We start from the raw sequence: 72,089 nt of genomic DNA, 5'->3' as shown, positions 1-72,089 counted from the left end.
CATCTGAAATGACAGCGCTTGTTTGCAGGGAATGACAGGGTAATTTCTAGTGAAGCTCAAATTTATGGACCAGCAAGACCAAATGCATAAAGTGAGATTGAAAATGCCATCATATCCAACAGTTTTCATTGTTTTTCAAAGTATAAAGATTTTGCAAAGCATGCACAAGAATCACCAAGTTACTCATATAAACCATTACATTGAAAGGAAAGTAATTTCAAAAGCTACTTTTCCTTGGAGATTTTGAACAGCACTTCTGTTTTCCCGAAAATTTTTTTTTTTGAACTCTTTGATTCTATTTTCCGCCTGGAATGTTTTCTAGTCTATTCTACCACACAGTATGACTTACCTCACCTCCACCTAAAGATTATGAGAATTCCAGAAGTTTCTCCCTGTTTTGAGTTGCTTTGGCCTTCTCCTGTAAATCGTTAAGGCTGGCTCTTAACATGTGGTCATCTGTCATTTCTTCATATGCAGATGTATTTTTTCCTTGTCAAGATTACACCTCCCTTAAGGACAATAACTGCATATTATACACTTTATACTATAACAAAACCCTACAGACAAATAAAGTAACTGTACTGTGTCTTTAAAACTGGAAATTATGACATGGCAGGAATTTGGAGGGAAATGATTGCAGAGTGATAGAAGGGTTGAGAAGCCAATAGAGTAAGACAACCCACAAGTCAGCAACAATAGGACGACCCTAGCATCCTTGGGAATAAGGGAGACAATGGGAAGAGCTGGCATCACAGCCCAGAAGCCAGGGCCTTCCAGTAAGAGCTAGAACCATGGAGAAAATGAGATACTGTCAGAGACATCGAAGAAAGAAAAAAGAGAGCTGAGAATACCCAGCTCTTCCCTATTCTTGACCTCCAATTTTTTTACCAAGTGCCTCATTTTGGTCACACCTACTTGGAAGCCAAAGAGTGAAAGAGCCTGAATGTATGATACAAATCAGAGAAGAAAAGAAGCAAGAAATGAATGTGAGAGTAAATAAGTAGTCTACAGAAACAGCGACAGATAAATTCTTACTCACAGATACAGAGATCAATTAATCTATATGCAATCATTGTATATTACCATTCAACTTTCCCTTTTAAAATAATTAGTATACAAACTAGAGGATGAGATATTGGTTAAGGATATGTAGAATAGCGATTGCTTCTAGTAACGGTAGACGAGAAGATTTGGATCAATCCTTCTGCTGAGGATAACTAAGGCACACAGACAGACAGACACACACACACACACACACACACACACACTATACATATACTACATGTACATATACATATTCTGCTTGACACATTGGAAAGCTAACAGTATAGTAAATGCCCAGCGTTTGGGTTTTTCTTCAAGGGGAGTTTACCAATTCAGGAAGAGGCAGCCAAAATGCTAAGCAGCACTTTTGGCAGTCTCATGGGGATAGAGTCACAAATGTTGTAGTCCTGGGCTTGGTAAGAGACCCTAGGTCACCCTAACAGCGTGAACCAGAAGGAGGCTGGCTCTTATAGTAGTGACTTCAGTTTAGCTTTCAATTCATCTTCATCCCTGAATTGGATTAAGGTAATTCCAGATGCAAGAGCTGCTGGCATGTAAAGAGAAGAAAATATAAATCTTTCCTGCAGAAAGAAATTATCCTAGACATCAAGTTTTTTCCACAAATGGTTTTTCAATATGATTTCTGAAACACAATAAAATAATAGCAAGAAGACAAGAACAAGAAACAGCAGAACCAACAGAAACTGGAAATGGATCTACTGTGGATCCAGATACTGGAATTCCCAGGCATGAACCTTAAAGTAACTGTGGTTGCTACATGTTGACAGCTGTTGAAACTGGATGATGGATTCTTGTGAGTTCTTATACTTTTCCTTCTACTTCATAATTTCATAATAAAAAAGAAAGTCTATGAACCAATCCAAACAGACTCTTAACTGGCTCTTTTGTTACCACCATGTCAGGAATACACTGAACACCACTGCCTAGAAAAACACTACATTATCTTCATGATATTCATCACATTTGGTGTGTCATAAACGGCAACGAAACAGAAAACACAAAAACAAAACTATGCTTACTCTTTCTAGGAACTAGAACAAAAAATTGTGAATTCAGCACAGACTAGAAATTATTTTTACAGGATATGTCAGACTGAAAAATAACTAAGTAGAAATTCTAGAATTGAAAAATATAGCAACCAAATCAAGAACTCAACGGCTCAGTTGAGAACAACTGACACACAGCTGAGGAAAGACTTAGTGAAGAAAGACTAGTGGACGAGGTAAGGACAAAACAACAGACAAAGCTCAGATGGAAGCATAAAGAGATAAAAAGTAGGAAAGTAGTTTTCAAAGGGGTAAGAGGGTAGAGATATTGTATAGTGAAAAGATCTAACATACTTCTAGGGAAAGGAGAGAAAGAATGAGACCAAAGCAACATTTGAAGACATAGTGGCATCACTTCCAAAATGATGAAAAAGAACAAATTGTGATTTCAAGAAGTCCTATGAACAATTCCAAGTAGAACAAATAAAGAAATTCTCACCTAGACAAATCATAGTAAAATTGCTGAAAACCAAATACAAAGGGAAAAAATGTAAATGCAACTAGGGCTAAAAAATAAAAATTTCAAAGGAGCAATGAGACCAACAGATATCTTCCCAAAACACAGAAATGAAAGCCAAATGGTATGATTTCTTCACAATGGTTGTCTTTTGTGGGGAGAAAGGAGGAAGGGGTCAGGAGGAGAAATAAAGGAGACTTCTAGGCTGTTGTCTATATTTTGCTTCTTAACCTGGGTGTGCTTGTAAGGATATTTATTTCATGGTAAATTAATGAGCTATATACATATTTATATATCTTGTGCACTTTTCTGTATGTACTAGTTCACAGTAAGTTTTAAAAACTAGACTTTGGAGACCACTTCATGGATGGTGTAGATGCCTGACCACTGCGCTGTACACGTGAAGCTGAAGCTGAATAATACTGAATGTCAACTATAATTTAATATATATATATATATATATATATATATATATATATATATATATATCTTCACAGGATGTGGAGTACAGCATAGGGAATAGAGTCAATGGAATTGTAACAGCTGTATATGATGTCAGAGGAGTAGTAGATTGGAGAAGGGGGGTTATCTCTTTGTGAGGGGTGTAAATGTCTACCTATTACATTGGTTTGTATACCTGAAACTGATAAAAATAAATAGGTTGTGGTAGAAAAACTCCAATTATTAAGTAATACAATAACTTCCATACTGCATTAGTTCTATTTGAAAGCAAACTTTATTGTCTAATAAAATTTTAGGCTATAGAAGAAAAAGGCTGAACATTTGAGAGAAAAAAAAGTTTTTTGAGTCCCAGATATATGACTGAAACTAGCCTAACCTTATCTTTCTTATTTGGGATGCTAACACAGCCTGGCTAGAATGAGCAGATAAGTATGCTAATCACAAATATCCAAATGTTAAGGACGCTTCTAAAGTGTTTAGTTGAAATAGTTAAAAGACATTTTCCTCCAAGCCCTTAACTATACACCATCCACTGATCTTATTATTTGTTTGTCAAAATTTAAATAAAATTTAACAAACAAAGTGGCAAGACCAGGTCTTCTAAAATTATCCCATCATTAACTGTACAATCTCCAATGATTGTCTTTTATCTACAATAAAATGTTTAGGCTATCAAAATTATACGAATGGAAGTGGATGGATGCCACTCATTCTATCCGTGGTAAGGCTGCATCCTTGCTGCTTGTCACACTCCCCAGGGTTGCCATAAAAACATGAAGAGAAGCTAATTGCACACAGTAAGTGTTTTAGTTGATGAGTACCTGCCATATATAGCAATTTCCACTTCCAGAAGCATCCCAGCTGACGTTGTTATAGAGTATCATAACTGAGAGGAGGGGGACTAATTGGAGCAATTAATTAAAAACATACAATTAGCTTCCATGGCAGAGATAATTTTTTCAGTTTTTATCCTCATTGCTTGAGGCCTGTGAAAATTTTATTGAGTCTTACTCCACTTTTATTGGGGGCTGTCTGTGCTGAACATTAACAAGGAGAAACCAGGAAAAGAGGGGTGGGGCTCACAGCCCAATCAGGTGATGGAGTCTGGCCAGCTTCCACCCTGGCGAGCCAAGAACCAAAGCAAAGACTAGGGGCTGCAGGAGAACACAGTGTGGGGTTTAAATGAGAGACACTGAAACTGAGAGGTTTCATTCTCTTGCCAGGTCCTCTGTCTGTGATGAAGTCAGATGACTTTTACTTGTCTATCTACTTCCTGAGAATATGGAGAAGAGCCATGCATGGCTGTAGTGTTGGCAGGGAAGAACACTGTCCCCTTGCAGTTGAACATCACTGCCACCCGGCCTGAGGTTGGGGGATTTCAAGGTTTGGCAGCTGATTGCTAGAATGAAGTGTGATTTTTTTTTAATTTTTTTTTTTTTTGGTTCCACCTTTGAATGATAAGGAGGAGTCAGAATATCTCTAGAAAGACATGAAGAGTCAAAAAAGGACATATTCTCCTCCACCCATATCCTGACCTTACAGAGCACTGACCCACCTCTTACCTGAAAACATAACTATAAGTCCGGGGTACAGATCTGACCACAAAATCCCTTCTATATATTTAATGTTAAGATGTCGGGCTGAAGCTTGCATCCAGTTATCTGGCCACAAAGGAAGCTGGCAGTGATTAAGTGAATTAAAAGTAAAGATTCGTATTAGTAAGAGCCTTATCTGGAAAATGTTACTACATGAGATCGTGTAAAGGACTTGCCTGCGTCTTCCTCTGCAACCTTTTCCTGGGCAGTCTGCTAGGAAATAACACTCTGCATAGGCTCGCTTCTTCTCCTGATCCGTCTCTGTCCCAATCGGATGGAGCTAGAGTCACAGTAACAGGCTAAGGAAAGAGGGTGCTCCAGTGAGCAAGTATTAGGACTTAGGCTCCAAAGAAAGCTCTTTTTCATAGCTGTTTTCATGGTCCAGTACATGTTACATCTGAAAAAGAAGATGAACTTGGCGATTTTTGGTCACAAATAAACCAGGTCTTTGTTTCACCATGTTAGTTCACGCACATAATTATAAATGCCTATTTTGTTCATTATACTTCCACAGACTTAAGATGCCTGCAATGCAGTGGCAAATACTGAGCAGTTCTAGAAATCCCTGTACATTTAATAGAAACAAATAGTGAACAGCTAGAAAACAAGGCAAAACCCATCTTACAATCTCTTAGCTGAAAATTTGAAGTAGGTAAAGCTTGTGACAATTATATAAAGGAAATTTACCATTAGTTTCCCACTTGTTCAACACTTAGGTAATTTAGCAATGGCTAAACATTTGATATATTTCTCTTTAACCTCAAACATATTTGCATTTTCTTGGTCATCCCCTAGTTGAATGTACATAAATCATATTTGCTGGTGTTCAGTAAATATGTACATCACAGAGCTGATCAAAAATCTGTGATGCTTCAGTGATTAATGTAAAATGTCAAAATATTTTAATTGCTTTATATACCCGAGGCTTCAAGCTCACTCTAACAAAACCAATTAAGGCACTAGCATAACATTTGGCAGCACAGAATAAATAGACGTAACCTCAAATTACATTCATTACCAATTATTAAAGGTGAGGGAAATCATGTCAAAATTGGAGTATAGATGGTACTCTGAGCAAGAGGTACTGCTATCCTACTTTCGCTCTCAGCCTCCCCGACCTATCAGAATTGTAAAAGACAGAAATCCACAAGCAACAATAGCAAACAGGAAGAGAGCAACTATCATTATGTGTTTGTGGGTCCAAAAATTAAAGGAGAAGCAGGTATGAACAACAACTCCCCCCGCCTTTTTTTTTCTATTTGAATTAAGCCTAAATAGCTTTAGACTAAAGCAAACTGACCTACCAACACAGGCAGGGACATAATGAAAAACAGACAATAAGTAGTAGTGACTTTCCCCAGTTCTTAGCCCAATAACTGGCCCAAATCTGACCATTGCCCAAGGGAGAGGAGAATAAAAGGGGGATGAGAGCTAAGCCTTGTCCCATTTAGGAATGGTCTTGGCCTTTATACTTCAGCTCTACCATGAACGAAAAAGAAAACAGCGAGCTGCAATCAATGGCTAAATGTGATATTGACTACTATTTGGGTGAGGCAGGAACGCTTTTAGCTAACACTAACAGAAAACCCATCTAATACTGACTCAACTAAAAGCATGCTTTCCTACCAAAAGAAGTCTGGATGCAGACAATGGTTAGTGCAGGTTCACCAGCTCACAGAGAGCAGAGCCCTTGACTCTGCTATTGCTTGGTTTTTCTCTCAGGACGGCTACCTCCTGGCAATAAGATGGCCACTGAAATCCAGGAGTCACATCAGAATTCAAGGCCAGAAAGAAGGGGGGAAGGTTGCAGTATCACTGTACCTTTATTCAGAAAATAAAACTCTTCCCCAAAGCTGTCAGCAGAATTTTATTTACGTGTAATCGGGCAAAATTGTATTAGATGGCCACTCTTAACTAGTATGGGAAAACGAGTATTTGGACTGTGGGAAAAGTAGTTCTCCTTCCTGGGGAAGAATAGGGGTGGGGACAATGGCAAGATAGAAATAAGGAAATAAGAGCCTTTAAGGAGATGACAAATATCTGGCAGCAGATTTGGAGGAAAGGTCACTAGAAGTGAGAAGGAAATATTCCTTCATTTCTCACACACAGGAAGATATTTCACCAAAGAGGAAAATACCTCACATCAGCTGTGTTAACATGGTGAGCATAAAGGATTTCCCTGGATGAATGCAACCAAAGGCGGGACCTGGAACATGTCTGGGAGCTTCATCAAACATGACAAGCCAAACTATTTATAGCCTTCTTTAGTATTTTTATCAGGCTATTTATAGTCTTCTTAGTATTTTTATCTAGCCAACAACAAAGAAGGATATGATGTTACACTAAGACACAGAAAAAAACTCTTGCATTGACAGTGCACGGCCTGGTGTTGAAAATGCCAAAATAAATGAAATGCTTGATACATTTAATTTAAATTAAATAAAGACAATTTAAATTTACTACTTCTAATAGAGCCTCAGAAATACAAAGTTTAGAGATGAAATGGGAAAAAGTAGAAAGAGGCCTTGCAAAACTTTTCTAAAAAAACTAATATTAAAAGGTAATGGGGTTGCGAGGAGGAATGCTATTTTGGTGCAGAAATGGCCTTATTGTTTTCCAAGTATGTGAAAATCACTTGGGGCAAAATATTTTGGGCAGGACTATAGTTTTATAGTATGTTTTTCAAGTTAAAGAGGCAAACATGTATTACTTAGATTCTAATGTGCTTTGATAACAAAGCCTTTAAAATAGAATATTTTTCATTTACTCAGTTATGAAAGTATTTCTGAACCCTTTCTATATCAACTGGATTCATTTGGGAGCTTTTAAACTTACAGATGCCTTGGGCCCCCAACTCCCCGAAAATTCTGATTTAATTGGTTTGGTGTAGAGCTCAGACATTGGCTTATTTTGTTTGTTTGTTTGTTTTACACTCCTGCTTGATTCCCAAGCAAAGCCAGAATTGAGAAAAAATGGATTAAAAAGCCCCCAAAAAACTCAATGACACTGAAGATACAGTGAAGTTCTAGCACACAAAAACACTAATGAGTGAAAATTAGTATTATCTGTCTAAATGCAATTAGGCAATATGTCAGATGCCTAAAAACATTGATTCCCTTTCTAAGAACATATCCTAAAGAAATTGGCTGAGAATCAAAGATTAATACACTGAAATGTTATAATAACTGTTGGCTATTATTGATAATATTCAATACTGAATACAATTAAATAGCTTGACACATTTATGTTAAAACATTTTCCAAAAAAAACCTTCAAAAATGAGATGTATGTAAAGGTAGATAAAAGTGTATATATTCTGGTATGATCAAAATTATGTGAAAAATACATACATACAAAAAAAGAAAGCACACTGAAACATTAACAGCAAACTATTAATGTCTTGTGGTGAGCTTACATTAGTAATATTCATTTCTTTATACTTTTCTGTATTTTTTCATATAACCTGTGTGCACACGTTAATATCACACTCAGAAAAAGAACTTTCTCAAAGCCCTTGGTTGTAATATTTGTGGGACCCTCATTTGGCTGGAAAACTCTACTCTGATTACTGCCATATTAACTGAGTATAGGGGCTTCTAGTTTGAAGAGAAAACATGGTTTTCATCATTAAATGATCAAATCCATTGGAGAGGAAGTATTCGAAATACTTTTTTCTAAAAGCTTCTACAGCTCCTTTATAAAATTAGCTCTTCTATTTTATGAAAAGTATAATCTTTAAAAATGTAATTTTAAAGGAATACAACTATATGCAGTCAACATGTATAATGAGATTAGCCCAATTTTTTTATACCATTGTTGCCAAAGATATTAACTTCCTAGGAGAAATTTAACTAGAACTTTTTCTTAATATGGTATTAGACTAGATAATATATGATACAATACACAGCACAGGAAAGCTGTGGATATTCATTTATAAAGGTGTTCCCCCAGATCTACTGGGTTTCATTTTTTTCATTCTTTCTTTTGTACAGTTCTCTTTGTCCCCATAATCATTTCCACCAAAGAGAGGCAGTGCATTGCCCCCTGGAGTGGAATATTTACAATATTTACACTTGCACCATTTAGTTTTGCTTCATGGAAGCTCATGGCTGAGTCATGCTCAGTATAGCTTGGTTTCCCATTTTGCATTCCCTAGGGAAACAACTGGCTTAAGGTCATGGTTATTGAGTTAATTGCTGTTTTGATGACTTGGAGTAATGACTCATATAACCCCCTAATTTAAGCCATGTCAGAAAATGTGCATAAGTTCTGTTGGGGATGGACAAGAGTCCAGTGTGAGTCATTATGCTGTAGAAAAGGATGGCTGCCACACTGGCTGAGAAGGCAGACCGTGAACCTGGTCATGCTGCCAGTGCTGTAAGGTGAGGACCCCTTGCTATTATCAGCCACGGGTGAGGAAAAGGGCTCTTTCTCAATGGTTTGGGAGAGCCAGACTCAAGCTACGGTTCAAGTCCTGAGGCTTCATACGCTATACAGGAGTGTGTAGTTACCACTGGACACACAGAGGAATATTACAGCTTATATAGATTAGGTTCAGCTTAATCAGTGCTTTGGAAAAGCCAAACTAAGAGCTGGAGTGATTACAGTGTCCACGTTTGGCAAGGGCAAAGACAGTGGGTTGTAGATTGTATCCTAGGCAGGCTCAACAAAGGAGCTGAGTAAGTGAGCTCAGTAACCTATGAAACAGGCAATTGGTCTTTGAGTCCTTCTCCCTGCTCCACACACCGGTGCTGCTCCCCAGGGCCCACCCCAGCCAGCCTTGTCTTTGCTTTCACTCAAGTGTTAGTTAATTCCTGCTAATTCTAAATCAGCAAAGGAGCAGGTAAGCTGACTAGCAACACCCCAAGTGGTGACCCATTTTGGAAGGACAGGAGAGGGGAATGTGGAGAAGAAGTCCAGAAAAAAGAAGCCTCTTGCTTCCTGAGCAGTTCCCCTCATTCCAAACACTCAAAGGCAGCTTAAGGGAAGGGGGTCTAAAGCAGCTCCATTTCTCTGTCATCATCATGGGGATGGGGGTGGGGGCTGTGCTATAATTAAAGGAATCTTAGAGATCACATAACACTCACTTAAATTGAAATGAACAAATCACAACAGTATGTCTTCTCTGAAAAGTCACTGACTACTCAGCTATATAGTTTACCCCACTCCATCTCAACTCTGCCAACACCCAGAAATTCAGCAGGGAATCTAAGACTTTGATCCTTGAGGTAATATTAATAACCATATTATAATAACAATTATTGACCATTTATTATGTTCCATCCACTGTGTTAAAACTTAAAATGAACTTGGGTATATCATCATCATCATCATCATCATCATCATCATCATCATCATCATCATATTTCCAGATAAAGAAACAACCTGAAGGGGGAAGATTTTGTCCCAGGTGACAGAACAAGAATGGGTGGAGCCAAGAGCAAACCCAGGCATCCCATGACAAAGCTGTGATTTGAACCACTCACTATAGAAGGAGAAGTGGGGGAAGGACAGGAGACAGAGGGAGAACAGTATCTGTGAGTCAGCCACACCTGAGTGCTGATTCTATGCCCCCTATGTTACTAAGCACTTTTCACACACTACCTCTGCTGATCACAACATCCATCCTAAGATAAGATTGTTTCTTCAACTCCTATTTCACACAAGAGAAAATTGACATTCAGAGGGGTTAGATGATTTGTCTATGGTTCCCCACCTGGTAGATGCTGGAGCTAGCATTAGAATCCAGACAGCCAGATGCCCAATGGATCCAATATTCTTGTTGCTGTTGGGAAAAGGCCCTCACTGAGAGGTCTGGCTGGTAATTCAAATCTTGCGCATGTCTAATTTCTGGGAGGATAAGGAAAGTTTTGTTTTGCATTATTTGATGTTCTTTGGTTTGTTTTCCTTTTTAAAAAATGTGAAAAAGGTAAAAGGGTCCTCAAACACTGTAATTTAACTTTGAATAGAGATGGTACAATAGCACAGAGAAAAAGTGTATCCATACTCTTCCTCATGGACCACAAGTTTAATCACTGGGTTATAAGACCAATTGGTTATAAGACCAATTAACACTAAAAATGGTATGTGTGAAAATAAAGACAGAGTAGTTCTTTAATATTATATTTTTATAGATTCTAAATAGAAATTTTTTTCCCTCAGAGCAAGTACAATCTACAACATAAGTTCTGACTTTCAGGCACTTTTTGGAATCTATTACTTACCATATTATTTCCCTGGTATTTGGTGAAAGTGAGAAAAAATGATAAAAAATTTGGCAGGCTTTATACAAGGCTGATCAATATTTTCCATTTCCCCATGTATGTGCCACTACAGTTCACCAGCTGAGAGGACAAGTTAACCAAATACAGCATGAGAAAGTCAAACCAACCCATAAGTCAAAGCAAAAAGATAAGGAAAATATTAATGGAAAGAAGCTGGAGGAAGAAGGGTGAGAAGTAGCACAATCACAGGAAGCTCATAAAGAAGCTTGTGAATTGACCACTTCATATATAATGAAAGTTGAGGAGCGAGTGAGAAGGTACGCTCCGTACACCCAGCATTAGCCCAGCATTGTGAGTCTCTGTCTCCATGTCACTGTCAACAATTCCTGGAGCCCTGGAAAGAAGAGGCTTCAGTCTCAGATTCAATACCAAAAGGAAATCTAGAAGAGAACCTTGGAACTGTGGCCAGTGTCTATGTGTGCTTGCTCCCTCTAGGATATTCTGGTAGGCTGCATGCTGCCCATTAGAGTTGATGTTGACAGCTCAGGCTCCAGGTTTCCTGACGCTGCTAAGTTTTGGTGTCTTGCTTTCTGGGTCCCCACTTACCCCCAAGGCCTTGAGAGTTAGCAGTAATGGAACAAAGCTAGGGGCAAAGTTAAATCTTAGCCAGGTAGTTTACCAGCCTCTTCCTACCTTCTAGCATGCTCTGCTGGGTTAGGATGAAGAGACTATCAAAGCTCATTGTTGAGTTTCTCCAACTAAATGAAGGCAGAGCTTGCGGACAGTGTTAGAATCAAGAACAGCAATGCCAAACCATCAGACAAGCAAGGCATCAGGAAACAGCCATGAGACCAGGGTTAGGAATGTGGATTCATAGTCCATAAGAAGCCAAGAGAACAATCAAGAATGTAGTCAGGAATGCTAAATACCCAAGTTAGGTTTCCTGCAAAAGAAAGCAGAATTAGGAGCAGTCACTAAATATCTAGCTGCTTCGACAGATGGGAGGCCAGGGAGACAGAACTCCAACAAGAACAGCTCCCGTGGCTTGAAAGGACCTGGCTGAAATCTCCTGCACTTGATTCTGCCTCACAAGTTTCCCCAAAGGCCATTCAACCTGTTTATTTTCCTATACAGTTTGGGTAATAGTGAATGTTTATTAAATGTGCTTCTGGAATAGTGACAGCCCTAATGTAGCACACAGCCCCCACTGACATGTAATAAAGGAAGGACCCAAAGTCTTCCCGGGGGCTCTCGTTGACATGGTTGTGCAGACAAAGACGGCCCTCAGATGAGTCTCTGGCCTAATGAGACACACACCTGATGGGAGTTATCTCTAGGAGGGGCAAGAAAAAAATATCGGACCAGGGCATTAAAGGACTTTAATTTTATCTGTTATGTTTTCTTTTATGTAAAAATATCCAATTTGAGGTTTAAAATGTTAGTTATAAATTTTGCATAGCGGAACTAAATCATTTGCTCTATTATTACCTGTGCTCTTCTATAATTTTTTAATGTATCAAAATAAAAAGAAGAAACCAAAAACATTCTAAGAGGAAGAGAGGGAGGATAAGGGGCATTAGAAGAGAGAAGGATAGGATTAGAGGGGGCAATGAGAGGAAAAGGGGGAGCTACATGGGAGTAGAAGGGGAAAAGGAGGAAACATTCATGTGGAAAGGCTCCATGACTCTCTATCAGTGAACTCAGTGGTAAACAGATACCACAACTCAGATCTACGGAGGTCCCTACAAGTACCCAAAACCAAAGGAAGAATGAAGAAGTTCTAGAAACGATGGATAGAGACAGAAATTCTCAGAACCCAGGGGAAGATCAGAGAAGTCCTTTTAGGAACAGTGCTACCCAACACCCCAGAGGAGAAAGAGAATCATAGTCAACAGGTGAAGTCCATTGATATTCCCAGAATTCCAGGGACCTAGTAATCATCAGAACCTCTCATCAGACATTTTGAATTCGTTCAATGTGGATTCATAGTCCATAAGAAGTCAAGAGAACAATCAAGAATGTAGTCAGGAGTGCTAAATACCCAAGTTAGTTTTCCTGCAAAAGAAAGAAGAATTAGGAGCAGCATGGCAGTGTTTCTCTGGCTTTAAAATAGAAGTCAATGTGAAAACAAAGTTCAATTTACAGTGAAATTCTGAATCAATTTGTCAGGAAATTGACCTTTTCTGTGATAGACACCTATACTTCATTTACATTTCTGAAATAAAAGTGTGGGCAGTATACACGTCACCTGGTGATTGCCTACATGTTGTGTTAGAAGCACAAAACCCCATTCCCTTTCGATATAAGAAAGAAAGCTGGAGTTTTTATTTTTATAAGACTTTAATATCCAGTAGTAAAACTAGCAGCTCATACAATTTTCAAGGTTAGAGAGAATATTCCAAACATGTATTGATTGTTTCCTTTCATTAATTAAATACTAATGGAGGAGGATTCATAACTCCAGGCAAAACACATCCTCTCAATAATACCAGCTGCTTAATTAAATCAATTGAAAAGTTCTAATTCCATTGTGTCTTTTCAGATACTTACACTCATTTATTGAGAAAGGAAGATTTTAGATGGCTGAAGTCACATTTGGTTGAATTTCCTCAGAAGAAATCATCTTTTACTACAAAAGGGAGTGTCTAAGACTACCTACTGACAGATTCCCTTCCCTGACTTTTTAACCTGTCAGAGAACAAAGCCATCATGCACATCAGGATTGACTTCTCTGAGCTACATGTGATTACAAAGAAAAAAGATTAGTCTCTTCATTTGATAGTCGCACTTCAGTCCCTGGAGAAAGTGAAACTTTACTGCAGAAACTGGCCAGCAGAAAATGCCCAAATTTAAGAAAATGCACTTATGCATATCTTCTTGAAACAGAAGAGTTGTTCTAGATAGCCTCAATTGAGATGAATGCCCTTCCCCAAAAAATAAATCCTCAAAGGATGACAGTATTAAGAAAAGCAACAATAGTTAAATAGAGTGAGTTCTTACCATGTGCCTGGAACCCTGCAAAGCTCATGTCGAAAGATCGCATTACTACTCATCACCAACCGTCAAGGTTAAGTCTATTCCCATTTTCACATTGAAGCTCAGACTACTGAGTAACTTCTCCAGGTTCGACTATTACCAGATGACAGAAACAGGTTTCAAACCCAGATCTGTCCAACTCCCCAGATACACACTCCTAAACATGACTTGATTGGGATTCTATTTATTCAGAGAAGCACAAAATCTAAATTCTCTCTCCAGGGTTTACTTACTTCAGCAGATCTAAGAACGCTTCAGGTATTTTCTCATGGACAAAGGGTCTGTTGGTCCTTGCTCCCTGTTAGCCCCTAGAGCCAGAAATCAGATGTGCTTCTTTGCTCCCCGAAGACCTTAATAGCTTCCAACAGAAGATGGTTGCTTTAAAAACCAAAGGTATGCCAGAAACCTGGTGTTGTAGATTGAATGTTTGTACACCCTTCCCCACCAAAAAAATATTTCATATGCTGAAGCCCTGGAGGTGAGGTCTTGGGAAATGATTTTGTTTAGATGAAGTCATGAGGGTGTGGTTCCAATGACGGCATCAGTGTCCTTACAAAAAAAGGAAGAGAGACCAGAGAGCTCGCGCTCTCCCTCTCCCTCTCCCTCTCCCTCTCCCTCTCCCTCTCCCTCTCCCTCTCCCTCTTCCTCTCCCTCTCCCTCTCCCTCCCCCTCCCCTTTCCCTCCCCCTTCCCCTCTCCTCTCTCCCTCTTCCTCTCCTCTCTCTGCCCTGTGAGGACACAGCAGGAAATCATGTATCTGCAAGCCAGGAGGAGAGCCCTCACAGGGAACCGACTCAGTTGGCACCTTGATCTTGGAATTCGCAGCTTCCAGAACTGTGAGAAATAAAGTCTTGGTGTTTAAGTCATGCAGTTTACGGTATTTTGTTACAGCAGTTCAAGTTGACTAATATACCTGGTGTCCAGTGAAGTTCAAAAAGGGTTTCCAATGAAGACAGGGTCACTTCCAGCTGTATCCAGAGCAGTGTGGGCGAGGCGAGGCCTCTACCCTCGTGTCTCTCCCTGAGAATAGTGCCACCTCTGAAGGGGGTTTTGGAACCAGATGGGCACCTTTTTTTTGGTCGCAAGGTGCTGCTGACTTTTAGTGGACCAGACATTAAGTGTTGCTCCCATGTTTATAATGATCTGAGCTTAGATCCTGATTGTATTTTACATATAAGCACAAAATATCTTTGCACAGCTTTAACATCCACCAAGAATGCAGCTTGGGGGAAGATTGTTGATTATTTTCTTTGGAACAAATAACATGGCTCACCCTATCAGAAAATCATGTCACTAACAGCTATACCACTTGTGATATGAGTCTCCAGCCCACTATATCAGTTGGCCTATGTGGCATTGCATTTATAGACATTCTACACGTGCAATATCTGACTGCTGCTGCATTGTGTCGTCTGGTGCGGTAGGGCCATATTGCTTTACTCAAAATTGTTTTTCATTCCTTTTTCCTATACTTAGGGCAGTATTTTGATTATTTTTTGCAGATTATATATGCATGCATGTGATATTATCTATGATTTTCATTTCAGGATAGAAAAGACGCATTTCAACATATGTGAAGGGGTAACTGATAGTGTTGAGAACACTCTACTCTCCCACTAAACAGAGAGCGAACTCCTGTCTAAGCAACATGGATCTTCAGGCTAAAAGAAGGAGGGGCCCCTACTTAGTGTTATCTCAGCTGTGGGTGCCCCAGGCAAAAAGTGACATGGGCTCCCAACTACCATTGCTTTAGAGTCACCCATCAAACCATGTGTTCAAGGCTAAATAATTCCTTTACTTTTTTGGAACAAGGCAACATCTCACACCACTACTCACATCCAGCACGTCTTTCTATCCTGAGTGCTTTTATAAAGGCCTCTTTATATCCCTACGACAGTGGATTACCCAACCCACCTTGAGGTCTGTAACCTGAAATTACAAGGAGAGGGGAATGAGAGTTTGGTCCCTTCCTTCCCAGGAAGGTCACTAAAGTCCTTATGAAAATGAACTTGCCCCATCCTCCCCTTCCCCTGTAATTTTGAATTACGACTATCAACACACTGTCCTAGTGAAAACCTCGCTGGATACTCCATGCAAACCACTGACAATCACGTACATGCACATACTCTTTTTGGAGCCAGATGACATGCTGTAAGATAGGTAGGGCAAGAACGATCTTCTTACCCAGATGAAGAAAGTGAGGCCCAGAAGGTGGTACAGTGCTTTTTCAAAGACACAGAGCTCATGAGTAGCAGAGGTGAGGCTCAAATCCCAGTTTTTGAATCCAAACACCAGCACAGGTCATATCAAGTTGATGAAAACAAAAAATCTTCCAAAGCCACCCCAGAGTCAAACAAGCCCCTTCTACAACACCCCCTTGAAAATGTATTTTCTTTTGTAACCAAGGTCACCAGAATCATCCTCTAGAGAAGCAGAGAGGATCTTACTTACAATTTGGACAGTGTTTTACCAGTAATCCAGAAATCCTTCTAACACATATACTCTCACACACAATCTCCCACGTATTACTTACTCAGCTGCTTATTAATGGTACATGTCTAGGCAACTTAAAATTGTATCTAGGGGCTGCAAACTTCCTATTGGGATAATCAAACACCACAGCTTATTATCCCCTGCATTCCAAAACTCAAAGGTCTGGCAGAGCCTGGGGAAGAGTAGCAAGCTTCAGTGAAGAGTAGCAAGCTTCAGTGCCCCTTGTTAGTATGAGTTCCTCATCACAGAAGGAGAGCTGTCTCTTTCCTCTCTGAAATCCCACATTGCTTTGACAAGGGCCATTCTTCCTTTCCCTTATGAAACATGGCACCACACCATATCTCCTCCAAGGGCACTCCTGAACTCTGGGACAGCACACCCGGTTCTGGTGGAACAGCCTTCCTGCGCGCCTCTCAGAACATAGATCTGGGAGCTGCACGCATCTCTGTGAGTGAAAGGCTGTGGGCTTCTGGGACACAGAAACCAGCGCTTACTGCTACCAACTGGAACATCTCCGGACTGTGTACAGGGGACAGACGTGCACCCCAGTGCCCACTCATCAGAGATTACACCTTAAGAATGGTGCTTGTTCTGCATAATCTACATCAACAAACAAGTACCACAGATCACATTCAGTGGTTAAAATTAAACACAGTGGAATCCCACTTTTGACTTCTTTCCACGAAGCAACTTTAGTACAAGATAGACATCTCTTGTGCCTAGTCCCAGATTCTATGCCATCAAGTTAACACAAAGATTCCAGTACGGAGTGTCATATCTATGAGAGATCCATGCTACATACTCCAAAGGACAGAACTTGATGAAGGCTTCAAAAATTCTGGGTCTGAGCTCTGATTCAGTCGGGATTTCTATAGGTTAGAGAAGGTACTGTCAGTACAGGCTAAGAGCAGATTAGCCTCATTCATTGCTTAAAGGACCCTGTAAGCACGTGCATGCTAGAGGCTCCTAGTGTGGGCTCCATGGCTGTGACCCCAAAACTTATAGGAAATGTCAATGCAGTTGAAGAGCTTGGGCAGAGCCTTAAAAGTCTAAAAATAACAAAAGGAAAGCAAAGTTACATGGCAAACAAATAGAAACATTTTCTGATCCCCAACCTTACTGGATATGACAACATGCGTACAATGGCAAAAATGTCATAGACCCCTCCCACGTGATACTAGCAATCAAGGTCAAAGGTAAGCTGTGAGAAAACACATGACTACATGACTGTAGCAGGGAGATCTAGGTGGGAAGAGGAAGTGAAGAACTCACAGAGATAGGAAGCTCCACGCATCCATACTAAGGGGGTTAGACTTTGGAAAGTAAGACACTTGGAATTTTCTCAGCAAGAGCAATGTGTACAACAGGGAAAGTTGAGAAGATACATTTGGCAGTCCAATCATAAATAAATGCCACAAATCATTACCATCTCTCATTCAATGCAAATAAATCAAAGATTCCCACCAACCCCCCAAGAAGGTTTTTAAAAAATTAACAAGAAGTATTTTAGGAGAAAAACACAAAGAGCCCTCAAAAAATCCAGATAACCCCATGGACAGGCACAGCTGACTTACAGCTGTAGTTGTAAACCCAACATGTGCACTGTCAGGCCTAGATACAGAAAAAGTATTTATAGCAGGACAAGATTTAAATGGCCAGTAATATTCCCTTCTAGAGTTACTCTAGTGATTAAGAAAATAAAGACTCTAATGGAACAGCTACTCTGTCTGACAGGGAACCAGACCTGTTAGTAGAAATAAACAAACCAAAGCCGGTTCATATCAGAGTCAGAGGAAATGGGAAGAGAATTTGACCTGATGATAAACAGTTCCTGTTTTCACTTTCAATTTCCAAATAATCCTTGTTGCAATATTTCCAATAATTTCCCCGGTGAATCTTCCTCTGAAGTGGACCTGATTTAAAGAAATGATATTAGACCTACAAGGCACAGTTCCACTTCCCTCCACATCCAGTGAATTTTCTTCCATGGGCAGAACCTCCTAAGATTTCTTAAGAGAGCCAGGCAGAAGGCAGGATAGAGTTAGGGGGTGGAATGAAGAAAAGGTAAATAAGAAACTTTATTGGAGGTGATTAATATGTCCTTGCAAAGACAGAAAACATATATAACTACCGCTTTTTTTTCCCCTTCACATTATTAACAAAATTTCTAACTACTACACTCTGCCAAAAGGTCCTAATCAAAACAACAGAAGGAGATCGGATGTTTTCATTTCTCTCTCCAAAGAACCTTCTCTAAGACGCCAGGTTTTACCTGAGATGAGCCAATTTGGGATTGTCATAGTAACTAAATACTACTTGGTGTCTCTTGTTTTGTTCTATCATTTTATTTTTGCCTTGCTCAAAAAAAAAAAAAAGAGAGAGAGAGAGAGAGAGAGGGAGGGAGAGAGAGAGAGAGAGAGAGAGAGAGAGAGAGATGCTAGATGGAGGCCAGCTCTAAGCACAGTCATCTGGGAGAAAAGAGTAAGAAACTAAAAATTTACAGTGTGCCTTTTTAAAGCATGAGCCCTCAACTAGATTTCATCTAGCCACGTTTAGTAGTAACACCCATCTTTCTGTATGTGAGATTTAGAACTCAAACAACCTGGGAACACAAGCTTCAACTCCATAAGGATACCGAGCTGTGTTTGAGCTCCCGCCACTGCTGTAGACGGGTTATTCTCCTCAGAGTCAGTCCAATCTCCACCCAGGGAGGAATGATGTCATGTTTGCAGAGTACTTTGAACCCCTTTAGAAGAAAGGCAGTGTGCAAATCCAAGACATTCTTCTCACACTATGTAAGACATAGCCATCATTTTTGTTTGTTTGTTTTACATTTAGAAAACTACCCCTCCAGCCAGGCGAGGGCTATGGAACCACTATAAAAGGAGAAGATCTTTCATGACCTTCATAGATTTTCTGTTGAGTGTTTGGAATAATCTTTGTGCCAGCCAACCCTCTCTCCGTTGCCTCTTTGTTCTTTCTTGAGTTATTGCTAAAGCGGAAAACGAGAGAAATGAAGGAATGTAAAGAGACAACTAAACAATGATCTATCTTCCTTGCAGTCACTTATTCCCAGAAGGGTATGTTTCTGGAGCTCACCAAGAGAACCTGATTAAGAGATCTGCACGTATGGTCCAATTCAACCTCACAAACACGGCAGGCCCTACAAGTATTTAAACCATCATTTTTTCTCCTCAAAGTGCGTACTTCTTTTAGCAGGAAAAAAGTAGGTTTTGATTTCAAAGAAGGATATTGAGGATATTGGGGCGCTATGGATAAGAAGGCAAAGGGCAAGTATTAGATTCATTAGAAATCTTAGGTATGTCTCATTTCTCAAACCCCCTCATTCTGATCCCAATCCTTTGTCACCTCTCCATCTCTGTCTACATGAGATCTGTGTTTCCAAATGGCTTCCATTGTCTTCTTCCCAAAGCAAATCTAAGTCAATTTAGGAACAAAATCTGATTTGGGTCATGAAGCATTAATTGTCCTTCAATTTGGGTCAATAACCATGAGCCATTCTTCAACTCTAAAAGGAAACCTCTCCCAAAGGGGAAGCTTTCAATTTCCCTCACATGCAAGAATTGTCCACCCAGAAAAACAATCAGACCTAGAAAACTGCTGTTCTAAACAGACTTTCTGAGAGCATTCAATTTATCCTGGGGTGGAAGAAATAATCCTTCAAGTCTCAAGGCAGACTTCTCATTTCTGCCAGGTGTTAAGTTGTTCCCACCACGGTTTAACAAAACCACAACCTGCACTTGATCACATGATCAGCCCAAATCACTATTCCTTTATGTTCAAAAACATACTGTCTTTCCCACACAACATATTCAAGGGGTCTTTTAAGATTTCAGTGGAAAACACAGCTCCTGCTAAAAGTGCTTCTCCAATTACAATGGAATCCCCTTAACTCTTTGATCTGTCTATCCATTTATCCCAGACTTCTGACTCTCGGAATCATTAAGTGGTCTTTCCTCTTTTCGATGGCAAACTCTGTCATGCCTCATAATTGAGTGGGCACTCGATAAATGAATGCTATGGTGCTCTGAGGAATAATACACTTCCTATTGGCAGCAAATCCAAGGGAAAACTTCCTTAGAAGAAAGGACTGTCAATTACCACTTAACAAGGCTGAATTTTGGCCCATAGAAAAAGTAAACAAAGCAATAACAACTCACTCCCCAACAGCAGCGGCATTGCTATCTAGTTGCTTGCCTCTGGTCACCTGGCATGTGGCTGGGCTGGAAGAAGGTACTCCACAAGTCCTTGTTGGTAGATTGATTTGCTAAGGCATGAGATTGGTGACATGTAATCCATCACTGATAGGTAGACGCCTGCTGGGTTCCTAACAGTCTGGCCATGGAGAGCCTCTGATTTCCCATAGTCCTTGGCTCTCTTACAGCTGAGAATCTAGCTGGGTGAGAGATGCTGAGGCCCAGAGCAGGATTCACAGAGTGAGGAAGAGGAGGCCATTCTGGAACACTGGCAGGGGGTTTGTTCTTGCTTCTGCAGCAGCCAACAAACTTCCCTGTCCGCCTGAGGGTGAAGTCCATTTAAACTTTCTCAGCAGCTTTCCTTCTATACACCCTGGTCCAGAGCTTCACAGTTAGAGTGTGAATCTCCTGGAAAGCTTAAAAATGCTCACACCAAGCCCCACTTTGAGGTATTGTTATTAGGTTGGTCTGAGTAGCACTCCAGGGTTGATATTCTTAAAAGCTCTCCCGGGGAATTTTAATCTGGAGGCAAGATGCAGAACCACTGCCTTCCATTGTTCTAATCCTGGTCCATACCTGTAACCCTGTTGCCCATCTTTTATATGGTGGCTGCTGATCGTGACAACAGTAATAAATGTCATTATTATTTACAATAGTAGCTAACAATTCCTGAGCATTTATTGTATGCCAGGTATTGTTCTAACTGCTTTCCTTGTATAAATGCCTTGAATTCTCATAGGAAGTACATGTACTTGGGACTATTTTTTAGGTGAAAAAAACTGAGGTATAGATAGAAGTTAAATAATTGGCCTAAAATTTCACAGCTAGTAAGTGAGGGAACCAGGCCTTGAATCCAGGAAGACTGGTTCCAGCACCGTCTCTCTTAACCATTAACCTACACAGCCTCTCTGCATTCATTCAATGCGCGAAGGCTTGTAGGTACCACATGGGTGTCCTCTGGATCCTGGACAATCCTAATCACCTTCTCAGATACTCATACTGCTAAATACACACATCTGATCTCATTGTCCAGAAATCTGTGTTTTAACTTTCAATGGCTTACTAATTGCTTATGGGATAAAAATCCAAACAATATTCAAACACCTCCCTCAATTGTACTCCCACCTTACACCACTCTAACCTTCAACAATTCTGAATTACTTACACCTCCTTCAACCTACCACAGAACCCTAAAAGCAGGCTTGAGAATTGGGACTCTCCTCCACACTCCAGATAAAGTGGCTATCAGCATTGGAACTTGTCATAAATGTGTTTCTAAAACAATTTAGAGATGCGAAGACAAAACCTTCCCAAAGAGTCAGGTTAGAAAGAAGGATATCCATTCAGAAACTCAGCTCCTCAGAGATTGTGAGCAGTAGCATAATATGAATTTAAACTACACACATAACAAGTAAGAAAACATTAGATACGTCAACTATCCACATTCACAAAACTACTAAAAGTTTGAAAATGGAACTATCATGGTGAAATGGTACATACTTAAAAATTCGCTGCATTACTCATAATTTGCAGATTAAAATTCATATGTCCAAAAAAAGCATCTATACTTAGCTAGCCCAGGAGGGGCCACAAAGCCCCCTTTTCCATAGAAACTCCTGTAATTGAGAGTGTTTTAAACGCCATAGCACTGCATTCCAAAATCTCCTGCAAATTGTATTTATGACAAATGAGAACAATCAAATTTTGGACCAGAATCTTAGGAATTAATTATCAGAGTTTCTGGAAAGTAAAGAAAAAGTGGTCCAGCACTTCATTCCTTCATTAAAAACAAGCAAAACAAAACCCTTATGTGGATGCCTTATGTTGGCCTACTCAATTTAATGTAAACTACTTGTTTGCTTTACAGCTCCCAGGTCTATAAATCTACCCACTGCCCTCTGATATTGCATTCACATCTGTCATCGACTGGACAAAACCCAGTTTGTGCTTTCTTTGTTCAGAGAGGGGGAAAACATCTTTCTATTGGGCCATCCAAGTTCCAAATAATGTTGTCCTATGCTGTTCCAGATAAAAAGCTCACACTTTACAGAATCATCAGGCTTTTCATAAGTCTAACCCAGGCTGTCTCCACCGTGGCACCATTGACATTTTGGACCAGAAAGATCATTGTTGTGGGGGGCTGTCCTGGGCACTGTAGTATGTTTATTCTGCAGCAGCCATGGGCTCTACCCTAGAAATGTCAGTAGACCCTCTCCCCAAGGCATGACAACTGTCTTGAAACATGGCCAAAATATTCACTGGGGGAGAAATTGCTCCCAGTGGAGAATTACTGGTCTAGTCTCATACTCAGCCCATTTTGGAGTTTCATGTTAGGCTTAATGACCGCATTTGGCCACATTTTTACTCTCTGATATTGTTCAAATATAGCCTGTGTTTAGCCTGTGTTTAGCCTGTGTTAGCTAAAATAGTGTTTAGCCTTGGAATTTAAAAAAAAAGTGTTCTTATTAGATTGTAACCCTCAGCGCTGGTTCATTTGTAATAAATCCACATTGAGCATTTGATTTGGGGTTGACGTGCGTGTGGAGAGCTCACTTGGCCAAGATGCACGAGAAAGTAGTTGTGTAAGCCAGTCCTTACTAATACCTGCATTCCTCTTCTAAATACCCGCTAGGAGGGATGGGGTATGGCATTTCCACTGGGTGGCCACACGTAGATTGTACCCAGGACTTCACAGCACGCACACCACTTCCCTCAAGAGTACACCTCTATCAGTTACTTGCTAGTAACAGAAAACTCAGTCCAAACTGGCTTAAGCCACAAAGGGAATTTATTGGCTCAGGTAAGTGAGAGTCCTACAGAATGGCAGCTTTCTGCAGGAGATGAACTGGACTCAGGCTCAAGGTCAAGGTTGGGTGCTGTTTCTCTGATTCTCTCAGTCTCGTCTTCCCTGTGGGTCAGTTAGTCTTCCAATTGGCTTCCTTCCTGGGGGCACTATGGCTACAGCAGGTCCGGCCTAACGTCCATACACCACTTTGCTTAAAAGACAGTGCCTTTCTAACCAAGCAAAATTCTCTTCATTGTAACTGGACCAACTTGTGTTATGTGCTAAGGGCTAAAACATTCAACCAATGGTTGAGGCCTTTGAATCATAGTGGCTGAGCAGAGAATTAATGCTGGTGGGTTCAGAACAGTCGTTCTTAAAGTGTGTTTCCTGACCAATGACATCTGTATCGCCTGGAAACTTGTTAGAAATACAAATTCTTGGTATGGGGTCCCCAGACCTGGAGAATCAGAAACTCTTGGTATGGGGTCCAGCAATCTGTGTTTTTTATAAGTGATTCTTATGAAAGCTAAAGTTTGTCACCTACTGGTTTAGACCATTGGGCCCTGCCTAGGAGACTGGAGTGGGGTAAATCCTATTCATTTCACTGGGTTATCACACAATTAGAAAATGATGCAATGGAGACCTAGGAAGCTATCATCAAATACTTCTGAAGGGGACAGCTTCAGAAGGGGACAGTTCATTTCACTTCTTACTTCCTATGGAAAAGCTGTGGCATAGAAAACAGAGTAATCAGTGCTTCAAACTAGCAAATGCTTTGAAGATTATTTCTGCTGCCCATATTATTTCGGCTGCCCATATTTATTAGTTTACAGGGCTTAAAGAAAAGTCCCACATTCACTGTAACATTTTATATGGAAAAATTGGACAAATAAAGATATACAAATTTGCGAGAACAAAAGCTACTTGGCAGTTAAAACTGCACTGAAGAATTCTCTAAGAGAGTGTCTTAATCCTGGCTAATCCTAAGAATCACCTGAATAAGGTTACACATACTGCTTCTTGTGAGTTGCTGCCCTAGACCTACTGAATCAGGATCCCTGAGGGAGAACCTGGGAATCTGCTCTTTTAGCAGACATTACCAGGGATTCTTTTTTGTGTGTGTGTGGCGGGGGGATATTGAGGAACAGTGTGTTTTTCTAGGACCCATCAGCTCCATGTCAAGTCGTTGTTTTCAATCTAGTTGTGGGGGGCGCAGCTCAACTCCGGGTCAAGTTGCTGTTTTCAATCTAGTTGTGGAGGGCGCAACTCACTGGCCCATGTGGGAATCAAACCAGTGACTTGGTGTTATGAGCACTGTGCTCTAACCACTGAGCCACCGGCCACCCACTAGTGATTCTTATGGATTGTACATGTTTGGAAAACACTGTCCTAAGAGATGTATCTAAAGGATTGGGGAGAAAAACTCATGAAGGAATTACATGCATATTTCTGACTGCAAATAATAGTTTCTTCCCGTCCTTTCTTTACGTATTCCCTCACTACCAGGGTCTCTAACCGTTCGCCCCTTAGTCTTATTCTACTCTGTTTCCCAAATAAGTCACCCTTCATACCACTGCCAGAGTGAACTTTCGGAAACACACTGGAGGTCTGACCTCCGATCAAAACCTGTCACAATAGTGGTTTCCTCCAGGGGTGAAGGCTAGGAGATGTATTCACAGGGAAGCACTTAGATGCATGTGTCTTACTGTTGATATTCTCTTTCTTGGAGGTGGTAGGGGTGCAGGTATACATTTTTTTTATTTACAAAAGTAAATTAACAAAGAAGTAAATAAATAAAGAGATCCATAACGAGACCAATTATATAGTCATGTCGATACAATTCTGTGACGAAGATAAAATTAAATACATTTTTAAAAGGAAAGAAATAAAATCTTAGTATCGCTTGGCACTGAAAGTATGCTTCTTAAAAATTATTTTATTTTTCTCTGTATTTTATAATTATTCCAAGGTAAATTGCATAACAATAATTTAAAAAAAGATTTACCACAAGCCCTCACCTTGGCCTACGGGATGAAGTCCAAAGTGTTAGCATGACGTACAAGCCTCCACATAATCCAGTCCTTCCTTGCCTGTCTTCTGTGTTACTTCCTACCATTATCCACTTGACCACCACCCTTGAACCATCCTGAATCCCTTGCACTTCCTTGAATATCTGATGTTCTTTCGCTTTTGTTCCCTCTGATCACCACGGTCTTCCTTCATCCTTCACACCATGTATCAGTCAGGTTAATTCTAGGTCATGCTAAGGTAACAAAAGCTCAACAGATGAAAAAAGCAAAGGTTTATTTCTCACTCTGTCTGTCAGTGTTAAGCAAGTTTTTTTCTCTAGAGACTCAGATGGTAAATGTGTGAACAACATACGGTTTCTGTTGCATAGTTTCTTCTTTTCTTCCTTTTAAAAATATATATACTACTCTTGTTGATAGACTGTACAAAGAGGCCACTGGCCATTTGCTGACCTGTACTCTATGTGATCATAGCCAGAGACATGTAGACAGCAGAGAACTATTCAGCTAGTCACTCAGAGAACAGCTAATGGAGCACCCAGTCACCTCTTGAACATTCCTTGAGAGGGCCTTATGTAAGTAATTAAATGCACCAGTCTGCAAATGCACCCTGTAACTTCTGCTCACAAATAATTTGCAAAATTAGTTTTTCAGTCCCACCCAACCATAGGGAGGCCAAGAAGTGCAATCCTACCGTATGTCCAACAGTAAGGAGAATTGGAATTGCTCATTAAAAACGACGACTCTACTGAGCACAGAGACAACTGCTCTGGAAAGCCTTTTCTGATACTCTTCATCCCCCAGGCAAATTAGCTCCTCTTTCCCTGCAATCTTATAGCACCTTAAGCAGCCCTTGTACTGTGCATATGGTACTATAATTGTCACTCCTCCGCCTCCCCCATCAGATCCTGAGCGAGCTGCCTTGAGTAAGCACCTCCATATGTCCACTGCCTAGCACAACATGTAGAGATGCTCAGGGTGTATTCCTCTAACAAATAAATGAATGTAATGGATTGTGGGAGGAATGGGATTGCCTATGCATTTCCCTAAAGTCTTCTATATCCAGCAGTATCAACCTCTCTGAGCCCATCTAGTTCAACCATATCAATCTCCACTCACGATAAATGTATCGTTTTGGTCGTTCAGTTATTTTCTATATTAATCAAATTCATTCCTCCTTATAAACCTTTTATTTTCAAAATCTATGCTTTGCAGAGAGCTGGTCCTTGAGGTCACAGAGCACTTTGATATTACGTGGATTGGTTTTGTTTTACCTTTACAGGTCAGAAGGCAGGCACAGAGAGACACAGTGATTTTCCCAAGTTACACAGCCAATCAGAGTGGGAGGCAAAAGCTATGCTTCCTTTTAATTCAGCAAAACAGCTACAGGATTGAACACAGAGCCGCAGCTAAGTTTGCCAACAGTTTATTTTTATCCCTTGGAGAGATAGACAGTATAATACATGTTTGTCAAAGATAAGTCTTATTACACCATATCACTGTTTAGCTTGTAATGTATATTTATCTCTGAGTAAAATGTTTAAAACAAGCCCTATGACTGTGTAGTAATGTTGTACCTGTTCATATTAAGGCCTCTCATCCCCTCTAACTTTTTCTCTTCTGTAAAGTGACACAGCTCATTATCAGATGGTCTTTCAGAACCCCAAGGATATTGAAAACGCCATGCATTTAAGATTTTACCATCACACCTTAATGCCTATTAGGTGAACAACATCCGCATGCATCTTCACTACTAAATGTCATAAAACAAATTTCAAATCAGTTTCACAAGCAACATGTGCGTGGCTGCTGCAGTTTGTATCAAACATGTAGCCACAGCGTGGGCAAAACAGCATTCAGAGTGAGCTGTTGTACAAGACTCCGCCAATACGTAGAGTTAAGCCCCTTCACGTTGATCACTCACAATTTGGATGTCCCCTGACCCCACTAAGGTGTACCCTGACCTGGAGTTTTCCTCTCCTCTTCATCTTCTGGATACAGTAAGCTCCTAATAAACGTCCCATCCGAGGACAAGCCTTGACAAATGCTCAGGAGAACCAGGACAAGGAGAATGCAGTTAGGCAGTGCCCACCACTTCCCGTTTCACCAACAGAACAGCCCAGGGCATGATCCTATTGAAATCCATAGAGTTTGAGCATTCATGATAAAAAACAAGTTTTAAAAATATATAAACCCTTTATTTAAGAAGGTTAAATAGCCCTCCTCGTCTTGTTAGATGCCCAACAGACCACACCAGACAATGTACCTCAACCAGGGGAAAGTGTGTAAGAAAACTGAAGTACACAAAAAGCAAAATATGGGCTCAGTACTGTCAGGCACAAAACAAGAATCAATCCTTTATAGGAGTCCTTTGCTTCTCTCTTTCCTTAAGCCATGTAATTGAATATTATAAACTGTATCAAGAAGAATAAACCTACGGGGTTCCCCTCCCCCAAACAAGAAAAGGTTAAGCTTTTAATTACAGGCCCTCAAACTATCATTTTGTGCAATTAGCAATTAACTCTAATTGTTGATGAGAGAATGCAGAGCTGTGCTAGCAATTTCCCTCCTCCTCACGCCAGACTGGGTTATTTTAGTCGCGTTCTATTACAGAGGACAAGCCACAACCGCGCGCACTCTCAGTTACACACACTCTCACTTAAAGACACATTTAATTTTTGGTAAAAAAAAAAAAAAAAAAAAGGCATCTCAGCGTGCAATTGAGACAGGCACCCCGAATCCCACATCACTGCAGCCCCAACATTCAGACCCCTTCTCTTCAGCATTTTCGGATGGAAAGAGGAGGCCGGAGGAAGCCTCTACCTACCAGCCTTACAGAACCAGCCTCTCTCCGGGGGGCAGGAGAGGGTGGTAGAGAGATTCGTGTTGCCCCTGGAAGCTGCAAATGCCTCCCGGGCTGCAAGCCCAGTTAGTGGGAAGGCGCTGGCAATCGCAGCAATAGTTGCATCAGCGCTAACTGCTGCTGCTGCTGCGGCGGCTGCATTTACTGTTGGCGGCCGTCGGGAGAGTACAGTAATGACTGTAGGGAGCGCACAGCTGCTGCGGCGGCAGGTTCCCTGGATCAGGAAATTAGGGCAGGCGCCGAGGATTGGAGGCGAAGGCGGCGCGCGAGCCAACCAGCTGCCGCCCCGGGCCCCCGTGAGCCTCCGGCGGACGCGCCGAGCAGCTGGGCCCCAGGAGCAGTCCGGGTGGCAGCCGCGGCCACGGCCACTCACACCCGCACGCTCACACTCGCACACACTCACACCCCCCCGGGGCAGGCACCTGGCTGCCCTGAGCTCCTAAGAGGAGCGCGTTGATGAGAAACAAGGGCTGAGGCCGCTTCTCCCCTTCCCCCCTCCGCTGACCACTCCCCCTCCTGCTCCTCCTCGCTCCTCACCCCGCGCTCCAGCAGTCGCCAGTGTGGGTGCTCGGCGGCCGGCTCCTCTCTTCTGTCTTCTCCTCTGCTGTCAGCTTCCCACCCCCTCGCCCTCCCTCCTCTCCCCTCCCGTACCCTCCCCTCCCCTTCTCTGCAGCGCCTGCATTATTTTCTCCCGCAGGCTCGACTTGCACTGCTGCTGCAGCCAGGGGAGGGAGGTCGGTAGGTAGGTAGGTGGGTGGGGTGGCTGGTGGGGAGGAGATTGTGCAAGTTGTAGGAGAGGGGGTGCCCTCTTCTTCCTCGCTCCCTTTACCCGCTTCTAACTCCTTCCCCTCCTCCTCCCCCTCCTCCCTCCCTGCCCCCACCACCTTCCTCCTTTTCCGAAAGGCTGGTAACTTGTTGTGCGGAGCGATCGGCAGCGGCGGCGGCACCATCCAGTCGGGCACCATGGGCACGTCCGCGCGCTGGGCGCTCTGGCTGCTGCTCGCACTGTGCGGGGCGCCCGGAGAGAGCGACACCACCGGAGCGGGTAAGTGAGGACGCGCCCCTCCTCGGGCTGCCGGGACCCAGCCGGGGCGCCTGGGTCCCCGAGGCGCGGGTCTCCTTTTGCCCACCCCCTTCCTAGGAGGAGCCTCTCCACTCTCCTCGTCTTCCTTTCCTCCCCACCCTGGTGGTGCCTCTGAGCTGTCAGCGCCGCGGCTACGGGGAGCCGGGCTTGGGGGACTGTGGGCTTTGGGGTGTCCTAAAGCCTTGCCTGAACTAGTCTTCATTCCCTTACACTCCCACCCCCAGAGCCACGGCTTCGCGTCGTTTTTCACCCCGCTTGGCAGGAGCTGGGGAATGTGGGCTTCTGGGCCATTGAACAATGGTTCTGTCTCCTCTGCCAGGCGGAGTGTTAGGAAAGAGGCAGAGGGCCGGGCCAAGCCGTGCGCGGCAGCCCGGGTCGCGCTCCTCCGACTTCAGGGAGGGTGGGAGCGGGCGGTGGGTGAGAGTGGGCGTCTCCCGGGACACGGGCGCGGGGTGCCAGCCGGGCCTGTGAGTCCCCGTGAGGGGGCGCATGTTGGGTGGGCTGCAGCCCGTAGTCTCCACACAGCTTCCAGAAGTGCGCGGCGTGCGCGCCCGGACTGCGACTCCCCCAGCACCAGGCTATCTTTCTGGAGTGAGGGTTAGAGGACGAGTGAGGCTTGAAAAATAGGACTCCTCTCTAGGTGTTTCTCTCCTCTCCCCTTGCCACACCTCCGGCAGCGTTTGTAAACCTCTTGGGTCTCCCGTATAGTTGAACGGGGGAGGGGAGTGGAACGAAGATTTAAATCAGGTTAGTTTGCTGATCCTCGTACCGGTGAGATTTCCTCGAGAGGAACTGAGACCTAATCTAGTGGCTGTAATTAGCCTTCATTTTAAACAATAGATCAAAGGGAGTAAGTAGCTCGAGAGCTGGTGTGTGGCTGTGGCTTGTTGGAAGGGCGGTGGTGACTCCTGTGGAGTCCGCACGTTCTGTCGCACTGGGCCTGGGGACCCTGTCCCCAGCCACTCTCCCACTTCGGGCCCCACAACTTTCCTGGGCAGGCGACAGGAAGCCCTTCTAGGATTCGGTCAGGATCCTGGCAGGTCCCTAAAGTGGTCTTGACTTGACACCAAGGGATTTGCCTGCCAGAAAACTGTCCCTGTCCTAAGTACCCATTCCAGAATTCCTAGCTCCTGTAGCCTGGTGTCTTACGACGCCCTCCTGCCTGCAGTCACGTGTCTCCTGAGTGAGAGCGAACTTTAAAGCGTGTGGTCAAGCAGCCTCTGGGGCAATACTTGATGGTTTTAAGTCTCGGAATGCCCCCTGCCCTTTGGTTCCATTTGTCCGGAGCCTGTGAAGCTGGGACGGACTTGTCTGCCAGCCGCGATTGGCTGGCCGCCTGGTCACGTTTAGGTTGGTCACATGGTTCCGCGGACTAGAAATTTAGCAGCCTGAGAAGCGTTATCTTTAAGGGAATGTAAAAGACCCGATAGGCTTGGCCCGACTGTTCTCAAATGCTTTCCCCTGCCTGAACTCCTCAGAAACGGAGTGTGTCCTGAAAGTGGGCTCCGATGTGTAACAAACCCTAGAGCCTGGAAAAGCTTTGCCTACAATGGTTTTCAGACTCCAACATTAATCAAGGGATGAGCAGTGTTAACTTAATTAAGCGATTTCTCAGAATAGTGCCATGCTTTGCATCATACTTTTCATAGCATTTCAAAAAAAAAAAAAACACAACTAAAATATATCAGAACTTACTGAGAACTGTCCAGGAATGGAGGAGAAAAGATTTGTTTTTGCTATATGTTCTTCTCTACATGGAATTCTCTTAATTTAACATGTAATAACTTTCCATTGGAGGTTAACTTTATCTTACAGAATGTTAGGAATGCACCTAAACAGTTGAAATGAGTTAGTTGAAGGCATATGTTCACCTTGTATTAAGTAGGTGAGGATCCCTTTTTCTCCCCCAGGTCACTTATGAAATATGTGACATGCCATAAACAGTGGCAAATAGAAGCCCATACAAGACTTAAGTTCTTCAGAGGGAAAGAGGCACATCCTTTTGAACTAGAGGGAATTTAGGCTTGGCTGAGGCAGGTGTTGACCCCAATCCAACCCAGCCTGGCTCCTGTCTGAAATTCAAAGTTCTAGGCTGACTTTCTGGCCCTAGTCATCTACACTTACCCTTCTCCCCATCCCCATGCCACCCCCCCACACACAGGCACATACACTTATGGTGCTAATCTAAAATACTGTAGGACAAGAAAGGTGTGGTCTAAGACCCTGGCGAGGAACTTAAGGCAAGCTAATGCAAGAAGTTAAAATTCAGTAGTGTAGTACACCTAACTGCGAGTTCTAGGACATTTTCCTCCAGCCGAGGTAGTCAAGATTAGGATCTGGGCTGCCATCTATTCCTTAAGGACAAAGCCTAGAAGAACAAAGGTTTTGTGAGAGCAATTCAGATATGGTTAACAGCTAGCGAAAGGAGTAGACAGAACTTCTCTCATTGTGGGGGGAGGGGGTTGGTGAAATTGGCAGCACTAATTAGACCTGGAGGGATAGGAGACTGGAGGTCAAGGGGAAAATAAACCTGACTCATCTTGTAGCACCGAGGGAAGGTATGCCAATGGTCATAACCCTCATGGAGGCCAAAGAATGAGAATGTGAGCAGAGATTTTTACAGGAGGGTCACTGGCTTAGCCCTTATTGACAATGACAGCTTCTTAAAGTCTGGAGCAGCTTTGTTCCCGGAATCACCCCATTGCCCACTTCACGTGATATTTAACTATATACCCTGTCCTGTGTCATTTTCATTGTTTTTATTGCTTGAATTCCCAGATAGCTAAAGCTTGTATAAAGGCCAAGGTCCGTAGAGAAGCAAAATGTTACGATTTTAGTACAACAAAGCTGCATATTTAAATTATGGCAGCCTCCATGCTCAAAAGAAATGAAGGCCTGATTGAAGTGTTTCTGCCATTTATAAAATTGGATAACCATGAACTCAATTTCGCTTACGTAGTTTTGTTATAATTCTAGAAAATGTAAAAAAGCAGTTGCAAGCCCCTTTTGTTCCAGGAGGAGTGTCAAACTGAAAAGCCTTAACAAGAACTCCTACAATAGGACATGGCCATAAGATCAAGGGAAGAGATAGTTCCCAGTCATGTGGCTTTGGGTTTTGATCCAAAGGCCGGAAGACTCCGAACACAGCTCCGATACATAGATAACTCATTAAATATCTAGACCATTTTCTATTTCTCATAGAATGTGAGTAAAGCTCTCTTTTTCAATAGAGGGAATGGAGCAAGTCTAGGCACCTATATTTAATATTTAAGTCACCATAATTAAATTTACTTTGGATGCTGACCTTTCTTTGGCAAGCCTCTTTCACATACTAGCCTATATGAAATTATGATAAAGGTACTTGCCTTAGGAGAGCTTCTGGGGTGGGCTACTACAGCTGCCCTCCAGATGGTTAGTTGACAGCCTCATAATTGTTTAGGATGTTCCCTTCTACTTTAAATTAATCTCCAGAGGGTACTTAGGCCACAGCACTGGGACAACTTTCAAGGCAAAGAGTCCAAGAATACCTTCTGCACAGGTGATGGACAGGATGTACCTGTTGAACATAAGGAAGTGATCCAGGGACAATTTTTTTTTGGCCCAGCTAAAGAGTTTTGGGCTAGGAAATCTGAGAACTGATAGCTTTTCAAGGCAGAATGTGACTTAGCTCTAGGACAGTTGGCTTTGTAAGTGAAAATCATCTTAATTTCGGTCTGTATATTTTTCAGTTTGAATTGGTATCTCTTTGCTAAACTCTCCTGTTGGCTTGCAATAAAAACTCTAGATATCATTAGAAATGCTAGAAGCACTGCAGAATCTAAATGAGGTGGTGGGTGATACCTTAAAGTTAGCACGCTATTTGGGGCTCTAAATTAAGCAAGAGCATGCCCATTAGGTGTTGGGAGAGTAAGTACAGAGACTGTGCTGAAAAACAAAACAAAACGAAAAACAAAATTTCATGTTTGTTTAGAGATCCTTTGCCCATTTCGTATTTTAGAGATGCTACATGTGTGGGTAGAACGGCAGGAGGGTATTCACGGTCTTGTCTTTAAGAGACAGCTTTGGGGGAAGAAACTATAAGATGGGACCACTGGCTAGAATGGTCGACCTTGCCACGAACTTGGGTCATCTGGATTGGCTCTGCTGGCTGGTAGCCTTCATGTATTTAGATGTGCTGTTGGCAGTGGGGGATGGAGAGGGGCTTGCAATTTGTCAAGTGCAAGGGAGTTAATAAAACCTTGGCGGTAGATAACTTTTTCAAGTTACTTCATGTGTTCTAACTTCCTACTTCCCTTAAATACAACATTTGCAAGTTATTCATGTGTTCTAACTTAACACTTCCCCCAAACACTAGGAGTAAATAGGGTTCCTAGTTTATCGACTACCTCTAATCTTTAGTTTCCCTAAGAACACTTCCCAAGATCTGAGTTATTAACTGATCTGTAGGTTCACTAAGTAGGTAGTAGATTGGTGCAGACCTTCTTTTATACATCTGCTTAAACCCATTTTACCTCCATCTTCTGAGCACCTACCATATGGCACCAGGCATGGGGACACAGTGACCAGAGTTGGTCCCTTCCTTCCTGGCATTTAATCTAGTGAGGAAGTCAAGCCAGGAAATCAGTGAGCCAAAGACAGCATAGGACAGAAGCACTGGATAGAAATGAATAGATCCAGCGCCGAAGACAATCGTGAAAGAGGCTGATAGCAGCTGAAAATTGCTGTAGTTCCCACATGCCATCTGGGTTACAGCTCACGAAGTTTCCCCCAAATCACCAAGAACTTAGACTCTAATATGACAAAGCCAGAAGCTATTCGATCTCTGCAGATGATCTTACAAAGGTGGCATTGATTCGAGCACAATGGATTGCTGCCAGCATTGCCAAAGAGTGCTCACACGTGTCAGAAGTGAAATCCTGGGCCCATACAACACATTTCTAACTTTACCAGTTAGCCACTTCTAACTTTCCCTGTGTGTCAGAACCTCTCTCCTCACACGGAACGGAGGCTGACAGACTCACCCTGACACTCATTCTGACAGATAAGTGTGGAAAAGTACAGTGTTTTAAATGATAAAGTATCACAAAGATGAGGTGAAAGTAGCCTCATAGGCATAGGGAACGGTGGCCTTTATAACCTAGAGTCTTTCAAAGTATTCTAGCTTGTGAAACAGCTGGTTACCCTTGGCTTCAACTTCAGAAAAGCTGGGAAGAATGCTTTGAAAAAAACTCTATAGAAGACCAGTTTTGTTAGTGAAGCGACAAATCAATTAATGCATCCGGAATACTCACTAGTGCCTAAAGAATCTTTAGATTTCAGGCACCAGGTCCCAAGTTACAAAGAAATTCCAGGGCTTGCCTTAGGGGATCTCCATTTGTAGAGATGGAAACAGGCAGGTAAGGACATCTCAGTATGTGGCCGCTGTGCAACAGGCGCCAGGAACTACAGGAAAGAAGCCAGACCACACCTAACTGGTCAAGAAAGGAATTGAGGGCCTCATTCAAGGGGTGTCATATGAGCCCACTCCTGGTAGATAAGTGAACAGGGCTAAGTAACATGAGCAAATCAAGACAAAGCAACAGGGAGGGCGCAGGTCTGGGGAAGTGAGTGGGGCCTCTTGGTGTATGTAGCCTGAGCAGATGGCAGGTGGTATCTAATAAGGAAAAGTCGGGGGAAGTAGGTAGGGAACTAGACTCAATTCCGGAGCCAGTGGGAAGCATGGAAGTGATACTGTCTTTGGTTGGCACTTTGGGCCATTCAAGTTTGCTTGAATCACCACTATCTTGATTTGGATACAGAACAAGGCAGCCTATAGACAGAAGACCAGGAGACAAATTTAGATCAAGTGAGATGAGGGCTTGGCCACAGCCAGGGCTTGTTGGCAAAATGTCAGGGGAGAAGAATCCGGGCTCATTATTGGACGACTGACTTACAATGACTGATGGGGCCAATCAAGGATGGGACGTATGAAAGAGGAAGACATTTTAGAAGAAATTGTCCTGTGTGTGCTGGTTAAGGCATCTAGATGAATTTTACCTAATGGGCACAAAGGCTTTGTGTCAGGTTGTCACCATGTCTGTTGTAAGACTGGCATTTACCACCAGTGTCCATCCAGTGATGGGTATGAGGTCTTATGGGGGCAGGGGGTAGAATCTTAGCCTCCTCTTAGCCACCTGTAGTGGTTTCAGAGTGATCAGTGTCAGCATCGTCTGAGAACACATTAGAAATGCAAACTTGGGCCCCCCTAGATCCACTGGATCAAAATCTCTCCGGGGTGGGGCCCAGCATTGTGTTTTAACAAACCCTCCAGGGGATTCTGATGCGAACTGGAGCTTGAGAATCACCGACTTAGTATTTTACCACCCACAAAAACGAATAACTTCCAATCCAAAGAATATCAGGAGGTTCTTTGCTCTGACTTGACCTATATGCCCTAGGCAAGAAAACCAAGCATAGTATTCCTCTAGAAAAAGGCCTGCTGAGTATACTCTACCAGCATTTTTAAAAAGTTAAAACGGGGAAGGGAGGGAGGGCTCTATCTCAACAATAAAGCTGGGTTAGGATAGTGTCATCTTGAAAAGTAAAACTACCTAATTCTGGATTAAACCGACTCCACTATCCAAATTACAAATCGACAGAATATTCTAGAAGGAAGTAATCCTGAGTCAGGTGTTCTGGTTTGTATGCATGCTTAGTAGCCCAGTGTCTGGAGCCAGACTGCCCAGGTTCAAATTCTAGGTCTGCCCAGAGTGACCTTGGGCAAGTACTGTACTTCCCTTCTCTGAACAGGTTGCCTGACATATAAAAGGGGAATAGTAGCACTGACCATGTAGGATTGAGAATTAAATGAATTAAGCGACTGAAGTCTTGGAGCAGTGTTTGGCTAACAACAACAATAACGATGAAAATTAAGTTAATTATCCATGATCCTTAAGATGATCTCAATCTGATGTAAATTGAAAAACAAACAAAACTATTTGACAATTGAACTGTAGGATTCACTTTGGGCCAATCAGAAGGATTAAACTAAGTATTTAACAGTTTTTAGTTGGCCCACACCTGGTGCTTCCACGGCTTCAGATGCGGACTTTAAAAAGGCCAGAACACAACCTGTGTGCTGGCTGTCTAGGGCCCCTTTTCCTTAGTTCCTCTTACTAACCTTCTTCCCTGTAGGAAAACTTTGCTGACTTGGAAATCTGCCTGTCCTAAAACAAGTTTTTGCCTATGAATAGAAAGATTGGCATTAAAGTGGCAAGCAGCAGAAGTGAGCCCAACTAAAAATAAATGCCCTTGGCAGCCCCAGAAGTGCCAAAACAAATGGACTGAAGAAATTCTAGTAGATGATAACACTCGCATGCTCAAAGCAGTGAGGAGTATAAGAGATTGGAATACTTGGCCCTGCTAGTCCTGGCCGTGTAGCAGCAGGAGCCCCTCTGAGCAGGTTGGAGTTCATGTCTCAGCCTGACATTCAGAAACATCTTCATATTCTGGGCATCCCTGTGTTGCCCAAAGGTGCTGCAAAGGAGCCCCACAGGGAAATCGGGAGCCCACTGTCAAGCCTTGGTATTTATTTACTTGAAGGTCTGTGTAGTTTTTACTGAAGCTTACAATTTGTTCTTCCATGTTAACCCTTGCAGGGACAATTAGACAACAGCAGGCTGACTTCTATTTGCATTAAAAACCCTGAGTTTCTTGGACCCAGTGACCTGCCAACATATCTGGGTAGCAGCGTTAACTATTTAGGTAAGCAAGGCTCCTGGGACATGGGCGCCTTGAAGTAAGTTTGCATAGTATGATTCCATCTGTGTACTTCTGTGAGGGATCCTTGGACACTTCTGGGCATTCATTACAAATGTAAATAGCCACGTGTGTGACTAGGTACAAGTGACTTAGTACCCCCTGACCCAAAGGCCAGGGATATTCATTCCAAGTATTAGAGCTACAAGGAAACCTAGATCTAGTCCAACAGTTCGATGTCTTAAAGCAACACAACCCCATTCAAATTCTCACACAAAACTCCAATAGTCAAAAGAAAGCCTTCCTGCTTCAAACAGAGGGGGCACAGTCAGCTTCCCACTATCTTGGCATTTTACCCCACTTCAGCTACCCCTCTGGCCCTAAGGCATTCCTGTGAAACCCTATGGGACCCACAAAAAAATCACATTTACTCCAAATTTTCACCTTTCTGGGCAGGTAGACTCTGTAATATAGAGGGCCTATCGCCTCTACTTCTAAGGTTATTTTTTGAGGCATCATTAGCTTTAGCTGAGCCTAAGAATTAAAAGAACATCGAGTGTGGATGATTTCAAGCTCAACCCGTTTCTTTTATGAAAGTATAATACTGAATGTAAGACTTAACTGTCATGGATGGAAATAGACTACAGGTCCACAGCCTATAATCCCCAAAGCTTTGGAAACCAAAAGCTTCTTAACTCGTGTGGTGCTTTCAATTCTCAAGCTCTGCACCGTAGCAGAAGTGTGAAAGTGGGATCTTTTTGAAACTTGCACAGAAAACCCAGGATTGTAGACAGGTGGCTGAGGTCTCAGCTTTGGATTTCGTGTCTGAGGTCTCGCCACTCTGTGTGATGCCGGGAATCAGCAGAACTCGGGAGTACTTTCTGCCCAGTGACAATCTCTGGAAACAAAGTGCTTAGGAAACGAAGAGACATGACCATAAAGCTTGGGTCCTTACTCGCCTCGCTCTCGAGGGTGTTTTATAAAGCCCACGGGCCTTACCCACCCCACTCTCGCTCCTGTTTTGAACCAGCAGGGATATTGAGGGGCATACTGTATTCCTAACCTCAATTTTTCCTCCTTCCTAATGGAGGCTCATGGATATGTCCTAGTAACACACAAGTTTGTGACAGTCAGGAAGAAGCTTGGGTGGAGTGGAAACATCTGAGATAAGAAAATGTAGACATTCAATTCCTTTTTGTCTTAAGCTCTTGGAATAAACACTAAGAAAATGCTTATATCTGTCCTGAGCCTGCTCAGTATGGACTCTGGGAGCAGCATAGCCGGGATTTACAATCATTTGTTATTGTTGGTGGCTTGTGTGTTGCAACTACATTTAGAGACCCTCTTTAAGGCGATATTGGAGTTAACATCAGCCTTAGGGTATTATGGGCTTATATTTAATCCCAGGCCAGCCTGAAGGCCTGCAAAATCCGTAGTTTCAAAACTTATTTGGAAGGAGATCTTCCAGGTACCTAACCCTAAAGGGGAAAAGCATCATTTGACACCTACTTTTAAGTCCCTGTCCAAGTTTGATTATACAGTTACCTTTTGACCGTGTAGATATCAACAGCAATGTTTTCGTCTCATTTTGACTGAACTACCTTTGGTAACTAAAACCTTTACAAAATTCAGAGCCTTTCAGTCTGCACAGGATCCTAACTGTAACCTGACTATTCTTTCAGAGTGTATTTACATCTGTGTACTCTGACTTCAAATTGCTTTTTTTCTATTTTCACATAAACCACTCCAAGTAGATTCTTATCACTCTCACAGCCCTCAGAGATAGTGGGGATATAGAACTACAGCCAAGGCCCCTGGTACAGGTACCCCAGCACTGAGCACACTGAGAATATATTGAGACTACAGCGATGATGGGGGAAGGTGGGAGGCAGCCAGGTCCTTCCTATTTGGTCTAGGTATAAAAACTAGGAGGTGATGCTTCCTGACCACAACTTCTGCCCTCCCCTCGTTTTCCCTCCTTATCCCTTGTATCTTATACCTAATAAAATACTTGTGGAGCAATGAATAATATGAATTGTAGGTAGGAAATGCCATCGAATCATACTGCTTTGTATCTGTGTCCCAGCCTAACTAGACTCTTGGGAGGAGAGTGATACATATAGGTTTTAAACAAATATATTCAGTACCTAAAGTAACCACACCCGTATGGTAAACTTGACTTGGATCAAATTTCCATCTGCAGGAATTAGCCACAAAGCATAGAATGTTCCCAGAAAATAGGGAGTAGCTGATAGGAGGGAGGCCAGCGAGAGCATTGTGTACATTACAGAACATTTCCCGTCTGGGCTCGTCACTGCAGCGTCTGGTTTTATGCCAGCATGTCACAGCTGCTAATGTGGCAAGGTGGCAGGACCTCGGATGTCCCGCATGAACTCTGTGCCTCTGCAGGGTTTCTCAGATAGTTGCAGTATTTTTGCATTAAAGCAACCAGATCTTTATCTTTTATCCCAAAGAAAGCACACCTGTCAGAACGACAGCTTTGCTAGTGATAGGAAACAAGTGAACATTACCTGTCCCCTGCCAGGCAAAACAACTAAGCGCCCCACTTACAAGAATTAGTTTATACTACGCTGTGAATTAAATATCCATACATCGAGCATAGAAAAACTGAGATTCAGAGAAATAGAATCCAGGTCTGCGGCTCTACCTCACTTTGCTTTCTCCCATCACTAAATTAAAAATCATCTCCATTTGGCCCTTGACTGTACCTTCTTGATGCTTTTTAACTTATCTTGGAGCGGTTTTGTAAACATGTCTTTTTCCCATCAGACCTCAAGTTCTAAGGTGAGGAACCATGGGTTGTGAAACCTCTATGTCTCCCCTCTCCTTGCCACCCCTTCTCAATCTCCTTTGCTTTGCTTGTAATAAGAGCATCATTCGTGAATAACAGTATGGAATGTGGATCAGAAATGCCGTTAAAAGATTAGGATGTGGCTGTGTGATTATAGCCACACACGTGGCTTACACAGATGAGAGAGTGAGTCCAGAGGCAGATGAAAATGTCCCTGTGGTTTCTGGGCAATCTAGATTCCTTCTATCTTGGTCTGGCTGCATCGGCCACAAATTGCTATTCCAGCCACCATGCCCAATTTTCAGGAACCAGAAAGGGAAAAAGGGAAGGAAAATGGATCCCCTGTTCCTCTGAGGATATTTTCTAGAAGTTGTATATACCATTCCTGCTTACTTTCTAGTAGCCAGAACTTAGTCTCATGGCTGTGCCTCGCTGCGAGGTTGGGAAATCTAGTCTTATCTATATGGTGTGTGCCCAGCTAAGAACTCAGTTACTGTCATCTCTGCCCCAAGACCTATGAGACTCTGCCCCCTAGAATGTGACAGCTTACTGAGTCTGCAGCTCCTTCTCAGGGGACCCCTATCCATGGGTTTTGGGTAACTTGCGTCTCTAACATACCAGCCTTGTATCCCAGGCTTAGCTAAGTGTTCCTTCCTGATTTTAGGAAGAAACGCCAAATGTGACACTTCCCAATTCCAGTGCACAAATGGCCGCTGTATAACGATGCTGTGGAAATGTGATGGGGATGAAGACTGTGCTGATGGCAGTGATGAAAAGAATTGTGGTGAGTAAAGAGTTTGGCAGTCTCACTTGCCACCTCACCAGGACTTATGTATTTTATTGAAAAGTATTGATGTTGTCTTAGTTTCTACAAATGTTATCGAGACTCTGAAAATAGAATCCATTCCTAATACATGTTTTGAACCAGAGTCTAAAAATTCTGTATTTCCTGGTCTAGAGGAATATAATTGAATGTTTGACATCGGGTTATCAATTTGAGTCCAGAATGTTGACTATAAAGTGGAGTTCCTTTTAAATGGCAGGACCTGGTTTCTCTTCGATCGGGCAAACATTTGGTATAGGAAGCTAGGAGAAGGGAGAAGAGCACCAGAAGTGGAGATAGACAAAAGATTGCTTAGGACAGACTTTCTTTTTTAAATTCTCAAATGGTTCTGCTCCTAAAAAAGAAAGCAAGCCATGGACAGCAAGAAGTCCCTAAAGTTTCAGAGGATTAATTAACTCCTGGCATAGAAACTGCAAGCCGGCACAGATCAGAGATCAGATAAGAATTCTTTTTTAATTCTCTGCCTACAATAGACACTAATTCTAAAGCATGAGGCAGGCTGGAAGACATCTCTCCCATGAGAATAGGAGATCTACTATCATACCCATTGATCAGCATTTATCAAAAGATCACGGTGAGAAATGCCTGTTTATGCAATCTGTACAGCTCATGCCAAGCCAGAAGAGCTGAGAACTGCATGTCAAGATGACATTTAGGTACCTTGAATACATGCTGAAGTTTGCTTTACGATCCCTTTGTTCTAGGTTGTAAAAATCCCCCCAGAACTGTTGTGTGTGAATGTCGGTGATAATATGTCAATTGTCTTTTAAAAGATGTTATATAAAGATGTCCACTATACAAACTAGAAATATAGAAGAAAAATAGAAGCTTAATGTAGATTCCATCAACTGCCATCTTGTTATGCCATTACCTGCTTCCTCATGCACGTTACTAAAATGTTAGAGAGTAAATGTTCTATCCTATGCTTGAGCTCTCAGAGCAACACCCTGGCTGCTTTCATGCCAATATGTGCATTCGTAGCTCATTGGGAAGCATAGGAAGTACATTCTACAGTCTCAGGGAAGAAACTTCTCTCTAGTGTCAGGACCAAGAATTGTTCTCCTGTGCAACACTTTTCCATCACTGGCATTCTAACACAAAGATTTTCATCTACTCTGTAAGACACTGAGTTCCATACTGTTTCTGGGTTACGGAGGTAGTAGAATTCCCTCACTGAATATCCCACTAGTAGGACCTTACTCTTGTCAACTGTTCTCTTGGTATACGTAGCAATTCTTCCTCTATTCTAAACTTACATATTTGGCAAAACCCATTGTTTTTCCTTAGAAAAATAATCATTTTCTTCATGTTTGTAAAAGACGTCATCTTTTACAAGGTGACGAACTCAGTAGAAACTAACCTGGGTCGTCTTAGGGGTTACTACCGGCTTTTCCTAAAGTGGTCTCTGCATGAATAACTTCTAGGCACATGGCAGGGGGGGTTGGAAGAGGTGAGGAGGTAAATGTATATATACAATCAAGATCACGCAAGGTGGAAAAAATTAAATATATTCTTGATCATAATTTTTTTTCTCTGAGAGATTCCTCCATGGAAAGGAAAAGCCACTTCCTATTTTTTTCTGTCTTATCTCTTTCTATTGAACTTGGTTACAATTTCAGCAGGGCTCTTTCTTTCAAGCATGCCATTTAGCATATGTAGTCAACTTCAGCTTGAATTCCACAAGCCATGTATTTCTGTTGTTCCAGTAACTCATTTTGTGTTAGGCGGAGCTGATTAATCAGTGACTTAGATACCCTAAGTATGTAACTGATAGTCCTCTTTCCCTGCGACACATCTCAATTTTTATCCATCTCTCAACGCCCCGTTCAAATAGCCTTTTGGTACCCTCCCAGTCTATGCTCAGAATGGAAAGAGGTGAACTCGAGCAATTTTCCTGTCCGTCTTTATCTTTTGCTCACTTTGTAATGCAGCCAATCTTTCCTGTCTCTGTAATATTTTATACGTCTTAACATCCTGTGGTCTCTTCACAATTCCCTACTCCCTCTTTCACAAATTCTGAGGAGTCTTCCAGATTGAATTACAGCATGTGGCTCTTCAGACCCTCTGACATCTTCCTACGTACTCAGGAGCACATGGGCCTGGGATAGCACTTAAACGTTAACAATGGGATTTGAGTAGTTCGGTGATTTTAGAAATAGGTGTGAATCTACGAGCTAACGTAACCTTTCTTGTTTCCTTGGCTACACAATTCAAGGAGATAAATAATCCTTTTTTGGAATATCATCATAATTCCTCATCTTGAGTTCTAGAAATTGACTTTAATCATTGTCTCTCCCCTTTGTAATACCGGAGGCTAAACCAGAGTGGCCCACTAGTTTATTAGGACATTCTAACCTCAGAGAGCTGCACCTCGCTTGAACACCTGACTTAAGCAGTCTCTTTCAAATTTTAAGCAAATTGCCAGCTTTTAACTGATATCTCATTACAGAGTATTTGTTAGAGAAGAATGTTTTAAACTAGAAATTCAGATGGAAGGTACAGGCCCCTGGGCAAAGAAGAATATAGCCTGAAAAGGATGAGCCTAGAATACCCTCTGTGGCTACTTTCCAAGACTCGTACTTTCTGACTTCCTCATAGGGAGGGTGACCAAGCTGTCTGGTTTGCTTAGGAAAGTGCTGGTTTATGCTTATCTTCCTGGTGAAATGAACAGTGTTTGTTTCCCGTCTGCTGAGATTGTTCCAAATCGGACAACAAAGTGTATGATCACCCTAACTGTAAGAGAAAAGGCCTGCCCTGAGAAGAATGAATAGCAGAACCAATACCCCGTTGTAGGTATTTTAACTCCAGCAGTCAGGAATGGATATAGGCAGCTTCTTAAGCAGCTTCAGTGACTTTGAGCCGGTTGATGTTAGTCCACCCTGGAGGCTAAAGATGACCTATCTTATATTTGGGTTTTAGCTTTCTCTATTTCGTACTGAGTGGGTTCCTCGGCCCCAGTAGACCTGCAGAGGTGACAATATTCAATACTGAGATGTGGCCTTCTATCTCGACACTAAATCCACGTGTTGTTAAGATATGGCCCCAGGACATTACACTGTGATCCAGTCAGAGGATGGAATGTTTGGCTACTAAACTTCCGAAGGACTTGAATGAGTTTGAAGAAAAGCCTGAAGAGAACGAAACTATTACTTAATCTCAACATTATAAAACAGGCAAGAATTATAAGGTATCCCAAAGGAGTAAGATAATGGGAAACCTTTGTCTTGACTTTAGTATCCTTTAAGTCTCTCAAATGACCCCCTTTCTCCTCTAGGGGAAAGGAAAAAAAAAAGATTTTTCTAAGTTTCTCCTGGATGTTGGCAGTTGGATGGGGAATAGAACATGTCCAAATGCAGCTTTGCCCTCACTGGGAATATACGGCTCTTGGGTATGTGATTTCAACTTGAACCATGCAAATCCACTTTTGTAGTGAAGAAGACGTGTGCAGAGTCTGACTTCGTGTGCAACAACGGCCAGTGTATCCCCAGCCGATGGCAGTGTGATGGGGATTTTGACTGTGAAGATGGTTCTGATGAAACCCCGGAACAGTGCTGTGAGTGTGACTTGGTTTGGACTCAAACTTTTTCAAGCTGTTCTGTGTCTCATAGCTCCAAGTTTTGTTTAATCCAATACTCGGTGTTGGTTTTCCTCTGACTCCCTTGAAGTATAAGCCAACTGACTCCAAAGTCAGTCAAGTCATTAACAGTTGGTGAGTCCGCTTTCAAAAATATTCTCCCTAGTCTAACAAGACTGACGTTCTCTTGGGTAGCTTCACTATTGAATGTTTAAGACTGAAGCCTGCAGATTTCTTTAAGAACTCCTTGACTAGGTGCTCCGATTTCCGATGTTTGATAATGATGTATCTGAGCAGATAGTACTCTGGTCCTGGAAGCTAAGTCAAGATGTCAGGGTCTCCCACAGGCCAAGAATAAGCCTTTAAATGTACAGCTTTCCATGTCATGAATGCAATCTATCATTGAAGGGGTAAAGTGGCTAGAAGTAGGGTCATATAGTGATTTTGAACAAACATGTCACCTAAAGGTATTAAAATAGGGAGGTTACAGTTATGTTCTTAACTAAGAGAAAATTCATAGCCATGCAAATGAATATCTGTGTCCTTAGGCTGATACTTAGGGAAAAGTCTGAGATCATAGCAGAGGATGACTTGGGTTTATTTGAAAGTTAAGGTGAAAAAAGCCTTAGAGTTCATTTTGAGGCAGTAGAGATCTCTGGAAGCACTAAAAGTCGAGGAGTAACATGAACAAAGTTTTGGTCTGGAAAATGGTTACCAAAAAAGGTCAGGCAGAAAGGAAAAAAAGTATGTGCTGCCAATTTTCTAGGCAAGAAGGAGGGGAACTACCACAGGTACAGATAGGTTCCATAAAGATCGACCCCAAGTTCTAGCAGAGGAGGACCCACTGAGGCCAAGAATTAGGGGATGTCCCTACTTTGCAGGATGTAAATCTAAAGGGGGTTGCGAAGGAGGCCTACAAAGGAAGCTCGAAGGCTTCATGGCTTAGACCATCTGGCCTTTAATGAAGTTTGGATTAGACATTTGGGTATGCCACTTGATAGCCAACAGATAAATTATGGTCAAGGAGCAGGCCAGCCAGTAAACCTAACTACGCCAACTAAAACAAAAGCCAGAACTGGGGATGCCACAGAACCCCAAAGAAGTACCATGGTCGAGGCTCTCAGGTGTACTGGCAGGTGGCATAGGTTGGCATGGCGTCTAAGCAGTGGAGCTGGCGAAGAATCTACCCAGGCTTTCACTAGTGAGTCACATTTCACCAGTATGCCAGGCCACTGAGTTACAGGTGTTACCACTTCCAAGCAGCATGGGAGCAGCAACTTGGCACTGACGAGTTTGGAGGCTCTTTTGAGACTGTATATCATCAACAGATATGAGAACATGCCGCATAAATTCAATCAGCTGTGGTGCCCATTCTACTCAGTGTATCCCAGTGTCCTGGAGATGTGATGGTGAAAATGATTGTGACAGTGGAGAAGATGAAGAAAACTGTGGTAAGAAGATCAGTGTTGAGTGGCTTATCCCAAAGACCCCTTTTCTCAAAGAAGGGTGGGCAGGGGAAGCTACCGTAAGCATAAAGATGCAGTTACGTTGACCCGCTTTTCAGTGACTTCGCTATCTGCTCAACTACTTGTCTTTCATAACTGCCCTAGAAGTCTGAAAGAAATCCACAGGGTAAATGGCCATTGCTTGCTCTTGTGTTTTTTCTAGGCAAATAGAAATAAGAAGGTAAGTCATTCAAGGCCTTTAACACTTAGAAGTAGCTCAGTAAAGCACCAGTGGTGTGGGCTTTTGTCTTTGTTAGGCTTTCCTCTCTTTGGCTCAATAAAACTAAAAGGGGACTATTCCTAGGACTAAATTGGATCTACTTATTGGAATGGATAAATTACTTGAGTATCATATAAGCATTTCCTAGTCCCAAATCTGATTCTATTTTAACCCTTCCAAAAGTTAATTAACATCATGCTAGCAGGCACCCAAAGAAAACTCTACCCAACTGGTGGTATCTTTGTCTCCTGTCACAGTTCCTACCTGTAAAAGCCAACTCCGTTTCTTATCCTATCATGCTTCTATTCTTGGAAAATGTGTAATAAATGCTACATGTTAAAGGTGAGGCCCTGGGAAAATCTCTAGGTTGAACAAACATTGCTTTCAATGCTCTTTCAAGCTACCGCCTGTTTTATAGGGCTTCTACAAATACAGCTTCCAAGTCTGACAAGCACGGGCCTCCTGATGCGGTAGTGTACGTGTGAACTGAGGGCACCTGCAGTTGAAACAACAGTCTTGTGTGTAGAAGTCACCTTCTGAGTTCAATACCACTGCACCTAGTCCAATGAGTTTTGTCATTTAATCCTAGAATCGAGCTTTATGTGTGTATTAGTAAGCCCTGGAGCTGCCAAGTGTTTCCCTCTTAAATCTAGACTTTGCTTCCCAAGAGAGTCGTGGTCTCTACCCTAATTACCACCAAATTGTGACTTTAATTCATTTGGCTGGAGTTTGAGTCAAAGTACAAACTGGCTACTCTGACTAGCTTATCATTATTAGCATACCTGGCTGCTAGATTGCAACTGTAGCCCTAGAAGTGATTTCTAAAACTTTTAAGTATTTAAGACCTGTGATTCCTGACCCATCAAAAGAGAAAGAACTGTGTATGGTGTTATAATGGCTTCTTTTTGGTGATAGTGTCATAATGCTTATTATGAATATATACTTATGAATACCTGATGCGTGCTAGTCTCAGTTAATGAGGTGGCCCTGGCCTGATAAGCAGTATGTCCATATAAAGATAACACAGTCTCTGCCTTCCAGGACGAAATCCCTTGTTACAGTTTAAGTTATTGATCACGGTCCCTGTAAGAGTCCATTGTGGTTCTCATCTCAAATTAATGTCTAGTCTCAACTCTTCTCTCGGTCCTTTATTTCTGTTCTTAGTCCATTGTCCCTGCATCTTTTATATGGTGAGACTGTCTCCTAGAATTCGAGGAAACTTGGAGATTGAGATCATTCCACTTGTAGCTTTTAAGTTACGCTAGAAGGCTAGGATCCATAATCCAGATCTGCAGGCTAGATTCGGGGACGAGACTCTTGAAAGGACCAGACCACTTTCAGTGGGGCATCCTCTCTCTCAATAGGCAACATAACGTGTAGCTCTGATGAGTTCACTTGCTCCAGTGGCCGCTGCATCTCCAGGAACTTTGTATGCAACGGCCAGGATGACTGCAACGATGGCAGCGATGAGCTTGACTGTGCCCCACCGTCCTGTGGCGCCCACGAGTTCCAGTGCAGCACCTCCTCCTGCATCCCTCTCAGCTGGGTGTGCGACAACGACGCAGACTGCTCGGACCAGTCTGATGAGTCCCTAGAGCAGTGCGGCCGCCAGCCAGTAATACACAGCAAGTGCACAGGCAGCGAGGTCCAGTGCAGCTCAGGCGAGTGCATCCACAAGAAGTGGCGCTGCGACGGGGATCCTGACTGCAAGGACGGCAGCGACGAGATCAACTGTCGTAAGTAGCTTTCTCAGCAGTACGGCGGGCTCGGTTCTCTTCCGTGTGCCACCTGGGCACCGTGTGGCTGGCTCCATCCCACGGTGTTCCCTCCCTCTGTAGCCTCTCAGACCTGCCAGCCGGACCAATTTGAGTGTGAGGATGGGAGCTGCATCCATGGCAGCAGGCAGTGTAATGGTATCCGAGACTGTGTGGATGGTTCTGATGAAGTCAACTGCAAAAACGGTAAGGGTCTCTTCTTGTGGGTTAGTCAAGGGGCTGCTCGGATCAGACCGACGAAGGGAATCTCTCTTTGTAGACAATCAGTGCTTGGGCCCTGGAAAATTCAAGTGCAGAAACGGAGAATGCATAGATCTCAGTAAAGTGTGTAACCGGGTGCAAGACTGCGAGGATTGGAGTGACGAGCCCTTGAAAGACTGTCGTAAGTGAAGGGGTTGCTTGAGGACAGAGTGGGGAAGGTTAATTACATCCAGCAGAGCTAATGCTGTTTGGACCTGGCAGAGTGTCTGCTTAGGCTACTGTCAGTGAACTCAGTTCAATGGTTGGACTCAAGAGTGAATTTTTACGACTTAAAAGCCCAAGCAGTGACCCACTAGTTCATAATTTACCTCCTTAAAGATAACTGATCAGTAAGAGAGAAACTTGACCAAATACTGCTTAACCAATTGGTAACTGGCCAAGGAGATTGGGTCTATTATTTACCCCAGCATACGCTAACATACATGTCTATAAGACAAATTATTAGCTCGTGGAAAAATCGTAAGTTATCGAGCTAGATAAGTTGTCACTGATAGCCTGTTTTAAATGTTTATAGGACAAATATCAATTTGGAATAATTTGTCAAGTAACTCTACGACATTTTGATTTCAGACGTAAATGAATGCTTGGTTAATAATGGTGGATGTTCCCATCTCTGCAAAGATCTGATTATAGGCTACGAATGTGACTGCGCAGCTGGGTTTGAACTAATAGATAGGAAAACCTGCGGAGGTGAGTCAAAGAAGAGCACCTAAACCCTGGGGGTGATGGGGAAGGACAGCATATCTCTGTCAGTTATCTAGGAACAGCAAGACTAATTCTAATTTCCCTCCTAGATATTGACGAATGCCAAAATCCAGGAATCTGCAGTCAAATTTGTATCAACTTAAAAGGCGGTTACAAGTGTGAATGTAGCCGTGGCTATCAAATGGATCTTGCCACAGGCGTGTGCAAAGCAGTAGGTAAATGGACTTGGACTGGTGTTGCTGTGGGACCTTTATGAGTAAGCGCTTATGAAAGGTCCAGCCAGTGGCTACTACAGTCAAGCTAAATATGAAACTAAAATAGCACTTGAGAGCCATGCTACTAAACTCACAGTTGCAATATCATAGGTTAAACACCAGATCACTTTCCCAGATGCCTACCGTGGTCATTTCCTTTTGCCTATGATACCATGAATCCCTACCAGGTTTGCTTACTTTCTGCTTCCAAAACTTGAGTACAATTCAAAGAAGTAACTTATTCATCAACCGCCCTATTGTTGAATGCTGTGACCCCAGAACTGTCTTCTTAAAAAGTGGGGAGGCCTTGCAGGTCCCAGGGGCACGAACTCTGGCAGAAGCAGCCCTGAGGGGTTCAGCCGCGCCTTCACTTTCTCAGTACTCCGCATTTGGGAGAAGGTCACTTAGAAGGACCGTGCCTTCTGACAGCCAAACTGAATAAACTTGACTTCTGTCTTGCAGGCAAAGAGCCAAGTCTGATCTTCACTAACCGAAGAGACATCAGGAAGGTTGGCTTAGAGAGGAAAGAATACATCCAACTAGTTGAACAGCTAAGAAACACTGTGGCCCTTGATGCTGACGTTGCTGCTCAGAAATTGTTCTGGGCTGATCTGAGCCAAAAGGCCATCTTCAGGTAACTTTCAGTTCCATTCTTGGGGTCTCGGCCTACAAGTCATTGTCACTTGGCCTTTGGGAAGGTTTGGAGGAATTTCTCTTGTATTTAGCTCCAATCTAACATCTAACTAGCTGGGAATAGTAAATCTAAAACACTGATGCTTTAATTTTTAAGTTGCGGTCAGTTGCTCATTAGAAACTGACAGTTGCCTATGAAGTAAAAGATGGCTACAGCTATAAGATTATAACAGGTGACATCTTAATTTCTCTTATTTTCTCCCCTTTCTCTAGAGTGAATTGAGAACTGTTTATAGTTGCTACAAATAAAAATGGTAGTGCAGCTTTTTCTTAATGGGAACTATAGGAACTCAGATGATGGCTTCACTTAGAAGTGTATCGTTCTTGCACATAGAACCCACACCAGCAACTACATAACCTACACTATTATTAACTTAGTATCAGTAAGCAGCACCATTAAATAATTTGAGTGGTGAGTTCTGCTGTTACTAGAGTTCTTTCTGAACAAAGTTGTTGACCATTTTGTAAGCAGGACGTCCATTCTCCAGGCTCTGATGGTGGCAAACTCTTAAATTTCTTGTGACCTATTCTATTTCAGTGCCTCAATTGATGACAAGGTTGGTACACATGTTAAAATGATCGACAATGTCTATAATCCTGCAGCCATTGCTGTTGATTGGGTGTACAAGACCATCTACTGGACTGATGCGGCTTCTAAGACTATTTCAGTAGCTACCCTAGACGGAACCAAGAGGAAGATCCTGTTTAACTCGGACTTGCGTGAGCCGGCCTCCATAGCTGTGGACCCGTTGACTGGGTTTGTATTCTGTGCTTTTCATCACGTAGCCTTTTGGATGCTGTCTGTGTAGGCCAGGAGCTTTCCTTATGCCTGAAGTAGAACTGAAATACCAAGACTTATCAGCTGCCTACAGCAAAGAATTGTCCAGTTCAAGATGCGAGTGACGCCACAGTTGAGCAACCCTGGGAGGGCCTCATCCATCGGACAGGCCCTCCTGGGGCAGTGTGACTGGTTGACATTATGGAAACAACGCTTCTGATGTGATAGCCACCAAAAGGGGTATTTGAACCTTTATGCCCACCCAACTTCTACACAAGTGATTTCCAAGTTTTGTCTGAATTCTTTGTCAGGTTAGCTCTGGATGATCGAACCTAAGTACTAGGATTAAGTTGTGAGGATTTTGGTAACCACATTATCTCAAGGCTTTCATCTAAAGTGCAAGTTTTCTGAAAGTCCAGTTGAAATCAACAGACCTCTCTAGAAACATTTCACTGAGGGGTTTCCTAAATTGCCACTAAACAACATAAAAAAGCAGCTTAGGAAACTGAAGCTGCAAAAATCACAATTGGCCCCCATGCAGCCTCTCTGGCACACATCAGCTACCGCTACTATAAAACTTAACAGATATTTATCTTCATTCCTCTGAAAGAACTGGCTTTTATAAATGAAATATATAACCTGTGACTTGGGGCCGAAATTTAAATGTCAGACTTACATAGATTAATATAGTGAATGAGCTTGTAGATTCTTCGCGTCAACTTTTGTTTACCCAGGACATAATTTAAGTCTAACCCTTAAGTCTTACTACTTGTCTAAATCAATCCCTAGAGTTTTCTGTTCATTCTTTGCATGTTTGTCTTAAGCTACAACTTTATAAGTTCTAAACCACCGAGGCTCATTTCTCATTTGATTCTTCCCAGCTTTGTTTACTGGTCAGACTGGGGTGAACCAGCTAAAATAGAAAAAGCAGGAATGAATGGATATGATAGACGGCCGCTGGTGACAGAGGACATCCAATGGCCTAACGGAATTACACTTGGTATGTATGTTCTCTCTTCCTTGACCATATTCAGCTGTCTTCAGAGTTTTAACTTATCTCGATAGTTAATTATGGACTACAGCAGACAACTCTTATAGTTCCTTCTGTAGCAGGAATTTCAGATGAGAACAACTGAGTAATACAAGTGGGATGGTGACGTTAAAGTACATGGCTCTATCATTACTGTCCTTTTGGGCCTGATGGGTGACACAAACTCAGTGAACTTTAGCCCTTGGGAACTTTTACCCTAAATACTCCTGGAACAGGTGTCTTAGCATTTCCTGAACTGCAGGCTTAAAACAGTTTTCTTCTGGCTCATGAGGGGAGAACAACAAAATGCTAGCCTCTTTTAATACTTCTATCGTGTGACTAACATTTCTTCAGTCACTTTGAGAATCTTAGGGACTCCCTTTAGTCCCCCCAGATGAATGAGGGTACAGATTCTGCATGCTGCTTCACAAGATGTGTGGGATCCTATTAAGAAACCCTGCTGGAGAAGGAACTATGAACGTAGAATATTGAATTCCTTCCATATTTTAAATGGAAGCCAGAGCAATACTAACTTACATACAATGACATTCTTTTCCTCCCTAGACCTTATAAAGAGCCGTCTCTATTGGCTTGATTCCAAATTGCACATGTTATCTAGTGTGGACTTGAACGGCCAAGATCGAAGGGTAGTGCTCAAGTCTCTGGAGTTCCTAGCTCATCCTCTAGCGCTAACGATTTTTGAGGTAAGACGCATGCCTCACATCTAAGTGTATACCTTTGAGTTACTGTAGCACCTTGGGGAAAAAGAACAGGCATGCGGGGAGGGCAGAGGAGCAGGACTTCAGAAACTGCTTTCTCTTAAAACCTGGAACAAGTCAGATACTGATTCTGCGCAACACTTTAAGAAATCTGAACTTGGCTTCTCGTTTAGTTTTACATCCAGTGTCCCAGACAACCTTCAATAAACTTGGTCTGTTAAAATTGCCAGTAAATAATAATGACCTTAGTTAGTGACCTGTGTTAATTATAAGTGTACATGTTAATTTGGGGGTTCCGTTTCAGGACCGTGTCTTCTGGATAGATGGGGAAAACGAAGCAGTCTATAGTGCTAACAAATTCACTGGGTCGGAGCTGGCCACCCTCGTGAACAACCTTAACGATGCCCAGGATATCATTGTCTATCATGAACTTGTCCAGCCATCAGGTAACATGGGGAAGCGGCGTGACACAGTACCTGCTGCGTATCAGTAGCTCTTTAGCGACTCAACTTGCTCTAAAATGGAACGTTTCCCTCCTGTCCTCTCCCTCAAACACTTCACACCTGGTGTTTGGTATTATTCCTAACTTTCTAGTGAAAGAGCTTCAGAACTTCAGCTCTCATCTTCCCTCCCAATGTTCAGTCTTTTATTTCAGTCTTTCCCATATCCCCTTGGCTTTCATTCCCTTTTACCAAGACTATTGCACTAGCCTCCAAAGTAGCCACAAACTTTCCCTTCCTCCACCCCCTCACTCCCTGCCATGACATAACTAGGATTGTGTAGACCCTCGAGCACATCTGGTTATATCGCCTCCTGCTCAAAATACTTGACTGGTTCTAGCTAAATGAAACCCTTAACATCAAACTAAAAACTTGTTTGCACAGCAACAGTAATCATCAACAAAATGCAAAGACAGCCTACTGAGTGGGAAAAGATATTCGCAAATGATACATCCAATAAGGGGTTAATATCTAAAATATATAAAGAACTCAACACCAAAAATACAAACAATCCAACTAAAAATGGTCAGAGGACCTGAAGAGGCATTTTTTCCCAAGATGATATACAGATGGCCAACAGACTAATGAAAAAAGATGCTCAACATGACTACTCATCAGGGAAATGCAAATCAAAACCACAATGAGACATATCACCTCACACCTGTCAGAATGGCTATCATCACTAAATCAACAAATAACAAGTGTTGGGGAGGATGTGGAGAAAAAGGAAACCCTTGTGCACTGTTGGTGGGATTGCAACCACTATGGAAAACAGTATGGAGGGTCTTCAGAAAATTAAAAACAGAACTACCACATGACCCCGCCATTTCACCTCTGGGTATTCATCTGAAGAAATCCAAAACACTAATTTGAAAATATATATGCACCCCTATGTCCATTACAGCATTATTTACAATAGCCAAGATATGGAAGCAACGTAAGTGTCCATCGATAGATGACTAGATAAGAAAGTGGTACAAACATACAGTGGAGTATTACTCGGCGATAAAAAGAATGAAATCTTACCACTTGTGACAACATGGATGATATTATGCTGAGTGAAATAAGTCAGACAGAGAAAGACAAATACTGCATGATTTCACTTATATGTGGAATCAGGAAAAAAAATGAACAAATAAAACAGAAACAGACTCATAAACATAGAGAACAAGCTGATGGTTGCCAAAGGGGTGGGGGGGGTGGGAATAAAAAATTTTTTTAAAAGTCTATTATATGACAGGTACAGTTCTAGGCCCTAGACATATAAAGTTGAAAAAGACAGCTTTAGAATCCAAAGCATAGAATGCTCACATTTAGCTTTTCAAGGGACCCTGAAGCACATTCATTAGAAAAGAAAACATAGGAGCAAATCTTCATGACTTTGGATTAAACAGTGGTTTCTATTATATGACATCAAAAGTGCATGACAGAAGAAATAAATTGAACTACATCAGAATTTTTAAAAAACAACAACCTTGTGATTCAAAGTATTCTATCAAAAAAGTGAAAAGGCAACCCAAGAATGAGAGAAAATATTTGCAAATCATAAAGCCGATGAGTCTGTTATCCAGAATATGTAAAGGACTCTTACAACTCAAATATAAATAAATACACACACACATACCCATCCCAATTAAAAATGGGTAAATGATTCAAATAGACATTTCTCCAAAGAACTTCTACATGTCCAATAAGTACATGAAGAGGCTCATATCCTTCAGTCATTTGGGAAAAACAGTGACTAAGCCACAATGAGATACACTTAACAAATTTTAAAGGCACATTGCTAAAGGAAAAAACAGTTTGAAAAGACCACAAACTGTGTAACTCCATTTATATGACTGGAAAAGGGACAACTAGAGATAGTAAACAGATTAGTGGTTACCAGGGGCTTGAAAGAGGAAGGCTGGCTAGGTGAAGGGAAACAAGGGGCGGGGAGGGGGAGTATATGTACGTAAATAAATAAAACCCTTAAACCTCCCTATAGCTGGGTTCCTTCCACTTTGTGGGAACAAGACAAAGCCAGGAGAACACACTTATCTCCTTCCTCTGAGCCTTTTCTATAAGCTTTGGACCAATGAGTGCCACTCCTGGTCACTCACCTCTCTTCTCTACCTGCCTGCCTCCTAACCACCCATCTGTTTAAGGCATAACTCTTACTCTGCTACTTCCAAGAAATTCCTTTGGATCTGTGTTGTCCTTAGAGCATGCTGCCTGTACCTTTATGTTTATTCTTCACTGGTATTGGTTTAACTTGAAGGTGTGACAGAGCTCCTTAGGGACAAGGACTCATGTCTTCAGCATCTAAAACAGGCTTTATGAATGTAGCAGGCACTGGCATACTTGTTTTAAAGGACTTTTGTTTCTGACCAGGGAAAAATTGGTGTGAAGAAAACATGGAGAATGGAGGATGTGAATACCTATGCCTCCCAGCACCACAGATTAATGATCACTCTCCAAAATACACCTGTTCCTGTCCCAACGGGTACAATCTAGAGGAAAATGGCCGTGAGTGCCAAAGTAAGGATTTTTACTTTTCAACCACAAGTGGGACATACAGCAAGCACTAGAATAAGATACTAGCTATAAAAACTAGCCTGGATTTTAGGAATTCTGTTTTAATGAACTCTTGGAATAGATTTGAGGACATACCTGCTACTGTTACATGCCAGGTGTTCATGTCATTACTTCAGAATTGACTTTTAACTCATTTCAACATTAGAAGAGTCTATCGATGACATTTTAGTCAAAGCACCAGTGTGCCTCATACTGATTTATAACAGTTAGTCCCATAACAGCACTGAGCTAGCCAACTTGCCGATAATTAAACAAAGTCTTAGCATTTTCCTCCAAAGAGAGAAGCCTCAAATTATGCTTAAAGAAGTCTATGGTTACAGGAAAGCCCGTGGCCCCCGTGGGCGACACCAGCTTAAACTCACACTTAAATCAAACGTGCCATTTAGCCTTGTTCTTAGCTTTTGAGTAACTGGCAAATTAAATTCACATGTGAGCAAGGAGCTCATTGTGAGGTTTTTATTAGCTTAATCCTGAGTCCCTGCAGGGACTAGCTAATTTACTGAGCAGGTAGTTGCAAAATAATCTGGCAGTCAGGCTAGGATGCCTGGTAATCTGTTTTCGAGAGCATTTCTTGTAACTTCCAGGAGCCTGGGACATTGCTTAGAGGGATCATTAAGTGTGGCTGTGCGTCGTTTTGAATTCTCAAATTTCAAATGCTGACTCTTCTTCCCGGAACCTCACGTGTCACTGGTTCTGCCCGAACACTGCTGCTTCTCCCAGTTTTGACACATCCACCGCGTAGCTTAGTTCAGTGGTGGTTTGTCTGTGTCTCGTGCTGTGAAAATAATCTCTCACATGGTTTGCCTGCACCAACCAGCTAGCCACTCTGGAACCTTGGCATTAACCAGGTTCTTGGTTTTTATAATTCAGGTACTGCAACTATGACTCACAGTGAGACAAAAGCTACCAACACAACAGAAATTTCACCAACTAGAGGACTAGTTCCTGGAGGTATTGGGTTCAGTGCTGCACCCTGTTAATCTCAACTAACAGCCACACTCTTTGTATCTATTGCTTAAATAGTCACCGCAGCCTTTAACTACTAGCTCTGCCCCTGTTGGTAACCTACATTTGAACTCCAATGACGTAGAATCTGCAAATCATAGCCTGACCTGACTTATTAAGGTTTCTGTTAGAGAAATGTTAGTGAAATGGCTCTTACAGTGTGTGACGCTCCAATACTTCTGACCAGTTGTTCCTGGTCTACAGTTGTAGTAGATATTGAACACTAATGGTGGATCCAATGGCATGAGGCTCTCTACCATTGGTGTTCATTTCTAAGTCTGAATTGAAGTCCTTCTAAACTAATTCTTTTTGTTCCCCTCTAGGAATCAATGTGACCACAGCAGTAGCGGAGGTCAGTGTTCCCCCAAAAGGAACTTCTGCTGCCTGGGCCATCCTTCCCCTCTGTAAGTAGATTTCCTCCATGTGGGTCTGATGAACTTCTTCGACACCAGATGGGCATTTATAGTTCATCTCAAGACACCCCTCCCCCTGGCCCCTTGTACTTGTGACACTGTACATAGCACTTGTGACACTGAATTACATTTGCTCCCTCCCCAACACAGCACAGAGGTGAGAGTCCATACCCTTCTCTTCAGTGGTATCCTTCGCACCGTGACTGGCAGTGATAAGTGTTCAACTGTTACATGAAAGGTGCTTACTGCTGTCTACTTCAGTTCTTAGTCTGGCTTATCCCCTTTCACAGTAAGTCCCTTTAAGTAAAGAACACTGTTCTATTCCCCTTTGAAATACATATATAATGCTTCATACAGAGGAGATACACAATGCTGAAATGCTTTCTTGAGGACATATAGGACTTGCAGAAGGTAAATTAAAAATAGTTATGAATTTTCAAACCCAGGGAGAAGAACCTCTAAAGCTACTACTGGGCATGTGAATTCTAAGGCACTGTGCTATAATGGACTCTTTAGCCTACATGACTGGATTCCAAGCTTAACTAACACACCAGGAAGACCATTTGAAGAGCTCTCCAGAAGCTTCTGCCATTTTAATTCAGTCAGCCTGGGGAGGGGCCCAGAACTTTCACTTACCCTGATGGATGTGTGGAGCTCAGCTCCAACCTATAACATAACACCCACTGATCTGAACTTGTTTCAAGCTCCTGACTCATTTATATTCTAACTTTTCATTATCCCAGCTTCATCAAGCATGAAACTTTTATGAATGTCAGTTATCATGGAGTCACGAACATGATTTTTTCTCTGTGTTTTGAGACTAGACTTTGCTTAGTTACCTTCTTTTTTCAGTGCTCTTAGTAATGGCAGCAGTAGGTGGCTACTTGATGTGGCGGAACTGGCAACACAAGAACATGAAAAGCATGAACTTTGACAATCCTGTGTACTTGAAGACCACTGAAGAGGACCTGTCAATCGACATTGGTAGACACAGTGCTTCTGTTGGACACACGTACCCAGCAGTAAGTCAGCTTTATGTTTTTATACACCATGGCTTGCAGTAAGATTTTGAGAAAGGGACCACTAACTCAAGCTATGGCCGCTGGGATGGGAAGAGCCATTAGGATCACGAAGCTACCACATACTTCATCTGCTCCCTGGAGGTTACACAGTCTAGCCTGTTAGAACATAAGTGAGCGGTTGATAAGCATCTGCCCCATACAGAATGACAAACAAGGCAACTTAAGGTCATCTCTATACTGTGAGTTATTTTTAGTTACAGAAACTACATGCAAACACTTGCATGAACCAACTAGCTCCTTTCTGAACTGTTCAATCAGTTGCCTACTGGATACTAAAAGTAAATTAGCATATCATATATTCATTTAACATCAGTGAATTGAGCAAGATTCTTTGGGCCAAATTTACTAAGTGCTTGAAAGTGTCCTCTCCCACCTTGTAAAGCCAACTTTTCTACCAGCAGTAGAGTCAGTCATTCTTCAGTTGAAACTCAAATGGAGTATTTGGCCTTCACTTAGAGAATGGCCTGAACTAAACAAGTGCTGAGCACTCTTTCTCAAGCTCTCTGCTGAAACAAAGAATGGTGGCCAGTCCATGGCACACATGCGTCTTTTCATATTTTCTCCAAGACTTAAGATCATTAAGTAGAACAGGCAGGACCGGTCACACTATTTCCTCTTTCTTCCAAGTATACACAGTTGAATTCAAGTTAAAATGCATTGGTGACACAGCTATGTGACTTCATGAAGTACCTGTTTTGGATCTGACTTCCCTTCTACGCCATCTTTGATCTCTGAATGGCTGACTCAAAAGCAAGGTCCACTTTAGAGACCGGAGTTGCTGCCAGTCAGTGATCACTAACTCCATACATTTTCTTCTCCACAGATATCAGTTGTAAGCACAGATGATGACCTAGCTTGATTCTGAGACAAGTTTTGACCTTTGAGGTCTAAACCAATAATATCCCAGTCTGGAATGGTAACCGAGCCAGCAGCTGAAGTCTCTTCCTCCAGCCTGGAAGAACATCAAGATAGCTTTGCGTGGATCAAGCTTGTGTACTTGACCATTTTTATATGACTTTCATAAATATTCCTGTCCACATTCTACTTCAGCTTTGGATGTGGTTACCAAGTATCTGTAACCCCTTAAATTTCTAGACAGTATTGCCACCTCTGGCCAAATATGCACTTTCCCTAGAAAGCCATATTCCAGCAATTAAACTTGTGCTATAGTGTATACCACCTGTACATACATTGTATAGGCCATCTGTAAATATCCCAGAGAACAATCACTATTCTTAAGCACTTTGAAAATATTTCTATGTAAATTATTGTAAACTTTTTCAATGGTTGGGACAATGGCAATAGGATAAAACGGGTTACTAAGATGAAATTGCCAAAAAATTTGTAAACTAATTTTGTACGTATGAATGGAATCTTTGACCTCAATGGAGGTTTGCAAAGACCGAGTGTTCAAACTACTGTCTTTTTTTTTCAAATGCTAAAAAAATTAAACCGAGCAGCTTAACCATGGTTTGTGTCTATTCCTCTATAAAAAACTATACACAGCCTAAGTAATATCAAATGTTCTAACTAAACGCATAAGCTACAGATCTTGATGTTGTATAACTAAGCCTATAATTTGAATCGGTTTTCTCATAACCAAGCACTAAAAGGACAAGGTGCCACTTAATATTTGTTCCCTAAATATTTATTTTGCAAAAGAAGCTAGAGTAGCCTATACCCAGAGTTCCTCTTGGTTAAAGGAAAGTTTCTTTTCTCGTTAATTTGTTTTCTGGTCTAGAAACATATGCTAAGATTTCTATCAATGCTGCTTCTTCATACTTAAGTCTGTTTTCCATGTCCTATCATTATATATAGTGCAAGAACAAGTACTTTCTAAGGCATGAGAAAAGACTTTCTTCTTTTGAAAAAGACATTTGACCGTGAAGAAAGCTAGGGAGGATAACAAGCAGTGCCATTCTTGAGCATTCTAAAGCAGTGGTTCTCGGTGGGGTTGGGGTAAGCATCTGCATCACCTGGAAACTTGTTAAAAATGCAAATTCTCCGGCCCCATTCCAGACCAGCTGAATCAGAAACACTGGGGGTGGGGCCTGGGAATATGCGTGTTTCACAAGTCCTTCAGGTGATTCTGAGATAAAGTTTTAAAACCACTGTCCTAACGTGACTTTATAAATTATCTAATATCTCCTAATTTTTCAGCCTGCCTGGCATAAGATGGATTCCTTCTAATGACAAGCTCTGAAACATTTAGTATGAAGAGCAGATAAGGAATTTGGGTAGAAGAAAAAGTAGCACAGGGCTTTTGTAAGTTTTCCATCAGATTAGCCATGACTTCCTTTCTCTAAAGACTCAGGATGCCAGCCAGCAAGGGAAGAGAGAGGCTTGAAGCCTGGGAAGATGCTATAAGTCCACATCGAGGTGGGGAGTCAACTGCAGATGGTGCAGTGAGTCCTCTGGGGACGAAATGACCAATGCAGTAGCAAAAGGATGGAGAGAAGTTGTTTTGAGTAGCTAATGGATCGGTGGATGACTCCTATTCCACTTGCATATGGAATATAAAGAAGACGACTGACATCTTGCTTGTGGCTTAGGCAAAGAGATCAGGAATCCTAGGTGAATAAGTGGCTTCTGTCATCTTGTTTAATAGATAGATACCCTCTTGTGATTTTGCTCAAATGGATGAAAACGAAAGGATAGGTGTGGACCTTTTTTTGTAGGAGGTGTAGAGATCAGACATATAGAAGGAAAATTCTGTGGTCATGAAGGCAGGCCTCTTCTGCTGTTCACCTGTCACCTCTTCTTCAAATAAATAGGATGTGGTCTGCTAACGTGAGGTGTCTGAAGTGCTTATTAGATTAGTAGGTTAGCATTCATCCTATCTGAACTCTGAAGGCCATTTGGTTGACTGGTACTTTGAACCTGCTGTAGTACAAAACCCACTGGTTTATTTTTTTCATTGAAGCAGAACAAAATTTCCTCCTAGGAAACTTAAAGATACCAGTGTTTCCCCCATTATGAATATTATCTAGTATTAGTCAACTATGAGGCCCCAAGTCATCGTTCTTAAGAACAAAATCAGGCATAATTCTCCATTATCTTCTCTTGTGTTCCAGTCCCTGGTGTGTTCCTTCAGATATTAGATCCCAATTTCCAACCTTCAAAGAGCCTAAAAGCTTTTCATTCTTTTACCTTGCCCTCCCCAATAAGTATCTAAGGACAGAAACGAACTGAAGAGGAACAAACTCATTTGAAGAAATAAAGTAACTAGATAGTTCTACTGAAATGAGAATAGTCATATGGCTAGTCAATTCGGTATGTAATAGTACTTCATGAGGGCCTCAGTGTCCAAACTTTAAGAATCCTAGGTGAAACATTGGCATAAGTTTGCTGTTTCTAGAGTTTACCGCACAAGATGAGAATTAAGAGGTAGTATATCAAGCTTATCAAACACTAAAGGAGGATACTTGGAGTTAAATGAGCCTGTCACACAAAGTCACTGAAAGTGGGTCCTCCAGAGACTTGGGGAATTGCTAAGACTGATGAATAAACAGATTGTGGCCCCTGTCAAGAGAAATCCAGCCAAGTCCCTGACCATATTTTTAAGTGTCCTTTGCAAGCTATTTGGTGAGAAATAGTCCCGTGATCAACCAGTTCCCTTAAAACATCCTTATAGGTATTTTAAAGGTTTGGTATCATTTCCAAGCCTCTGATGTTCTATTCTTGATGGACACAAGGGGGGAAAAATCGAGGGTCCCACTTGCTTTTGTTCCTTACATCGTTGGAAGTCAGGTTGCCCTTCTCAAAAAATGAGAAACAGGCTTTCAATAGCAAAACTCTAGGGCATTTAAAGGACTACCTCTTCAGTTAACAACTAGAAATGGGAGGCTTACCTAAAGCCTACCTTTGATATCCTCATCTCCCACCAAAAGATTCTGGTGAGATGTACTCCTGTAGCAGGCAGTCTAACTAGAGTGATTTCCTAGAATTCTTACCTCGTAAAGCAATTTATTCTTTTAAACCCAAATGGAAGCTAGAATCCTTGCTTTTAATGGTGGGGAAACTTGCCAAAAAAAAAAAAAAAAAGTGTATACACTTTTGCTATGTAATTTAGGTCCAAGAATGAAGAATACAACCTGCTAATCTTGATCACTGAATTTGAGCCCTTCAGTTTCAAATGTTCAGCCTGGCTGTTTGGGAAAATTGAGAATTGTATGTCCCTGTTTCAGCCATGTCATGGACCTAAACTGTAGAAGTTCAGGAATTCATAAAAGTAGAAAAAGTCTTCAAAGGTATCTTCTTTCCAAATATAATGGGGATGAATACCAAGATTTTTTTTCTCTCAAATCAAGCATGAATGTGCTTCCTAGTTCAAAATAGCTTCATGTGAAGGGTCACCAGGCTTCTTTGTACATTCCTCATTCCTGTGGACCTTCACACATGAAAGGCTGAATGTGAGTTAGCAGTGAGGTCCTATCTGTGACATCAGAAGGTCCATAGATACTAAGAAAGAGATTACAGTACTATCCCATCTCTCTATCGTGTCTTCCTGAATCTGTTTAGCATTTTTGAGGCTGGCTCATCAGAGGAACGCAACGAAGTGGGACCACTGACTGACAGTCCCCCAGAAGTCACTTTCCACCCATGCTCACTGAGGCAGGAGTAAGACAGGCGGAGGGTAGGGGTACAGGCTCTGCAGGTGACCCTGACACGTCATAAACATTTTTTTCTTCACTGTGCGTAAGGGAAAAGTTAGATTGGCAGTAAGGAGACTGACAGCACTGACTTCTGCCTCAGTCTGGCGTGTGGTACCGTGGGCAAGTGACTAATCCCCTCTCTAAATGGAGATGATGGGGACTGCCTTCTGTGACGTGGTAATGATCAAGTGAGAACACACATGAAGCGTTTGGCACAGCATCTGTCATTTCGTAGGTGCGAGGCGAATGTCACTGCTCCACGGTGCTCTCAGTGATATGCCTCCCTTTGTATTTACTATGGCACAGCCTAGAAACTGATCAGTGACTACCAGTGAGAGAGTCAGGTAGCTGGACTCATTATTGAAGGTCATACACATCACACCTTGTCTCAAGGGTTTCCCACTACACCTGTCTGGTGAGGTCTAAGTCTGAAATTCAAGTGGTGAGATTGCCTTTAGATAGTTAAAAAGGCATGAAGGATTGCATGGTTTAAACCTAGAAACATAGAAATTCTGGTCCTGCTTCAACCTTTTGAGTTAACCACCTAAGACATGGAAACAAACATTTGGGGGCCTGCAGTCTGGATGGTGGCTGAAGCTCTTTGAATCTCCCTTCACTTCTTACCATATGCTTAATAATGCTCTAAATCAATGCTCTCAGGTATTTTGTTTGACCTTCACAACAACCCGAATCGGTATTATCTCCAATGTGAAAACTGAGGATACAGATACCATGTGATTCCAAAACCAACATATTGCCATCTCCTCTCAGAAAAGGAGGCAGTGCTGGGCAAAGATTAAGTTGGATGTCACATTGTGTGATTGCTGAGTCCTCTTCACGGCTGACCCTAGGATGCTTCAGCCTTTCCTCAGGTGTCTCAGAGCCCTTAAATGATTGGCTTCCAACATGGCAATGAACTAGAAGTACAAGGCTAGCATCACAACGTCAGGTCGGCACAGAGTAACGTTGTTGGTTATGTGTCATGCCTACAAGATGCTAGAAGTCCCAGAATTATTTTCCTTTACCAGGTATGGGAGCAGAAGTAGATTACTGGATTGCAAAGTAGAAGATAAAGGTTCCCTAAAGGAATTTGTAGACATGCAACAGTATTCCTGTGTATAAAGATATTGGGCAAAACAAGCTGTAATACAACAAATCTTAAATTTTAAGGCTCTCATAAGGAGAGACTTGCCCAAAAAGACAGGAAGAACTGTGACTTGTGTCAGCTGAGTGATGACGCTGTAACTCCAGGACTGGATTGTAGATATTTTGGAATCTACCCCTTGAGACCTGGGTAGTTCTCAGTTTACACACAGGCACAGGAAATAAAGAATTCTTTGAACAAAATAACTGCCTTTGAAAAAACTCCCTTGCCCTTTTAAAAATGTCACTTGACACCAAAATATGATTTAAGAGTATGTAATGCCTCAGGAGTCCAGAGCATGCAATCAAATTATCACGCTCAGGATCTTCAGAACTCTAGAGGCACATGTTGGAATGCATCTAGCCCTCCTGACCTGTAGATAAACATTTTTTTCTTTTATTAATGAACTCTACATTTACCTTAAATAAAAGTTTATTTTTGAGATAATTGTTGCAAGCCTTTCCTTTTTTCTAGAGACCTTTAAAAAAAAGCTTTTACTCAGATCTTTCTCTTTTTCTCAGCTGAATCACTAAAGATAGCTTAGTGACCCCATTCTGGGAAAGGACAAAGGCCATGCACGTCTGGACGCATCAAGCTGAAAGAAGGAGAGATGTCCCCTTTCTTGCCATACCTACCCAGGAGTTGGTGCCTCACCATAGCCAGCCACTGTTAGTACCTCACCATAGGCAGCTACTGTGTCGCCCCTTTCCACTCCCATGAAAGGAATGAAAAATCAAAGCTACTAGTACCAAGGAATGTTAGTCCAGAGCTTCCTCCCTGTCAGGTGCTAGCTGGAGAAAGAGAGCATGCCTCAGGGTGACAGAATAGATGGGCCTTGACAAGCAAGTAAAATCATTTCCATACTTTCCCCTCATCGGTGGTCTCGGCTGAAATTCACTTACCATAAAGCTAAGTCTTTGTGACTCTTAGAGATATTCCATCCGAATCTTTTTCCAAGCAATGGCCCCCAATTGTTTGAATTACACTGGGTGCTAAATCTTGAAATTGGCTCAGGGAATCCAAAAACAGTGGGGGAAAATTGAGGGAAAGAGAAACTGTCAAAAAGACAAAAGCAAAACACACACACACAAAAAAAAAACCTACTTTAAAAGCTCAACAGTGAGTCCTTAATGAATTTAAGATTCACTTAATGAGTGAAATGTTGAATGAATACCAGCTTTGCAGTGAACTGGATTTAAGTTTGGATGTTTTCTCCACCACTTAACTAGCTGTGGCCACAGGTAAGTTGCTTACTAGCAAGTTCTATGCTTCTCTGAAAATCCCAGCACCTAACTGTGCAGGGTTCTCATAAGAGAAAAGCAACACATATAAAGTGCTTTACTCAAATGATGCCTGCTATTTCCCTCTCTAGTGCCCAAAGATCATGATCAATTTTTAAAAAGTAGTTAAAATTCTTTACTTGAGTCCCTTTGGAGATGTGATTTTGGTCTGCACTAATATTAAATCCCATTTGCAAATGTTCCTTCTTAGGTCTTCCCTTGCAATGCTACCATGTTTCCCTGAAAATAGGACCTAGCTGGACAATCAGCTCTAATGCGTCTTTTGGAGCAAAAATTAATATAAGACACAGTCTTGTATTATATTAAAATATTATGTATATTTTAATATGTATATTATATAAAATATTGTAATATAAGACCAGGTCTAATATAACATAACATAATATCCAGTCTTATATAAGATCCAGGATAATATAATATATAATATTAATATAAGAGCGAGTCTTGTATTAATTTTTGCTCCAAAAGATGCATTAGAGCTGATGGTCCGGATAGGTCTTATTTTGGGGGAAACACGGTAGCACTTGGTGATCTTTTTCTTTACTCCAAGAAATCAAGATTAATCATCCTGTACTTTTAGGCTTGGCAGAAAGCTACCTGTGTGTGACCCTCTGCTGATTAAAGAGCACAGGTGACTGGTTTAAGTTCACCAATTATACAGATAGTTCTATTTAATCAGTGGCGGAAGAAAACACTAAACTTCGTACCACTCTAGCAGATGAGGTTAGCACCCTCTTTGAATTTATCATGCTTAGCAAATGTGATGAGCCCATAATCTAGGAAATATTGAAGAATGCTAAATTTTGGTTATGGACATTTAATGAAACTTGAACTCTCCACTTCAGAGGCATTTCTTCCCTACTGGTTGATTGAGGGCAGAGATTATGTTTTAAATTCAGTCATTTACAATATTCTTAAATTCACCTATTTACATTTGAAATTTGCTAAGGATTAGTTCTTTAAAACTAAAAGCAAATTTGCCTTTTTACCTGACCCCAAAAGAATAGCTTTTCAACTTCCTGAGAAGGGCCTGTAAATGCTGGAGAATGACTTTAGATAACTAGATAATAACTGGCATTCCTTCTCAGGCCTCAGGGGACTGACCGTGACAGTATCTAAAAAGTCCTAGGACAGTTTAATAAATGGCATATCCTAGAGTGAACATCAGTTAGGGGAAAATACAAAAAGTTCTTGAACTTCTAATGAAATTGAGGAAGAATGTATAGGGATCAGCCCCTTCAAAGTGCACCTAACACACACATACACACATACATACACACACACACACACACACACACACACACACACACACACACACTTTGTCCTTATTTCATTCATTTGTTCAGCAACTCCTCTGTGCCAGGCTTTGTTATGGGTTCTGGGGAACCAGTGGGGAACAAGACAGGCCAAAGCCCCATCCTTTATGTGCTCATTCTAGCTGGGAGTCTGGCACAAAACAGACGTATAACATGTCAGGTAGTGATAACCACTCCGAAGAAAAACCAAATGGATTACGAGATAAAGAAGGACAGAATGTGTGCTATTTTAGAGACTGTATTCAGCCTAGTCCTCCGAGGAGCTGACCTGAGCAGAGAACCTGAAGGAAGTGTGGGAAGGAGACCACTGAAGGCACAGCAGAGGCAGGGGCCTGCTTGGTTTACCAACAAAATAGCAAGGCAGCTGTGTAGCTGGAGGTAACCAAGACAAAGAGGGAAAAGAGAAGGGAGCAGCAAAGACCAACCAATGTAGACTACAAGGGCTGTGGTTGGGATTTAGAATTTTTCTTTTAAGTAATGGGACAACTTGAGGGGGTTTGGGGACAATAGAGTGACATCTCATTGTAAAAGGATCGAGCTGACTGCTTTGTTGAGAATAGATTGCACGGAGGCAAGGGCAAAAACAGGGAGATGGATTAAGAGACTGCGGCAGTAGGGTAGGTAGATGGTCATGGCTACGACTGGGCTGGTGGGGATGAAGGAAGGCTACACTTCACTCCAGCCCGTCATGTGAAGTGAGGTATGTGCCCAGGCTGTCTCCCTGGAGTGGAGAATGTGTCATCATAGATGGTCCCCTCACCTGGGAAAATCTAGCTGCTTCCTCTCTCAGCTGTGTTCTGCCTGTGGGCTATCAGTTTGGCTGCTCCTTGACTGGGCAGGGATGACAGGCACAAGCCCAGCATTGGTGGAAAACTCAACAAGGCTGCATGGAAGCTGGATGGAAAGCCATACTTCTCCTCCCTAACAAAAGAAGTCTGAATCTAGAAGAAAAGAAGAGCCTGGAGCATAAATCCAGTCCCCAGAAATTCAAGTGCACCCATGCAAAGGGAGGGAGTCCTTTTCTACCTTCAAAGTAAAGCTTTTCCAGGTACCTCTCTTGGCAGGGTCATTTTGGTCGGAGTTCTGTGCTTGCTCTTGAATAATGTCCTTTAAAAGGTTGTTTTCTATGGGTGGCACAATTTTTAAAAATATAATAGCTTTAGACCATGGTCCAGCATTTCCCATCTATCCAAACACTGTATATTTTCCCTGTTACCTGCCTGGTCCCTAAAAGCATTGGAGAATCATCAAAATGACTTTAGGAATTTTAGGATCCTGGTATTTCTGAGTTAAAATGGACTCTAAGGTCACTGAGTCTGGTACTTGTCTGATAGAGTTGATAACACGACCCAGTTGGGGAAGCAGAAGCTATCTGCCTCACGTCACCCAGCAAGGAGACCTCATTCATCAGACAATGCCTTAAGTCATCCACAGAATAACAATTACTCCCATGAAAAGCCTTTAGTATGAAAAACAGAAAAGCACACTAGGAGAAAACAAAAGCCTCCTAGGACCAAAAATTTCAGGAAAGGATTTTTTTTTACTGTGTTAAGAAGTGAAGTAAGTCTCTGAAGGGCATCCATGCTGGTCATGGAATAGAAACGAACAGCTTTGAATGAGAAAACAGCTTCTTCCCAGATGTTAGCCCCAGTACCTGTTTCCATTCAGAAAAGAAAAGCAGATCCGGGAACCTCCAGAGAGGGCGAGGCTGTGAAGAGAGACAACTGTATGTGGCAGTCCCTCCTCCCTCCCCTGCAGCAGGTACTCTACTCCCAGCACTGCGTGGACTGTCTCCACTGTAAGACAGATAAGATTGCAATGAGTCTAATTAATAGCGCCAATTCACCAAAAGTGGCACCAGTTTGCATGAAATCTCAAGTTCTCTCAGAAATCCAGTGACAAGACATTATTTAAAACCAAAACTAATTGTAGGTCCTTTTGCCCTGGCAGGAGGGCCAAAAAATGTCCAGGTGAAGGAAATCTCTATACTGCTACGAGAAATGGAGAATCTTTGGATTTGCCAAAGGAGGTTTTGGGCTGAGTTTGAGAAGGAGACTAAAGATGGCTGAACGGCGGGCATTCTGTAAGGAGAGGGCTCAGGCAGGGGGTAGGGAAGCCTGTGAAGCAGCAAGGTGGAGGGGAGAGTGGAGCCACATGGTCTGCAGTGGACACTGGGGCTCAAGATGACAGACAACAGGACATCTGATATGCAGCCCTGGACGGTTGACATTTTCTTCACTGTAAACCCTTTCATCTCTCCAGGCCTTCACTAAAATGTGTGGCACACACACATACCTTCTGTGAGTGGCTTTTGATGAAAGTCATAGAAAGGAGCCCAGTCCTCGATCTGGGCTGACGTGGCAGCAGAACAGGAGAAGGACTTAAGAACAATCCATTAACGGAACTGAATTAACTCAGTAGCTGCAGAAGCCTAGACCCAGAGAGCATGAGCGCCCTGGGGAGTCAGAACTCTTTAGCTGGGACAATGGATTTTGCTATAGGATGTGGGATTGAAGTTTACACCCATATTGTCTGGAGCTTAAGGGGCAGAGTGACTCCAGAAGACGTTACAAATTATTAAATTTGTAGGTGGGATCTGATGGCTTTTAGATGGTATGTATGTAGCATTTTGCTAGTCAGTCTGTGTATAGAACGTATTATAGCAATGGACTGTTGGGGCTGGGAGTATTTCAAACTATAGCATTGTTAAAATCAAAAGCAAACAGACAAGCCTTGAAGCTTCCCTGAGCAGACAAAACCAGTTTAGTCATTAATTTAGCTCAATTACCAAGTACTGTGAAGACACTGCTTTCTCACTACTGAAGAACAGTATACCCCTGAGCTTCATTCCATGTTTTGGTTTGAGTGCTCCCGGTTTGCAAATAGTCTTGTTGGGTTATGTGCACAATAAGGTGTTTTTTTTTCTCCCAATTACTACTTCAGTGATTCATTGATTTTACTTTGGCTACTTCTGAACCTTTGACGGAATCATCTTTTCAAAGTGCATATGTGATTGTATCACTCCCTATCTCAGATGACTTCTTGTTACTCACGCAGTGAAAGCTAAGGTCCTGAGGCTTACACTCAAGACCACCATCATCACCTGATCCCTGCTACTCAGTTCTGCTATATCTTTCAATTCTGCAGCCCAAACTCCATGTTCTGGTAATGCTCAATTGTTTGTAATCCCTCCCTCCTTTCACATACTGCTGCCTCCTACACACAGCTGTGCCTTTGCTCACACTCTTCCCTCTGCTTCCAGTGTTCTCATCTTTCTCACTTGGCTCTTACTCTTCATTCAAGACTTGGTTCACATGTCACCACCTTCAGGAAGCCTTCCCTGTTTCTCCAGTTTGGGTCATGTGTCTCTTGTCTACTGGCATATAAATCTATAATACCATGTACATCTTTATATTGAGATTATCTCTTTTTATGTATGAAACTTCCTGACTGAATGAAATGAAAGCTTTCTAGTATAAGAATTCAGTCTCTTTCTAGTGTAAGAATTCAGTCTTGCTAATCTTTGTGCCCCGCTTCCTGTATATAGCACAAAGTTGGGCATTTTTTAAGTGCTCAAATATACTGTTCATCAAACTAAACTGATCCCATGAATGCAAGTAATATTTTGTAAACAAGCATACCAGAGCTTACACCTACAGTTGAACACTGTCTCTTGAGAACAGTTCCCCTGAGTGGTTATCTGCTATTAAATGATGTCTTCCTATGCCGCACACAAGTTAGAGGTCCTTTTGTGGATTTACGTTCCAAGAGCACCAAGCTGTCTTTTGCATGCATCTCATTATAGAATGTCTTATATCCTTGAGGGTAGACTTAATATTTTGAAACAGCAAAAGTGATTGAGTGTTCCGTCAGGGACCATAGTAATTTGTTATGCTGGTTAATATCAGTTGAGACCCTCCATGCTGTACTAATGAGGAACTCTTACAGAACATAGAGCCAACAGCACCATGTTTGAAATAAACACATAACCAGCCTAGGGCATAACAAGCCAAAAGGTAACACTCATCCAGGTTACTATATACTACTGAGATTATTTTAAAAGTTACACTATAATTTGATAAGAACACCTGGTACTTCATTTATGTTTACAATTGATTTGTCAACTAAGTACCTTACAATAACATGTCTACAAAAAGGCTTGATCCCACAAGCCTTCACAAGTGCTAGGATTAGAGTTAAAGAGATTGGAGTTCTGATCTTAGTTTTGTCACTTACTTGCTTTACAATCCTGGTAAATTCTCTTCTATCTCCAAGCCTCCATTTCTTCATCTGTAGAATGAGTCAATGATAAAATTTGACTTAATTATCAGTGTTGAAAGCCAACACACACAAATCCGTGATTTGGTAAGCACCTACCACATACACAGGAGGATTCTGGGTACTCTGAAACAAACACAGGTGATTGAGTTTATTTCAGAGTACCTCTAATTTACAGGCAAAGCTGTGCTCAGTGGATACCAAATAAACGTGGCAGGCAGACAATGAGCTCTCTGAGAGGCCAGGAGATGGAGAAGTTTTTGGGGGTTGTCTTGGTGCAGGAAAGGAAAAAAATGTTTTTGTGTCCATCAGAGACATGGTTCTTCAAGAAACAGACCCCTCTTTAAAAATCTAATGAAACCAAAGGATTAGCCCTGAAAAACAACATACATACTTGCAAAATTTTACATTTAACGTCAGGGATCCCGATATGTCCTGGTACCTATTCTATGGGTTCTGAAAATGTCCATACCCCAGGTGAGGAGTCTCTGATGTATACATTTAAATAAATTCACATTTTTCTATGACTGTCTCCTTTTCCCTAAGATTCTACCCATAAGTTCTCTGAGATACCAACATAGCAGTATAGTAATGGACAGAGTTAGTATCTTATTTAATAGCAAAACATAACAGTTCTTTTTCTACAGAACTGTGACATTTGGGAATTTATTTACGAAATATTCAACTCCAGGGGCGTAATATTAGTTTGCCCTGTGTTATATACTAGGTATGTGTATTTTGAGTTCTGCAAGCTAGGACTCAATCACCATATCTATATTTTGACTCTAGAGAGGCAGTGTGCCATAATGGTAAAGGTACAGGAGCCAGAATGAAGAGATTTGGATTTTGATCTCAATTTTGCTACTTACTTGCTTTATAACCCTGGTCAATTCTCTTCCATCTCCAAGCCTCTACTTCCTCATCTGTAAAATGGATCAACAAGAAAATTTGACTTAGTCACTTCATATAGTGGTTACTAGGACCAGATGGGATAATAAATGTGTACTATCCAAAGGTCAGATTTTTGTTTTGTTTTGGTTTGTTTTTTTGCTTTTTTAGGTCTGTTTGAAAAAAGACATTTGCCTTGTGGACATTTTTCAGGTTCACTTCCAGGAAGAAATTTTGTTGAAGCTTTATATTACAGACCTTTGGTTTACAATGAAAATCACTGCAGGATGTTTGTGTTTAAAATAACACCACCCATATTGACGCTGCCTAGTCATTCACTCAGATGCCAAGTGAAAGTCCTTCCCTAATCTGCTGAATTTTCCATTGATGTCAATTGTGCCGCCCTCCCAAAAGTGCTTTATTAGAAAGGCATGCTTGCTTTCGAATACACAGGGATTATTGGAGTTGCAGCACCAAAGAAAATGCTGATACTCTCATCAAACTGATACTTTGGGAAATGTTTTCACTCATGAGCTGAAAAGAGTGTGTAATATATAGTGGTTTCATGTGGAAAAGAAATCCATGTTGTTATTTTTGCAGTTTGAGTTATAAGCTTTTTGCTCGGTATGGGTGGCACAGTCCTATCCTATCTTTAGAGCTGATGGAAGAA

The 72,089-nt window shown here is 42.0% G+C and overlaps 1 protein-coding gene across 9 annotated transcripts; it reads left to right on the top strand.

The window, feature by feature from the left end:
- The first annotated feature begins 28,436 nt into the window (after nucleotides 1–28,436).
- On the top strand, nucleotides 28,437–64,081 carry VLDLR (very low density lipoprotein receptor). 9 transcript variants are annotated; one of them, XM_081066239.1, is made up of 21 exons: nucleotides 28,603–29,011; nucleotides 29,173–29,314; nucleotides 36,991–37,096; nucleotides 40,567–40,686; nucleotides 44,177–44,299; nucleotides 45,649–45,771; nucleotides 47,410–47,781; nucleotides 47,884–48,006; nucleotides 48,080–48,202; nucleotides 48,652–48,771; nucleotides 48,876–49,001; nucleotides 49,503–49,674; nucleotides 50,272–50,490; nucleotides 51,393–51,511; nucleotides 52,106–52,245; nucleotides 52,565–52,706; nucleotides 55,134–55,280; nucleotides 56,208–56,288; nucleotides 56,666–56,746; nucleotides 57,608–57,777; nucleotides 58,661–60,623. In XM_081066239.1, exons 4-21 carry the CDS (start codon nucleotides 40,626–40,628, stop codon nucleotides 58,694–58,696), a joined length of 2,478 nt encoding a protein of 825 aa, XP_080922365.1. In that variant the 5' UTR covers nucleotides 28,603–29,011; nucleotides 29,173–29,314; nucleotides 36,991–37,096; nucleotides 40,567–40,625; the 3' UTR covers nucleotides 58,697–60,623. The 9 variants fall into 9 exon arrangements, with proteins under 9 accessions (XP_080922361.1, XP_080922363.1, XP_080922368.1 ...); XM_081066235.1 differs by lacking the exon at nucleotides 36,991–37,096 and having other exon boundaries at nucleotides 28,437–29,011; nucleotides 58,661–60,624; XM_081066243.1 differs by lacking the exon at nucleotides 55,134–55,280 and having other exon boundaries at nucleotides 58,661–64,081.
- The last annotated feature ends 8,008 nt before the right edge of the window (nucleotides 64,082–72,089 follow it).

Source organism: Rhinolophus hipposideros (genome assembly GCF_964194185.1).
Source record: "Rhinolophus hipposideros genome assembly, chromosome: 11".
Lineage (NCBI taxonomy): Eukaryota > Metazoa > Chordata > Mammalia > Chiroptera > Rhinolophidae > Rhinolophus > Rhinolophus hipposideros.
The sequence above is the reverse complement of the archived record's forward strand: the minus strand, read 5'-3'. Positions and strand labels throughout refer to the sequence as shown.

Bases quoted from the DNA above. Each gene is read 5' to 3' on its own strand.
- VLDLR (XM_081066235.1), top strand. From the start codon at position 29,233: ATGGGCACGTCCGCGCGCTGGGCGCTCTGGCTGCTGCTCGCACTGTGC. The intron at 50,491-51,392 runs GTTTGTATTCTG...GATTCTTCCCAG, and splicing joins GCTGTGGACCCGTTGACTGG to CTTTGTTTACTGGTCAGACT. The intron at 56,289-56,665 runs GTATTGGGTTCA...GTTCCCCTCTAG, and splicing joins TAGAGGACTAGTTCCTGGAG to GAATCAATGTGACCACAGCA.